Genomic DNA, 71,381 nt, shown 5'->3' with positions numbered 1-71,381 from the left:
GTGACATCTGCTGGCTTTCGTCTGAAATCACACAGTTGAGTTAATTGGGCCTACTGCCCTGACGAAATCTATCAGTATTGGTTGAAACTGGTCAGGCGTTTTTTGTTCCTTCCTCTAGTTTAGGTGGCAGTAACCTACATTCTGCATTCTGCCAGTGTAGTTCTGTATTCCACAAATAGCCTATACTTCAAAGGGATTGCAAAATTGAGTTTAGGGTTTTACGAGAAGGAGAATTAAGTGTCTCTACCCATTCTTCTTGGTAACATTTTTGTTAATCTAATCTAGCCTCACAGATTCTCTGAAGGATTAGGCAATGATTGAGATGGTGTAGACTTGCATTGCCTGTGTTAAATGTAGGCCTACACTACATGTGCTGTTTTGAGGGCTGGTCACCCAAACATTTGGCTTCACTGATAGGATAATGTTAATCTGCTAAATTAGTAATGCCTTTTTGCAACACTCCAAGAGCACAGTTTTAAAGATACACTACAGAGCTCTACTACTAGCTCTACATATTGTGAATGACGCCTGCACCCACATTTCAACCACAGAGCTTATATTTTTCAGAGTTGTGAATAGACCCCGAAGCCATTTGTTTTGAGAATAACGGCTGGCTGATGAAGTTACTGGCTGGCTAGCCGGCTCAGCCAAAACCTAAATGGCTGCTGCAGCCGCCAATTTTTTTATGGCTGATAATGGCTTAAGTTGCCTCTTCATGTCTACAGATGTCTATGTTGTACTAGATCTCAATACACAATGTTATTACATCATTTTTAACAAAGCTCTGCACATTTCACTTGACTTCAATGTAGACTGAAGCATGCATTGTGAACTAGCGCAGCAATTTCCACGAGCGTCCAGCTGCTGGACGCCTCTCGCAATTTCTGGAGATGGTGAAATGCTGCAGTCGCAGTAGCCTAATATCGCGTGCTGTAAATCTGTCCGCTCCAGAATACGTTTCATATCATCAATCTTTGGTTTTGATGTTTGTGCAACCGGGTCCTGAAGATTTTCAAGTCCGAGTAGAACTTCGTAGGAATTAGGAAAGTATATGAAAAGCGAGATCAAAATAAGGCTACCGGTGGCTTTCTTTCCCCCATTTCATCTCAGCGCGAGAAAGCAAAAACATTGCAGAACTTTTAATTGGCCGTCAACTCACTAGCAACGAGCACAAGACTCATGTGGTGAATCCAGTGGGAAAACCTTGTGTATCATTTATTTTTCGTAGCCTACCCTCTATGTGATATAATTGTTTTTAGATGCAACAGTCTAAGTCTAAGTTTGGCTCAGCCAAAGTTTATCAGATAGCGGCTCAATTTGGCTTACAAAATTATTGGCTGGCGGCGGCTGAAATTCTAAATGGCGCAAATGGCGGCGCGTGGCGGCGGCTTCGGGGTCTAGTTGTGAATATCTTCCCCAGATGCTTGGGCTGATAGACAGACCTTTTCAGTACTGTGGTGCTACTTCCTAATGGAACCAGCTGCTCTCCACCTGACATCAAAACATTTTGATATTTTCTGGGCGAAGCATTTGGATTATATTGTCTCTTTAGTCTTCATTTCCTCTGTAATTCACAATCCTGGCAACCTTACGAATATAGAAAGAATGTTTCATCTTGTCTCTAGAAGTGATGAAATTCAAAGCTATTTTTTTCGTACAGCTGCATGCTTTTTGAAAAGAGACCATTAGTAATTTATTTTAGGTAGGTAGAAAATGTCTCGTACGGATTTGTTGGTAACCCTAAAAATATGATAAATTATTGGATTATAGTGATGTTTATATACAGTCATTCATCTCATTTGAATGGAGAAAAGTTACTCTTCAGATTGGTATATCATTGTGATCAGAACGGCAATTATAGACAAGCATGATGAAGGTATATCTCCAAGCAGCTTGACATTCCTGTAACTAGCTGCGAAGAGGAAAAGGCCGAAGAGCCAAAGAAAATGTCCATGGAGAACTCCAAGGTCAAGGTACATCAGTGTCTGATCACACCATCAGTCACTTTTTGGACAACACTGGGCTCCTTGGAGGACTCTATTGTTGAAAGGAAAACAAAAGAAAAGCCAGACTATAATTGGCTAAAATGCATATTGTCAAGTCGCTATCCGGCTATCCTTCTGGAAAAATGGACGGATGAGACAGAGATGAAATTGGAGCTTTTTTGGCAAGTCACATCAGTTCTGTGTTCACAGATGGGAAAAAAAGGGTGGCTGGAATCTGCCTTTAATTTGTGCAGGGCACAATGGAATCTCACAACTAGAGGGCATCCTGGAACGAAACATACAGCTCAATTACAGAGAGTGGCGTGTCAGTCGCAGGTAGTGGACCCGCCAACAGGATTATGACCCAAAAGATACAGCTGAGAGCATCCAAGAATGGTCAAGGAACCAACAGTGGACTTTTCTTGAAATTGGGCTTTTTAAGTCCATACCGAAAACTCATTAAACATCTCTGGAAACGACTGAATCCTGCAGTCTGTGGATGGACTTGAGACATCTGGAGCCGTTTGCACAGAAAGAGTGGGCAAAACTATCTGTTGACAGATGTCTGATTCAAAGCTACAGAAAGCTTTTTTTTTTTTTTTTTTTAAAGATCTAAAGGTTTTGCAACACACCTTTCACAGCACATGTGCGTCACTTTCAAAGCATGAGTGAGTTTTTCTTTTGTTTGCAGAAGGGTACCAACAATTTCAGCCACATCTCTATTTGCTTCTGTATGTATATTTATCAAAACACCTACATATATCTTTAACCAACAACAACACTCTGTAATGATGTGCATTTAGCTGTAGTAGGACACAAAAAATACTACAGTACATCTTGCACAGTTCAGACCTACTTGTCATCCCTGATGGCAAGCCCTTCCCACTAGATGGCAGTACATATTTATGTTGCGTTCGCTTTGGAACGAGAAGTAGAAGAGAGACATGGGTGCGTACCATGCAGCGTTTATACGTCCTCCCTCGCTCCTCGATGCCTCGATCCTCACTGATCTACATAAAGAATGATGGGGGGGAAACAATGGGATAGTCTATCCAGTGTTAGTTATAGATCAGTGGGAACGCCCCTCGAGGATCGAGCATCGAGGATCGAGGAGGCATGATGAGAGGCACCCCATGTGAACCTAACAGCAGCTCACACAAATTCGTTGTGGTACTGAGGAGAAACTCTCAGTGGAGCAATTTGTTTATTCCTATGTTTTACGATATGGGTCATTTTAAAACACATGGTATTCAACTTTAACTGATATTACATGTCATTTAAAATATAGCCTTTTGTGAATTTACTGCAAAAAACAGCGATAAATCACTACATAGCGGGAAATGCATGTAAAATTGATGATATTCTTTTGCTGAAATGCAAGAGGAAAAGTTGTTATGTTCAGAAGGATATGGATAATGGATAAGTCCATATTATTTACTGGTGGTCAGCATTCAGCAATGTTCCAAATAACTGACTGACTTCATTTGATATCTGTACTAAGATCAGAGACATTTTAGTAATTATATCAATGGCTCTGTTTGTATTTTTTCTCTGGCATATGGACAGGTCAACCTCACACCCATGTGTGAGTCTCTGTCCATCATCCTCTGACTCAACAGGTGCCTTCTTGAGAAGGGGAGAGTAGCGCCTGCATTGGGAGAGACCTCTTTTTCCACGCTCTGCTTGTTTACGAAGAAGAGAACGATGAGGATTCATTTTGTTTGAGTTCAATGACATTTTCCAAGACGGGCAGCTGGAAAATGTTACTTTTTCGATGTGTGACATGTGCTTTGTCCCAGTGCTGCTGCACGTCTGTGTGAAATTGGGCAAGACATCTGAGGCTCTTTCACTGAACTGGAAATTTTTCAAAACTTCAGCCTAAGTGACAAGCAGAGACGATGCCGCAGTCTCAAGAATCTGTTTCACTCTTTGATCAAGAGAGTGACAACACACCAAGTCTGACCTGTGTCCTCCTTGTGGACCTCACATGATACCTCAATTTAGTTTCGGAAAGTCCTGTGAATAAAAATACAACTGTTGGCACTTCCCCTCCTCGCCATCCAATCACTCTAAGGGCTCACCAACACAAAAACACTTAGAGAAAGTGTATTTCCAATCTTCGGGGAAATGTGATGGAAACAGACAGCCTCGAGAGCGAACATCGAGCCGGTAGCTTTACGAGACTAAATAGTAAAATATAATGCGACCCAACGAGAGAGAGAGAGAGAGAGAGAGAGAGAGAGAGAGAGAGAGAGAGGGGAAGAGAGAGAGTGGGTTGAAAGCCTTTCCAAAGCCCTATTTTATATATGACCTGAACCTTGCTGTTCTTGTAATTTCTTCAAGCTGTCCCTGTCGCTTCCAGTCAAAACATTAAGGCCTTTCTTTATTTTACGTCTGTGGGCTGCCCACTCTCTGTCTTTCCATAATGCATTCTGCACTTGTCTGGCATGGCGTCAGGTGAATTGGTGGGTTGAACAGTCTGTCCTGGATTTGCTCTCAAGCATCTGGTAGACATCTATGGCAGCAGAGTGACCAGGGACCTACTCCCAGTGGACTCCCAGACTCGGTGCTTTTGAGTCTGCGCAAAACAAATGGTCCCACTGCTTCTCTATAGCATTTTAGTCTGTAGCATTGTCAGTGTACCTGCTGATATGATCAATATGATATCAATACGCTGAGGATACATCAGAAGATTTATTTTGTCATGAATCATGCCTTGGATGGGAGTATGCGTGTCACTAACTAATGTAGCCCAGCTTTGCAACCACCTCCTTCCATCAATCAAACATGGGATCTGCACACAGATCTTCATGTGGTGGCTCGGTCCTATGCCGTGGATCATCATAAAAAGGATGGGAGGGGGAGGTGCTTTTTAAGCCACACGGGTATAGCGTATGACACTGTGTCCTGCCTGTATCCAAGTTCAAAGAATACCAGGAATAGCAACTAGGGAGGACACTCCTTCTGTGTGACTCAGTGAGTGCATACAGTGAGTCATTTGATCGTTTGTTTGTGTCCCCGTGTGCAAGTTATTCTGTGGAGCGAAGGCTAAAAGTGACTTTCCCCCTTCACTGACTCACCGTATACAGTGCATATATACGTCTCTCAGCACGTGAGCGTGGCACCTCATAAGCGGAGCCGAGGACGTCTCTCCGATCGGGACACACAAGCTTGAGTTTGTGCGTGCCTCGGGAGGTCATCCAGCGTGCATTTATTTCAGGCTTACCGTGTCTTTTGGAAATTCTACTTCACTGTTTGCTTCAAGTGGAATTTCCAAAAAGCAAAGAAATAAACATTGGCCTCCTTAAAAACACATACTCAAAAGAGTGTGAAATTCCATTCAAAAGTCAAGAATACACTGAAAAATATACAGCATTTGCTGCAACACCTTTTATTATTTTGAGTGGATTTCGCCAACTACGTGATGTTTTAGACCCATGATAAGATTTTAACACTCATTGTCAAGTGTTAGTTTGACCTTTCCAGTGCTTCCACTTTCTTCCTCTGATGCCTTTCAGTGGTGTTCATTTGAGCATTGATAATTGGGGTTATCTATGTGTAGAAGCACCATGTCTGTGTGGATATCTTGCATTGCTTAAGGTCAGGTTCTGCTTTTGTGTTGTTGCTTTTGTTGTTCTTGGGTTCCCTTTTCCCCCACTGTATCCCGAGCATGAGGCTGCATAATACACAATCAGGGCCTCATGCCTCAAAACATGCCACTCATGCAAATTCTCAGAGTCTATCAGTCTACACATAATCTTACTGAACACATAACTGACATGCTATTACACCCACCTCTATACAAATTCATATACCCACTCACACACATGCACAAGGCCACATGCAAATAAACATGCGGAGAGACAGTACTCTATTTAAAGATGTGTGGAATAACACTAGTCATACACTCTCTCTCTCTCTCTCTCTCTCTATAGGAAACTAACAGCAGTGAGAACACACTAATGGCCCACAGCAGCCATCCCCATGGCTCCCATGATCAGGAAGGGATTGGCTCCCCCATAGGAAACCCACACATAACTGGGCACTCGTAAACATTTCAGTTGGGTTTAGTCATAACCTTAGTCACCGGGGGAAGCCTGGGTGGTACGTGCTTGTTCAGTGGTAGGTGTGATCTTCATGGTTCACTTCTGCCTAATTGTGGATTTGTGCATCTCTGCAGGAGAGCCAAATGGAAGCAGTGGAAGTGCGGTTTGATTAATGACACGAGACGCTAATCACGCAGACATGGCAGGGCATTGTTGTGTTTCTTATTTATTTGGTCCGGTCCCCCGCCCCTTGCCTGATCTCCGATTCTAACCAGATACGACCGCAAGGAATGTGCTTTATGAGCAAGACGAGACTGTTATACCGGATTACCTCTTCTTAACTGAACTTCTGGATAGAACTCAGGGAGGCTCCACCCGACTCTCACCCATAGAAAAAGTAGGTAGTGTGCCAGTTTATTGACTTATATATAGGAATTTTAAAGGCTTGTTCAAGAGTTTTTGTTGTAAAAAATACATTTATTTTGAATAAAAATGGAGAAATCTGTGCAATTGTTGAGGTATACTGTAACTATCACATAATTTTGTTCTCTTACAAAAAATGTTAATTACAGTCACTTTTCCCTTGGTCTTTCGTGTGTATGCCTTGATGCTGGGTCTGTGCGGCGATTTTGTTGTCAAGCTCACAGTCCTTCATCTGCTCGTCTATCTCACTGATCTTCCTCTCCAGCTCGCGGCCCACGTGGTATATCTCTCCTCTCAGGGTGCTGGCCAGATGCCTGAGCCTGGTCTCCGACTGCTCCTTGGCCCACTTGTCGATGGCCGCCAGCAGCCCGGAGCGCTCCGAGGACCGTCCTTCGCCAGCAGACCTCTTGGTCTCCATTCTCAGGCCCATGTGGGCCCTGGCCAGCTTCCTCATCTTCACAAAGCGCAGCTTCTCGTGGCTGAAGAAGGCCGAGAGGATTTGCCTGAGTGGAGCCAGGGGGCCTGCCACACAATCACACACAGTCACACACAGTCACACACAGCCATTTCACCATCCATGCTTTAGTCAGGCTTAGCTAATTTCTTGAATTTCCTCCTTGGGGATCAATAAAGTATCTATCTATCTATCTATCTATCTATGCAGCCATATATGTACAGTATATATAAAACACAACAATATTAATAACTTTATATTACAATAACTGTGTAGTATACAGTCATTTCCCGCATATAAGCCGCAGTGTGTATAAGCCGCAGGACAGTGTTTTATGCCAGTTAAAAGAAACTAAACCATATAAACAACATATTAACTGCCCCCCTGTATTAACCTCATAGCTGAAGAAATTTTGCAAAATCAATGTATAAGCCACGGCTAATAGTCGGGAAATTACGGTATGTAAGATGGAGTTAAGACATTATTTTGTTTATTTTAGTCACATACTGTATATGGTATTGGAAAAATATATCTACTACGGTGTTTAGACATTCAGCTGTTATCATTTTTATGTTAGACATTTTATGAGCGACTAAAAGTGTTTTCTTTACCTTGGGCCAACTGCTCTTGACATGACATGCAAATGTTGTCATGCCATTCAGAGCCTTTTAAGGCTTCTCTAAGTCCACGCGCTGCACAGTTGGTGTGATTGACACAGGCTGCAGTGGGGGATCTCTCTGAAGAGAACATGCCGAGCTCACAGATGTCACACACTGTGTTTTGCATGGCACTACCTGTTGAAGACATGCAAAGAGAGATGTTACCACCATGGCAAAAAGTCATGAAGATACATTTGTGGATGTGTTTACAGGAGCACATATAGTGTACAATGGTTAATTTTCTTTACACCTGAATGAGGACATAGATTATGTGCTTTAAAAAAGGAAGGAATCCAAGGCAAAAACAAAAACATATAACAAGCCTTTATTTTACATGGCTAATGTCACATTTAAAAACATAAACTGGGCAGCAACCCACACATAGATTACAGTATGTGCTCTCTGGATTGTTTACATTGCGCCACTCTCTTACCTCTCAACTTGACGCCCTCGCCAGGGGGACATTCCCTGTGCCTCACACAGAAGTCAGCACGCTTGTGATAGCCATCCTTGCACTCGCACACCCGGTCGTTGAAGCGTGTGCACTCCTGCTTCACCACCTGGTGCTCAGTGCAGAACGTGGAGCAGTACAGACACTTGGGCAGGTAGTTGTGGAACTGGGTGAAGTGATTGTCAGGGCATGGGTCACAGACGGTGTCCCTGTTGCCGGTGCACGGAGCCTTCATGTAGGAGCCCGCTGGGCATCGTTTGCAAGTTAGCACCGTTCCGCTAGGGTCCCTGTGCTGGAAGGTGTGTGGCTCTGACGTGGCACTGACAAACAGGGCCCAGACAACCACCGGTGCCAGAATGTGGGGAGACTGTGGAGGAGACATGACTAGAATATCAAACACTTGCAAACACTTATTTACAGACACACAAGTGGTCTGTAACGCATATGACATACTTTTGAAACCAAAAATGTTGATGAGACTTAAAATGCCTAGAACCGACATGCATCTTTCCCCATCAGTGTCAATTAATAAAAGATGAATGAAAAATCCTAAACTCAGGATATATAGACTGTGTTCCAATTTGCATACTTCTGTAAGCCTACTTACAATACCAAACAGGCTCTCCTTGCACTTGCACACCAGGTCGTTCAAGGTCGTGCACTGCTGCTTCACTACTGTAAGTGCAGAAGTATGCAAATTGGGACATAGCCACTAGTCTTAATCAGGCAAACACTCATATCCCCATCTGCTGTAGTAGGCATACATTTCTGAATCTAAGTGCAGTTGCTTCTGGAACTATTAGTGTGACCAAATAAATGCTAAATCATATCATCATGTCAACTTACCATTCTAAGATGTTGCTCTGACAAAAGAGACAGGACTTGGGGTTTCACAGACTTTTATAGCACAGCAGGCTAATTTGAGGAACAGAAAAAGAGAAGTTGTATTTCTATTTGGCTTTTGGGGGGATGGGGTGGGGTGGGGAGGGGTATGTGAATGTGACAGCAGGTGGGTGTAAAATTCTCCATGGTAACAGAAAACAAATGTACAAGCAAGACAATGGATTTGTATTCTCAATACCTCTTCCCAATTACTCAATAGAAAATGTCATCAGAACATGATACTTTAAAAGTGGTATTTAAATCATTACTGAAATATTGCCCATATTTAAGTCCCAACCCGACTGGCAATTTTTGGTTCCCAGAATGTTCTAGTTACATAAGCCTTTGGTTTTAGTAATGTTCCCTGTATTACTGTTACTTTTGGTTAGGTATTTGGTTGCCATTTGGTTGCGGTTGAAAGTTTTCGTTACGTTCTTTAGATATTAGCTGTTGGTTACATGTTTGGTTCCCTCAATGTTCTCCTAAAGTTCCCCCAACTTTTTAAATTACATATATGTCATGAACATTTTTTTTCATGACATATATATAATTATGTATTAATATAATATCTTATTATATTCTTTTATTCATGATATTTTAATAGTTTCTGTTTTGAGTTAGAGATACATATGGCCCAGAGTCCATAGCTGAACTGTTTATTATTATTAAAGTGTAATTCCAAATAGGATGTACTTGACTATATTGAAAGGTCAAACTATCACTACATCTGCAAATGTCATCCTCCTTTTGCAGACACTCACGAGTACAATAATGCGGATGTGTCTATATTTCCCCTGGAGAACATCACGATAACTGCCAAATTCAACCTTAAAGGTCAAAGGTATCTTTCAGGTGGATGTTACTTTGGTCTATGTCTATCCTCGGACAGTGCTGCCTGCAACACTGCATTTAAGAACTGCAGCTAGCAGTTACAAAGCTGTATTGATTGGTTTACATTATTGACATCTTTGAGTCTTTAAGTCATACTTAAGACAGGTGTGATGTAATGACACACCTGTGCAGGAAGCAGCAGTCATGGCACCATCTGATTACGTCACCCCCCCCACACACACACACACACACACACACACACACACACGTACACTCAAAGCAGTTAGCACTCCATTAAACACCATGGCCAAACATGAGATACGACTGTCCTCTGTCCAAACCCACTTTGCATGATGGCTATCAATGGCTAGTGTTGGCTCCATTCAGTCGAGAAATGTTCAAATTTGAGATGACAAAGGGGTCAGTGTGTGACACGGATCTTTGGCTACCTTACCGGGTGGGCATGTCACGCCAAACCGAGTGGGAAAAAAACAACAGACCAAAAAATGAGCATTATATCACACCTCTATTTGCTACAGTGCCTCTGCAGAACAGCTTGAATATATCATATCATATCATAGAGAAGTGAATTACAGAAGACTTAAAGAAGAATACAGATGGAAGTTAGTCAGACTTGATTTGCAAAAATATATATCAAAAGGAATGAGATGATCAAATGTAGCCTCTTTGATTCCTTTTGGGTCATTCAAGTGTGTCCAAAACTGACTTCACACAATTAGTCTCTATCCACCACCTTGTAGGCTCATTGTAGCCATAAGGTGCAACAGTAATTCAAACAAGAAAGAGCAGAGGTGAGAAAGTCTGTGAATCTGCGACTAAGATTTCCTCTTACCTCCCATTCTTCTCCTGATGTTAGGTGTTTCTGCTAGATGATCTATCTATATGTGAAAAAGGATACCTGTATGTGGTGTAGCTAGCAGGCAGTATGGTAGCATGCTTAATCAAAAGAATAATAGGTGGAGACTACAAAAGGGAGGGTTGAAGAGCTTGTTGGTGCATGCTTGACAGGACAAATCTGAATACAAGACAAGCTTTTCTTCAACTTTTAGAGGGCTCTACTCCAATTTGCCTCATTGTTAAATTGATAAATATCTGTGCACCTCTGTTTATGAAACAGCAATCACTCATACTGTTTCTGTAAACTGATTTCTTAGAACTGACAATGAGTAATTTGTTTGTTTGAAATCCCCCCCGACCCCAAAGAAAAAAAAAAACACCCCTGATTTGTGCAATCATATCATCCAGTTGCTGTAATGTCCTGTTTGAACATGCCAGTCAGTCAACAAATGATTCAGATCTGCAACTATTCAAGCAGAGGGTTGAAATGGTAATCAAGGATCTTTGGTTCAAGGTTCTAAAATTCAATGCTTCTATCAAAGATCCTTCTCCGCTTTAACTCTCTCTAGCTGAATTCACAAAGCCAGATATTCTTTAGAATATTCATTTTCCAACATTCCCATGACACACCGGCGTCACGGTACACCAGAGTGAAGACTCATCAGAGCATGACTCTGCATCTCCTGGGAAGCCCTGGCCGCTGTGTCATTCGAGGTAGACCATATACCTTTCCTGTCACATGCAGCCTCCTGTTTCACTAGCGGTGTGACTCACCAGGGGACACACTGTATCTGTTGACCAGAGAGAGAGAGTTCCCTTTTAACAGGGAAGTTTAAGAGGACACGAGACACCTCAACCACCCTTGGAGAACACCCACCTTTTTTCTCTTACAGTGACTGAGCTAATTCATGCTTAAATTAGTAAAATGACATTCAGGAAGCTGTCTAAAATAGTCAGTACACATTTAATTTAAGTGAACAAATATTAACATTACCAGGGATTTACAAAACAAAACATAAGTTCAAATGCCATGTGATAGATTTGCTTTCCAGTCAGTTTCCCGAGGAAGGAGACCACGTCACAACTTGCTCAAATGCCATTTGACAGAGACCATCAGCAAAACAGTATAATTTTTGATAGAGGATATTGATATTAATATTGATTTCATGTCTTCAAATGGTGTCACCATACACGGTATACATTCAGACTGCCACACACATCATGTGGCATAAACCTCTAATTCTGTGAAAAATAGTACAAATTATACAAATTAATTTAAATCACCTCACATTAAAAAAATCAAGTACCGTTACACAATAAACAGATAAAAAAAAAAACAGGTTGAAAAGCACACAAGATGATGTGTGACATGCAGCATTCACAGTCCAGCCTCCTGACAAATCCACACACATAAGCCTCTAGAACTTTCTGGTTAAAAAAATAAACACTTAAATAAACAAAAAAAATTGCACTCCACTTTACTGTACATTCATGTCAACTAATGTCTGTTTTGCATTTTAACAAAATTCTGTTAAGTTATTTTTGCATGAGCTGAGCAGTCCAAACCAAAAGATCAATCGTTAAAAAGAAGAGGACCGAGCCTTGTCCTTTCTGTCCTCACATCAAAGCCCCAGCCCCACTCTAAATACAAACCCTCCCTTTCCCTTCCCTTGTCATTTAACTATATACAACTTCTTTAAATAATTCTGCTGGTGGAACACTGGTCTTGGCTAGTCGTTATAGGCTTTGGATTTAAAGCACGAGCTGTCCTGAATCATGTTGAAGAACATCTTCTCGTAGAGCCGGTACATGGTGGAGGCCCCGATGATGCGGGCGATGCGCTTGAGGCTCTTGAGCAGGCGCTTGGAGACGGCGTGGCCGCGGGCCCGGAGCCGGCGCAGGCTCTGCGCCAGGGCCTTGCCCACGTCACGCTCGCTGTTGCGGCTCTTCCACAGGTGCAGCAGCTGCAGGATGTGCTGCTGCGAGGGGCAGGAGACCACCAGCGTGCGCACCTCCTCGTCGCTCACGCGCACGCCCGGCAGGCTCTGCGTCACGGCCAGCAGGTCGCCCAGCGTCAGGTTCTTCAGCCCGGCGCAGCGCAGCACCTTCCTCTCGCACACGTTCACTCCTGGAGCGGAGAGCAGGGAAAACATACTTGGTTTTTAGGCTAGAGGGACAATTTCACAAACTGCACAAAAAACAACAAGTCCCATCTTGTACTGATGCAAATCTCAACATTTTAGTGTCATCTATACCAACGCAGCACCTTAACGGACATGTATGTATTCTCTTTATGTCCTATGTACATGCTTGAACTCGAACTTGGACAACGTGCCTGCAGATACTGCAGAAACGTTTACTGGTCTGGCCTTTTGTGGCTCTGGATCAGGTTGAAGTCTTAAAACAATCTGAATATATCCACCTCAGGATTTAAATATGTGGTATATAGAGTTTACAATTCTGCCTGCATTGCGCTCAACAAAGTTGGCCAAACACGCACACAAACACACACAACTATTTCAAGCATTTAAGTATGGATGAATGGATACTCTACACCGCTTTAACGAACAAACTTGTAGCATTTTACCACAGGTTGTGTAATCCTTTATGGAACTGTGTATTTTCTGAATGTTTTTCATGATGTAACAACAAGGCTACTGTGTGCGAGTGTGAGTGTGTGTGATGTTATTATTGGTATGGGCCCACAGAACCATACCCTTTACAGTAATCCCACAGTCATATGGTTATGGTCAGTCAGCTTGACATTTTCTTGCTCTGCATCGCTTTGTGGGTTACTATAAGCGAGGCTCCACAACGAGGGAAATACCCTGTGCTTAGAGAAGACCCTCGGAGGACAATTCATAAAGCAGCACATGGAGATCGGCACCTACTGAAGCCACTGTGCCTCCACTAATCTGAAACAGTTGTGTGAAAAAGACCAAAAATATGCTAACAGTGCCATTGGTTTGCTGTTTAGCAAAGGCTCATTTTCTCGAAGCTGTCGGCCTCTACAAGGGTTTCTTTTTGAGTGTGGGGGGACTGATCTGAGAGCTATTTTTCCAAGAAAACACTTCTGTTGAACTCTTTTAAAACCAGTTCCACAGAAAACAAAAAAAGAAGTCCTACAAGGGATTTCTGTTCTGTGTTGAATGTGTCTGTTTACTGAGTAATGAGTAATTTGTTGGCGACCCACATGGAAGGAAAGTGAAAGTCCAACGCTACAAAACAGCCTCATTACTCTCTCATGAGAGTGAGACTGAGTTTGAATAATAATAAAAAAAATAGTATTAAAATATGAGGGCAAAGCTCACTTTATCCCTCTTCAACAAAACAAATTACCTGAGAGTAACCTGATGGTAAAGTACACTGGCTCACAAGTCCCTTAATTCCTTTCCCCCAACCAACATCCTGCCATTAAACTAACTTACAGACTCAACAGCACAAGTGAGTCAACCCACAACTAGGCCGTAGGCAGGCCACTGTAATGCACCCCGCAACCGCAGCCCAGGAATGTGAGGATGAGTAGTGCATTGGTGGTCAGAGTCGGGGGGTCGGAGGTCGAACCTTGGATGATGCTGAAGAGCTTGTCCTGGTCCTTGTTCTGCTCCCTCCACAGGCGCAGGAGCTGCAGGAGCTGCTGCTGCGGGCTGCAGGCCTTCTTCAGCCGCTCCACGCTCTTCCAGTCCACGCGCCGGCCCGGCAGGCTCTCCAGCAGCCGCTCCAGCGGGATGGAGGCCAGGCGCGGGGACGCCAGGAACTGGAAGATCGCCTCCTCGCACAGCAGGGTGTCTGAGCGGGAGAGAGAGAAAGAGAAGGAGAGAGAGAGAGAGAGAGAGAGAGAGAGAGGGGGGGGGGGGGATTAATGACGACACGCAGTATGTCTGGGCAGAGATATCATTTTTCCTGTCAACTCTTTCAGACAGACTGGGCCGATTTCGACTTAGACTCTCAGCGATAGGCCTACCTAAGATTTATACTAATCCTTGCTGGACGGGTTCAACTTGTACCGCCAGAGTGCTCTCTAAGACTACAAATAATGACTGCAAGATGAGCAAAAAGATAGTATTCTTTTCTTTTCGTGGTAGTGCATTCAAGGTTTAGACTCGGTGCCCTTTATAAAGAAAAGAAAACCGTTATATCTTACTTAAATATGTGACTGTGACTTTTGGCCATGAAAAATAAGATGCTATATACCTTTCTATATTACCATTCAGTAGTAATCTCTATGATAATGGGGTAAATAAGACACTTTACAGGCCACAGTTGTGTCCATGATAGGAATGCAGAGTCCAAACCAGTGTCACCCACCAGTGATTTACAAGGTTGTAAACACACTGTGGTATATGATGTACATAATTGGTCTCTGTAGGTTTGATGTGTGTGGTTGTGTGTGGTAACTGTGCTTCATGTGTTCTATCCTTCAAAGGATCTATGTAATGTGAAGACTAAAATGTATTCTATGTTTCTTTAGTTTATAGGTTGAGCAAAGTTTCCAGGCAAATAATCTAGATAAGACCGAAGGTCCCAAAAACAATATGACCAGACAGGCATGAATCAAAAGCACATTTTTTTGGTGGGAAACCAAAAAATACACCCTACACCCCTTAAAGAGGTCCAACATTGTCGCTGTAAATTTTATTGTGTAAAAGAACCCTTTATACAAGCCAGTAGCAAATGACTTTTACAGAACCTTTAAAAGGGGTTCGACAGTTGGCAAAAAGGCTTTCACTTCATCTCTTTAAGGGTAGACACTGAAGTTCTCCTTCAACTTCCTTTTAAACAGCCTCTTTTATCACAGCGCGGACATTCTTTCTAAATGACGGCCAGGTAGTCATGGTTTTATCAGCAATTAAAGAAAACATCCTCCCTGTCTAATTAAGTGCCGAGCTGATTATAAAAGTGAGTCAAACGTGAGTTACAGTGATAAATGACTTTGGACCACCAAGCTTTCAAAGGAGAAAACACCCAGGCTAACTCACTTTCACATGTTCTGGATAAGCCTTAGCAAATTACCAACACATGATTCAGTTATTCACTTTGCTTGAGTCCTTCTGTCACTGATGCCTCAAATCAAACAAAGCTGCGACAAGATATAATGCGTGCCGTTTCTCAGAAACACAAATGAAACATACAGTGAAACTCTACTTTGTTCTCAGAATCATTCATAATTTCTTCAGTTCCGGATAAGTCAGCCTCTTACCGACATGTTCAGTCAAACTATATTTAGTGTACTGTACCACACCTTTCACATCCACATGCAAATATTGCAAGGTATTTCATTCTGGTGAAGGATACTGTAAACGTGAGTGTCATGCGGGTGGGTGTGTTTGTGTGTGTGGGTGGCTGTGTGGTATTGTGTGTGTGTGTGTGTGTGTGTGTGTGTGTGTGTGTGTGTGTGTTTTTGTATGTGTGTGTGCTTGCATGAACACATCTCATTGCTTAAAAATGAGTAATATGTCCTTGTTGAGTGTCTGTGTTAGCACCATTTAATACTCAAGTATGAAGCCAGATCCAGAAGGAACTCCTTATGTTGCCATCAACGTGAGTCAGTTTCCTCTCTGGTTGTCTTAGGATATGATGTCACCTTTTAAACATTTCCTTATGGGTCCTAACAGCTGTCTATTTCTGTATTCCGACCCTTTCTCTTTCACATTGCGAATGAGGACTGGATGGAGGATTATGTAGGCATGGATGCTTCTCCACAGCCATCAAATTGCAGGACTGCTATTTTGCTGCCACTCTAGCCAATGTCGCCAATGAAAACATAAAATCTAGCATTTTGTGACAGTTACAGTTAAGTTTCACTGTTCAAAATCTATTTTGCGAATGCTCCATTTTACTGACACACTTAAAGGTGCTGTAAGCAATTCTAAGAAAGGTGTATTGGAGTAGTGGTAGTGGTCACTGCCTGACATGAAGCGAGGAATCCCTAACCGTAGTCTACATCACTTTGGATAAAAGCGCATGTTAAGCGCCTTTATTTTGCCCTTACTTTCTAATGTAATAAACTTTCAAATCAAATTCAGCAAATGCATCTTCATGGTCTGCTAGCTATCAGGTCTGTATCCCTATGTTCCCCTGGTCCTATCAGGTCATATCCCTATGTTCCCCTGGTCCTACTGTATGTTCCCAGGTTTTCCCCAAAAGGGTCCTATGTTCCCCTGTCGCAAAACATACCGGGAACATAGGGCCCTTTTAGGGGAAACCAGGGAACATAGGACCCTTTTTGAAATTAATAAAAAAAGGGTCCTATGTTCCCCGGTCCTGTACGAAGTGGGGAACAAAGGACCCGGGGAACATAGGACCTGGGGAACATAGGTACGTACGCTCCCGTATGAAACAGGGACAAAAAACAGTGTTCGCACACAGCCCTGACTCTGTAACTGGGGAAAATACAAAGTGGCACTGACTGTGCCACACGATACTGCAGCAACAGGCAGCGCTTGTGCCAATGCACGGGATAGGGGGAGAGCAAACACGCTCCACAACTCCACAGTCAACATAATGACATTGCCAGGAAGGAGACATGGTGGAGAAAAAAGCCCAAGTAAGGAAAGAGAGTCAAAAGAAAGAAAATTGTGGCAAGAGGCAAATCATCCAAATCAGCTGATTAAGTAAGAAGCATATCAACGGTATAATGTTTGGCTGGACACATGAAAGTTGCCGGTTTGAGTCCTGGCATGGTCAGTAAAGCAAGTTAGGCCTTTGGACTGGACATGGTTTGTTATCTACATCGTCTCAGTCCACTGAGCTGTAAAATGGGTACAGACTTTGGGATTAACTCGCAACAGACTGCCGTCTTAGTCCATTTTTTAAGATTATTAAACATTAGTATGGGGAGTCTGCGCTTTATTTCTACTGCACAAGAAGCGTGCTCTCTCAGAGCAAGGGCGGGACTGTCGAGTATTGTTCAAATCATGACTTTGTACGCTTGGATAATCCTTCAACCAATCAGACCAACGATCCGGTGCATCTTTTGGATAAGATAGTTTGTGATTTGAGACAAAGGTTCTGGCAAGGAACAGAAGAGATAGATGTGCAGGTTTCCAGCCTGAGCTGCCGGGCGAAATCCAAATTCGCCGGCAGGTCAGGCAGGGTTCACCCAGCCTCCTGCCGTCCCATCCATCTGTTTAGATCACCACAGAAGCCAAGTATAAGCACAAGCTTTATTAGCCATGCTAAGGAAATCACTAATGATAAGGTAAGGCGAAAAGGTCTTCAAACATGGAACCGTGAAGAACAGCGAGGTTCTCTGTTTCTGCTTGATAAATAAGTAACATTAGGCATCGTGTAGGCCTATACTGTTGTTCTGACGCTGCTAGCTATATAGTGGCAGGAGAGTTTCTGGTTTTACGGTAAATCATTTCAGTACTCCACAAAGCACGAGGCACTTCAAGTGCATTGATTGAAGACCTCATCATTTCTGCATGTGCTTCTCAAGTTGCTGGTGGTTGTCCTAGGTTTCACCTCAGGTGTGTGTGTGCTTTTCATTGAAAGGTAAGTTAGCTACGCTTTGATTGAAGCTAGCATTGGTGTTCACTCAACTTAGAAGTGCTTAGATTTGAATTTAGCTTTAGATCATCATGGTTGTTTTGAAGGAAGATGAAAGAAGAGCTCAGAATGCAATTCAATTCCTCTTACTTTTCCTGCTCTTTGCATTTCAGCCATTTTTTATCCTTTTTCATTCCTATTTACTGTCAAGCTAGATTTAAAGGAACGCCAGTTCATGTTACAGTAAGTTGATCATTCAAGTATTTGGTCAACCAATGAGTCACTGAATCAGTTCTGGTCAGTCAGTCATGGACAGACAGACATCCGCTGTTGCGGTTCAGTCGGGGGGAAGCTTAGTAAGAGCCTCTACTGAGAACGGGCTGTACAGCAGCCACAACTGCTACAGCGGTTACTCCACTTACCATTTGGATTTATGCATTTTTTTTTAAACTGCTTGGTATCAATATTTTTTTTTGTTTGGCTAGCTGACACAAACCTAAAATCCGGTCTTCGGTCATTGCAGTTTTAAAACAATCAACACAATACATTTTTCTCTGATCTCGACTTTGTTGGATTTTTGGATGCAGTCCAGTGTGCTGGCAGGTTATTTATGTGATGACGTTTTATACTATAACATACTTCAACGCTGTATGACGCTAGAATGTCTAAGACTATCTCCACTGGGTGACCGGTTGGCCTTCAGGCAGCTCTGGATTCTTCCATATTTCTCTTTTGGTCAGTGAAGCCCACTTATTGGTGCCATTGCGTTTACAGTGTGCATCTATGATTTGTGGAGTGGAGCCTGGAGGAGTACTTTTGTTTGGCTGTTGAGATCCAATGGCAACATTTTTTTTCCAGAATGTCAACGGTTTAAATAAACTGGTAAAATAAAATCTCGTGAGAAATCTCAATCTACAAGGTCAAAAAAAAAAAAAAAAGTTTGATCAGAGCTGCAGAATAAAACCAATATCAAACTTGTGAATATGAGAGGAGTATCTGAACTCTCTGGATTTAGCCCAATACAGCTCCTCATGAATCCTTTTCATTAAGAAAAACACATGATGCCATGCCAGAGCAATAAACTGTATGCTTCACAGAACTAAATTTGCCAGGAAAGAAAGCCCACACATTCTTTTCCCCCAAATTCCATAGCGTTGCCTAATATGTAACCAATACATTTCCACAGCCTCGCACTGTTTTCATTGGACGGACCTGAAAATAAATGCCCTTGGTGTGTTTCATTAATAACCTCGATCAATAGCTATGGTTGCTGTAGAATTTCAGCTGCATTCTGAGAGAATCCAATCACTCATTCATTGCAGCACAGGGGCCTCAAAGGATTTCCTAAATGTGAAACATCCTAGTATGTTGTAGGTGGCGACCTGGTACAAAACTATTAGTGCAAAACGGAGCACCAACTTGAACAAATGTTTTCTTCATTCTACACAAGGTCGACAAGAAGTTGATCAGAAAAAAAAAAAAACATTTTGTTGCTGCCTGAATGTTACCACTATATGGCTCTCGTGTAAGAGTGGGAATATGTTAGACACTGATAAAAAAGTGCAAACCCATTCTGACAGCATCGTAAACTTCATGTTTTGCATTGAAAAGTCATGCAGTGAGTGGCGCCCTATCTAACCTGGCCTACTCTGACGTTTGAATGTCGGTGCCGTCATAGTTGTCATGGTATTGTCCAGGGGCAGGTGCATACCTGTGTGGCACTGCATGTCCAGGGAGTTGCACTCGGTGGAGACAGCTTCGTTCTCACAGACCACGTCCTGCGTGCTTGTTCCGCGTTGGAGGGTCTTGTAGCCGAGCATGCTACAGTTGCGGTGGGGGACGCAGGGCTCTGAGGCCGACGATACACTAGAATAATAGCCCTCTGGACAAGCCTTGCACGCCGTGTCACTCTCTGGCGTCCCTGTGCACACAAATACAGACACACAAAGTCAGGCTGAGTTGCGCTTGAAATGTAGATAAGATAAAAAGTTGATATTTACATACATTATTCACATGTGTGTAACTGTACTGTTCACGTCATCAAAATGTCTATTGTCGTGTATCTCGGGAGCATGACATGACATGTTGTCTTCACGTAGAAATGTGGCCCCACTCAGTATAGGTCAAAAGTACAGTTTTACATGAACAGTTTAAGGAGCTGACATACAGATGAATTGTAATGGGTGTCTATGTAACTGTCTGCATCCTCCACATTATATGTAGGGTCTCCAAATCACTTCCAGCTGGTCTGAATTGGAAATGGTTTCATGATGGGCAGACAAATGATCTGCCTGTGAAAAAGATTTTCCTGAACTTTTGGCACTGACCAAAAGATAAACTGTATAAAGACCACCGACTGATTCACATTTAGTTCTGATAACTGTGGGAGAGGCGTGGACGTGCAGTTAATGGGGGTCGTTTTCAGTAATCATCATACATATGGCTTGAGGTTTTTATTGATGAACGTCAGACAATCAGGAACAGAAACCTCCTGACTGCAAACAGCAAAGGTCAGTTTCTGATACTGAATCTCCTGCTTCCCTTCATTCTGGGTCACATGGTTTGCTAGACAGAAACACTCTCATTACATACTATAAATAAAACAATTATAATTACACACACTCAGACCATAAAAATAGCCAATGAAGAACTGACGGGGTTTTCCCCTTGTGAAGAACTGATATTCCTGAAAGAGTTCATTTCATAGAACTTCTTGTTTGTACAATAATGCCTAATGCCTTAATCTAACAATAAGTGGCAGTGTTTCTCTTTGTCTCTGTCTGTCTATCAATACATGTACAGTATAGATATATTTTTTCTTCACACTGTAAATTACAGTGAATCTTCTTGATCAGGAACTATATTGCCATCTTCTGGTGACTTGCAGACTATGAAACATTTCAAATAAAATATATATATATATATCATTTAATTTATATATTTCATATATATATATATATATATTTATAGATGTCTCTTGTCTAAATTGTCAGTCTGTATTAAGCATTTTTTTCTCATTCATATTTCACATACCTAGCAGTGCATGTTACTACACATTATGTAAGAAAAGTGAAAGTGTAATTCTTGTATAAACTGTGGAAAAGTAAGAGTTTGAGGGAGATGTCAACGTGCCACAAAGAACCACTATTCCTCATCTGTTATGGAGACGTAGCAGACTGTTGATGGGAAGGGTTTGGCCAGGGAAATACCCCCTTGGACGCTGTCCATAGCGTTTGGATGGGCGCGCACTTTACCCGCAGAGGGCCAGGGCATGAAGCGCGGCCTGATTAAAAGTGGGGAGGAAAGAATCTCAAAAAAACAAACGTGGCAATTAAAACGCCATCGCAGATGGATCCCGCCGCTCCCCCGAGTCCACCCCGGGTTCTGGACGAGCAGGAGGACCGCGGCCGATCACAGCCAACCGAGGCCGGTTAACTGCGCCGTGATGAATGATGCTGTCACTCACTGCCGCCGGACGCTGCCAGAGAAGTTATTACCCCTGCGCCTTCCTCGAAAGGCGCTCTCCCCGCGCCTCGCAGACCTGTCACTCACACAACGTATGGCCTGTTCTGCCCCAGCCAAGCAAACACATCCAGCACACTGGACCCCTCGACGCACGCCAGGGATAACACTCGTTTTGGTATTTACACATTGTTATTAGCTATTCCCACTGTTATCTTACGGGTGTAGTTTATACAAGGCATGAAACTGGAGTTTTGGGAAGATGACAGAATGTATGCTTTCACAATCCTCCATCAACAGCAGCTGCGCTCTCTGTGATTTCTTTTTTCAGCTTCAGCTCTGACAGACCGTGGAAGTTGCCTGGGAACGAAGAGTCATGTGGACAGTGGGGCCTGCAAGACATAAGCTAGGGACGTGCACCTGCTGAGGAACGGCAGACAGAGCAAGGAGGCGGACGGTGACAGAGACAGGACAGGACAGGACACTCACCCAGGACCGTGACGCCGCTTCCGGGCAGGCACTGCGTGTGGCGAACGCAGAACTCCACCACCAGGTGGTAGCCGGGCACGCACTCGCACACCTGGTCGTGGGTGGCGTTGCACTCCTGCCGCACCAGCTGCTTCTCCTTGCAGACGGCCGTGCAGTACTGGCAGCTCTCGCCCCAGTGCCACTGCTCCGCAAAGTGGCGCTCCGGGCACGGGCTGCACTCGGTGCGGCGCTGCCCGTCGCAGTGGCGGCTGACCGCCGTGCCGGGCGGGCACTGGTCGCACAGGTGCAGCTCGAAGGTGACCGGATCTCGATGCGAGTACTTATGTGGCTGCAGGGCCCAGGCAATGGAGGCCGTGAGGAACTGAGGAGAGAGAGAGAGAGAGAGAGAGAGAGAGAGAGAGAGAGAGATGAGTTGTTATACATCAGGGAGTAAGGGCCAGCAATGACCCGGTCTCCACTTCAGGAGACACACAACACCACAAGGGTACCATATGGCAGACAACATCAGTGCCCTAGCTGTGCCCTGTCCAAGGCACTCATGGCAGAATAAATGGTGTCAATATTTGCTGCGGAATGGAAATGTTAGCCAGCAGTGCATCTGTTAATTCAGAGCATGTTTGACTAAAAGAGCATGTCCGCTGCGTTGCGTTAGGCCTGGGTGGAGATTTGTTCCCGACACACAGGTGACGTTTGACGAAGCCAGAGAGCGAGAATCTGGCGTCTGGTCGCGAGGAAGACTATGCTAAGTTTCTGGGTCCCTTGGCCAGCAGCGTGGCGGACTTCCCCGAAACCCGGCTGCCATAACAAAACAACAACAATAACGGCAAACGGAACGGCGTGTTTTCCGGATCTCCCAGTTGCCCTGGAGTGACTTCTCTTGGCACCTCCTCAGACGTGCATACTTCACGCACGCGGACGAAAGGATGTGACAGTGGCTGAAAAGTCTGAACGGGTGCCCGGACCAAAACATCAGTCATGTTCTCCATGGCAGGTGGCACGGCATTTCTAAAGGAAATCATTAAGTCTTCCGATGTGTCTGACTGTGGGGGAATGCCATAGGAAGAGGAATAAAGAGGGTGGAAAAGCCATTGAACTTTTAGCCTTTTCACTGTTCAGTGGGACGTTGCCATTTGATGACATACTGTTCAGCGCTCTAGACCATAATTATATGGCTGTATAGGGCCTCTGACGACCATAATTGCACCATTCAAATGATCTGAAGGAAACTCACAAAGGATGACTCTTGTGGCCTGTCGCCAGCTAAAAATTCAAACGCTTGATTTCAAGGTATGTTGCATTCATCTATGTTAGACGCATGGCTGTATGTTGTTTTAAACTCAAAGGCATGTTACAAGATTTCTTACATTAAAAACAGAAACAGAGCCGGAGCTACATGGCCACCAGGATTCCATGAGACCATGCATATGTGAATTAAGAGGGCAGCCAACTAGCCTATCAAATCTACACATTACACTGGGTCATAAGCCACAGTTTTGTTTAGAGTTAAATGAACCCAGGACAAATCCTGGGGTCAATTGTTTCAATGTAACTGAGGCCACTGACATGGATGGGTAACTGGTGTCGGGAAAACTATTCAATGTCACGTACAGCAATACGGATTCTGATTCCCGGGATCGGCTCTGATTCAGGAACAGCGAGTGTGCGATATCTGAGATCTCTGTAAATCTGTGCGCTGTGTGCACACACAGGCTGACAGGAAGACAAATGAAGGCTCTTTGCTTTGACAGAACAGAGGACACAGGAGAGTGCACACGCGGGGCATTACTCAGTCTCCCCACAACAGCCTAACACAGACATCAGCGCTTCAAGCACTGCTTAACAAAGACATCATCTTAGACCTCTAGGCTAAGTACAGGCCATCTTCCCTATACAAGACAGATGGAGGCAGCTATGACTGACACTACAGATTCACACAGGAAGAAAGTAGAGCAACCCGTCCAGTTTTGCATTAAATTAAGCTGGTTATTAGATGCTGACAGACTCTGCACACATCAACATTCAAACACGTCAGCGTTCAGACTGCCATCTCTGTTCAATACAGGATGCATCACCCAGCTGAAACCACTGCTAAACTTAGTTCTCTGTGATTTCTGTGATGTTCCCCTCGCCTGGAGGCCCAGCAGACATCGTCTGGGCGGCCTGGCATTAGACAACTGCAGGTCTGTCTCCATCATCATCATCATCATCATCATAAAGCCATCATGACTTCAAACAGCATGCAGATGAGAGAGAGCAGATTATGTACACAAGCCATGCGTTCAGAGACAGGATCACAGGAGCCCACCTACAGTCTCTCTGTTTACCTGACCGGCTGCAATGTGAAAGGAGCCATTATGATCATAAAATGTTAATGGTTCAAACTGATTTTATATTATGATGATCAAACGGAAAAAAGAGGGGGGAAAAAACAAATAGTTTAGTCAAACATTTACAACACTATTATTTTACTAATGTTACTGTATGTATGTTATGAAATGTCATTTTTGTCCAGAGGACGAAAAGGAGTGTAATATGGGGCAGCTGTTATTGGCAGTTATTACTGTCAATGCAAAACAAAACACAACACTGATTTTGGCATGTAAGCCTAAACCGACTGAAATGAATGAGGAAGTTCATGCCCCCATTACTTCCCATCGGCTTACTTGCCTGCCAACTAAACAAACGTCAAGGCCTCAGTGTACCCTAACTGTAGCTTAGGTCGAACTCACCGTTAGATGGAAAACAGTGCTTATCTAGTCAAGCCGATTCACAACACCTTGGCGAATTAGGGAAGTGCAACAGCACCCACCTGCTCAGTCGGAAAGATCAAAGACTTGAGCTTTTTTTTCCTGTGATAAATGGCAACGGCTTTAAGGGTGACCCCGCTGACTCGTAGGCGTACAAAATATTGAACATGCCTATTCAAATTTTTGGAAAATGAAATCATATGTAAAGTCCGTTGAAATCATGCTTGATCATGTAGTTAGATACACATCGAAACATAGATGTAGGCTATGCAAATGAGTAGCGGCCAACTTGACCAACATGCAAAACATATGATGGGAAACAACTAGTCTTTTCAGTAGGTAAGTTGTAAACTTATTCTGAGGAAGAATGCAGTTTGGACTTTTTGTAGCCTAACTTCCATAAAGAAAACCTGATATGAGACGAATCCTACTTCATAATTTCCCGTTATCTAGGCTATTCTATTTCAGTAGCCCATTTGCCTATGTATTTGCCTATACAAAGAAGGCTAAGCACAGCTGTTACTCGTTGTTGTCCCTTGAATAGAACGGGAAAAAAGACATTGACCCGTTTGCAGCATATTTGAATGACTTTCAGGCTTTTATTTGTATGCTTCCTGACGTCGGGAATGAACGCGGCAATAAGTTCCACATTTAATTCAAGCCACTCCGACTCCAACTCTTGCTGTACGCATGTTCTGTCTGAGGTGACTAGAAGTGAGCCTTAGAAATGACAGTTTGAAGTAGAGCGAATATCATGACTTGTCAAGCGCTTCAATTACCTTTCAGTGACATAACTCATACTGTTTTCAAAACGACCACTTTCCGCAGGCTACAACTGTATTCCCAAAGGTAACAGCAACAGTGTAGCCCTCTTCTTTTCCCAACTAAATGCAAAGGGAGAACCGGTAGATACTCAGCGCTGAACCGATGGTGGCTTTCACGTATTAGGTAAAGTGTTTTCGCGAGCCCCAGTCAATTGCGCAAAGACGAAACAAATACGTGGACAGCAGCACTCACCATGTATATTTTCATCGTTGTCTGTGGTCTCATATTTCGGACAGTCATCTCTCCTCCCAAGAAAAGTCCGTTTGAAACAGACCGTTTCCATACTTATACTTTGGGATAAGGGAAGAGGTCTGTGCCCACCCACTTCACCAACTGGCTCAGAGAACATCCTTAAAAAAAAAAAAAAAACGTGTGAATCTCTGAAGTCATTCTTACGCAGAGATGAAGGCAATAAAAAGGAATAAATATGGAAATATGACGTTATTGAATGCTATAGGTCAGTCTTCGTTGAAGTTAATGATGTAATTACTGGCATACTCATTAAGTAATTACTCATGCTCCACTCAGTCAGCACGCATACATTAGCCTACTGTAATGGAAAATAAGTAACAAAAAAGCATCTCATTTTTATTAATATAATCAGTCATTGGCAAGATGTTGAAAAAGAACATCTCATATATCCCACATTTCAATATGAAACTCGTACACAGAAGTCATTACAATTGTGAGCAAAAATTCCACAAGATCATCCAAACTGACAATTTGGCAGGGAAGTGTACTATGGCAGTTTGTTGTTATTATATTTGTCAGTCCTGCTAAGATCAGGTGACATTAATTTAATGTCTCTTAATGCCTGACTACAGTCTCAAGTCAAGAACTCTTTAATGAAATTCATCAAACTTCAACAATGCTACACTCCCTGAAACCTGCCATTATAGGCAAATGGTTTGCTTATAATTCAAGGTTGCTTAAAGTTGTCCTGAAAAATCAATTCAGGTTTTTGAGTTTATGAGTTTAGTTGAAAATATATATATATATATATATGATTTTAGTTTAATTTTCTTCATCTTTCATTTACTTTGATATTCCTCTGAATTCTGATCCAGGTTTCATGTGGACTGTTTTCAATGTAGCCTATACCAAATATTGTGTCAGGCTACAGCACACAAGAACCTCTGACAGGTAGGCCTACAATGTTTTAGTTCAACTTAGTTCCAGTTGTCAGCATCCATGTAGAACAAGTAGGGCAAATATATTTATCTGAAAAATAGCACATGGATTCTAAATCCCCCCCACAGATTTTCAAGTCCAAGTTTGTGTAAGCTTTTCTCTTCAGTTCCCCCACACCCAGTTGTAGGTCACAGGGGCTGCTGCAAAGCAGCTGCATGTAAAAATGTTTTCAACAGTAACGGTTTTATGGCAGAGCCACAGAGCACGTTTCTCCCCACAGTTCACTGCCTGGGCGTCCTTTCCCTGCCTGGTGATATCAAAACCTCTCAATGGAGCTTCTTCAACACTTCCCAGAATGTTTCTGCTGAGAGCATCTTCACTCTCTGGAAGTGCATATGAATATGCTTAAACAAAAATGCAAAAAAAGAAATGAGACAGGGGTGATGACAGCTGTCGTCTGACCAACTATTGTGTCTGTTTTTTTTATTTCTTTTTTATGGGTCTGAGCCTCTGAGATCTGACACAGAGTTGAGACGACGCTGAGTGAGTGAGTGAGTGAGTGAGTGAGACAGAAAACGGCTCTGCTTCCTTCAGCAGACTAATGACATGTCTAAGCTCCAGCCTCGCCGATACGTTGCGCAGCAGTGGCCACAGTTCCGACAGCCGCCGGCGGAAACCTTAGCGCTGGGTCACCACAGCGGCGGGGAGCGCGGGCGGCCGACGCACGGCTTTTTTACACGCAGACGGCATCGGTGACGCGTGGACGGGGCCTCGCCAGCCTGTGGCCAGGCCCAAGGGGGGGGGGGGACTCCTCCACTTCACTCGGGCCGACGTGCGCACTGGGCAAGACGTAGGTGTCGAGAGGTCAACCATCAGAAAAACCTTGTGGCCTCTGAACTGACCAGCTCAGTGCTTCCCTAACCCACACACTCTCGTCGTAAATAACTACTCCTAAGCCCACTGCTGGCTTGAACGCTTTGCCACTACATCTTACTGTATGTGTGTGTGCATGTGGTTCCCTTTCCCGGGCTTGGTGAAGTTAATCCGGCTCCTTTGCCACCAAATCACATATAAACTCGTTGACATGTGGCCGCTAAATGATTGAATACCCCCCCCCCCTCCTCCTCCTCCCCCCTCTCAAATCACAGCTTTCACTTGTGTGAGTGTTTGTGCATCTGAGAAGTCCTGCTGGGAATTTAGTAAATGAATTGGCTTGCCAAACCACTGAATGATCATTTAGCAAATGCAGAGAAGTAGGGCCATAAAGTAGTGATGACATTTGCATCCTAAACCTACTGATATAACAGCCTCTACCCCCAAGTCCCCTATTGTGGCCGCAGGACTCTCGGGTTCAGAGATGAGTGACAGTAAACGCATCAAAAGAGTAATTTCCATAAACTACATAACGCAACCCTTGCAATTTGGGTTGACAGAAATTCTGTACGGATGACACAGGGATGTTTGTGAGAAACCACAGAATTTGTAAAGGTTTCAAAGCAGCACTACAGAGTTTTGGTCTAAAACTAGTGAGCTGGCTTCCGACAATACATGCACAACCTTGCAAACACCACCCAGAGCCTTGTTGGCACTGCGAGATGCTTGCTAACATTCTAACTGGTGTCTTTTGGTGATATAGTCGGCAACGTTGCGCTGGGAAATGTTCTCTTTCATTTCGGCGGTGTGGGCCTACCCGGAACACATCTGCACAGAGCGTATCCTGGATGGTGGGAATGTCCCTCTCATCACCATAAACCATCAAAATAAATTTGAAGATGATGCCAAAACTAGTTGCCTATTAAAAGCACACCTCAAAAAGTGGTAAATTATTGCAGTGTTTTTTTTGGTTAAATGTTCCTTTTTGAATCTAAAGCTATACCTCTAACATAAATTAAATCTCTTTTTTTCATATCAGAAGCTCTGTGTGAGTCTGTCATAAAAACGTTTCCCATCGGGTGTTTTTGTTATTGTGCTTCATGTGGGTATAAACAGTTGTCCGCAAAGGGATGTATTTTATACCACTAAATGCTAGTGGTAGTCAAGGGGACACCTCTGTCAAACCTTTACACAAGCTCCACGACCTGTTCCAAGACATCTAAAATGGCCAATTTAGGTGGACAATGCTAGAGCACACATCAAAAGCGAAAACGATGAGCAAACGTACAATTCTGAGGATAGCATTTTTGTGTAATGAGCTGAATTTCCCAGATTTTGCTGTTATGTTATAATTGTTTGGTAGTATACAGTGTGAGGCAAAAAAAGTCCTCTCATTTGACCTCATTCTTGGCATCCACAATTGTATGTTTACTTTTCACTGTTACGGTTTTGTGTCATGCATGTAAGGGAAGTACTTGCCTCCCCTCAGGCAGGTTTCAATTTAAAACTACCCTCAGGCTTGCCACAATCTTCAGGCTCAGCAAAGAAGGGGGGAGGGGGAAAGAACACCTGCTTTTATTCATAATGCCTGATGGCAATATAATGCAAAAAGTGGCAGCTCAGCCTGATTGCACTCCTCAAGTGAATGTGACTTGATTGAGTTAGAGTTAATGTAGGGCAGGACCTTAGAATGAGGCCCATTTCAAGGTCTTCTCTCTCAGATGCCACAGTCCCCTTGAATTTCCCCCACTTACGGCTACAATGTCAAATACCACCTCGGCACGGTCTATTCAGGACGACAGCTCTGTGAGTCAGTTGACATCATTCAGAGCGACCACGACAATGGGGACTCGGGGAAGCCTGTGGCGTGTGGTCTGATGTGAGTGAGCGTCCAGTGTCCCATCACCTGACTGCGCTGACCAGCATGATGAATAGGGTCAGGGAAAAGGGGATGTCCCATGTCGGAAAGAAGAATAGCAATGTTGGCATCGAAGCTGTGGGTGTCAGGAGAGAGTGAATAACTGTCATCAGCCGGGTGAAAAATGTTTGGTGTGCGGTGTCCGAGGACCTATTATTATGCAGTAACACACAGTCACTTAGCTGGACGTTAGCACTAAAACGTGACCCTACCCCAGCTAGAGACCTGCCACAAGTATGGAGCTCCGGGAAATAATGGCCGCAAAAAGATTTCTCAGACACAGCGGCACCTTAAAGGTAACAAACAAGATGAAAGAATATATCCCACATTCATAAACATTTCACCATGTTCTACAGTACTCTTTTTTTACCTTTCACTTAAAAACAACAACTAAACAAAGCTTGACAACTTATAATTAATTTAATCATATATCACATTCCCTTTTCATACATTCTGGCCTATGTCAGTTCATCCAGTGAGGAATATTATCTCTTTTATACTAATTGAAAATGCTTAAATTTGTTTAGCAGTTTCAAAGATAACATAGTGAACTCACTAGTTTGGAACTCGGCACAGAGGCGGTGAAGATGAATTGATTCAGTTACTGGGCCATAGCCCAGTAGTTGCCTTTGAGTTACAACTTGTGGCGTGGGCTACATCTTCTGTGAGGGAAAGACCACCAAATCACAATTTGTGCTCTGTTTTTTATGGTCTTGTCGTTTATTTCAATGAGCTGACGTACAATCATCCCGATGAGTCTGTCAGCTTCCTGGCACCCAGTGTAGGCACTGATGACATTCACAGCTGGGGCCCACGGCCGAATCTTACTCGTCTAGCAAACAGAAGCCTCAGACTGTGTTTGTAAAACTCCAAGACATCACAATCACACAGACCAACTCTTGGTAGATCAGAATCTTACCCATCTAGACTAGCAAACAGGGGCATCAGACTGTGTTTGTCAGACTCCCAGACATCGCAATCACACAGCCCAACTTTAGGTCGGTCTGAATCTCACTCGTCTAGCAAACAGAAGCGTCAGACTGTGTTTGTAAGAATCCCAGAATCCCAGACATCGCAATCACAAAAGCCCGACTCTTGGTCGGTCTGATGCAGTCTCAGTGAAATACCACGAGGTTTTGCGGAGTTAATCCTGTCCAGTCCATTAGTCCTGCTCCCCCGCTCGTCCACTGCAGTGCCCAGCCGGAGATCAGCTGACTTTGGATCCGGCCAGTCAGGCCTTGATTAGGCACGGAACTGTGATGGCCGCAGAGAGGCCCGCGCAGCTCCACAACCTGCCCAAATCCCACTGCTCTCCAGACATTCTAGGCTGTTCTTCAGCTTTTACCCAGAAATAGAACCACTAACTACAGATTTCCTTTTCATCACTATCTTTAAAGCATTATCACCACAAAGGAGTCTGAGGCCTCTAATTCCACAGTAAACAGCGAAGCATTGTAGGGAAATTTCGAATTTCATGGGAAGAAAATAGTTGTGAAAGAGATGTAAGTGAAAGAGACTTTCGTCACTAATCCATGAATTGCATCCCTTTACTGTTGTGGTTTTGGAACTTTGACACGCTAACTGCTGGAAAAGTCAGAGACCGAGTAAACATATTCGTTGGCAGGCAGTCAGAATCATTCTGACACATCAGGTAGAAAACGAGCTGTTGATTTGTTGTGTAATATAATTCCACACGCGTGTGTCATGACCACCCTGATGGCTTTGTAAACTATAAAGATGGAAAAAAACCTCACTATCTTGAGTAAACTACAAGAAATGATAGAGATCACAGAAATCTGAAACTTACCTTGCTGGCTTTCATTTAGAGGCACTTAGAAAGTCCTCATCTGGATTCATGATGTACAGTATGTACAGTTTGGACTATAGGGCTTGGTAAAGAATGTGACTTTCCAAGACACATATGCATCTGATCATTGTATCAACATCATATTTCAGCTGATACAATGTTGCATTTGTCTGGAGCAACTTTTATAATAAGGCCAGCCCTTGGGTACTGTAAGACATGGCACCGAGTTACGATTCCTGTGCCTCTGGACCAAAAATCAAATGGCTTTCAGACAATTCTTGACGGGAATTCCCAATACGCATTACAAACAAACTCCGGCCGAGGCACAGAGCTCATTTTATGTGTTTAACCGTTAGCCGCCAGAACTCAAGGCTTATGCCCCGAAACGGGTAAACACATTGGGCCAACTGTTTGTTTTCAGTTTGTTTTATCCGTTTCACAGGGACGCGAAAATGAATATCCGAGTTGTGCGTGATGTTTGCAATCCTAAAACGGGCGCGTGGTAAAGCGGTACCTTCCCTACTTCTGTGGAGAAAGATCCAAATACAGACACCCTCACTGTACACTGGACGTGCTGAGACATCCCGTCCATCCCCCCAGAGGCGAACCCTTCGACAGCCTAATTATCACTCTTTGAGGGACAGTCTTTCTGTGGGTCAGGGCAGGGGTTAGAAATAGTATGTTAACCTTTGAGTCGGGGAAACATTGAATCATCACCATTTGTTGGGCCCTCCTCAAAACACTGAAATTATTTCAGGCATTTCTATGGAAAATGCTAAATGCTATTGCCAGACAGAGCGTGAGCAATTCTCCCCCATGGCCTGTTGAAATCACTAATCAGTGCTTATGTCTTTACACAGTGTCTGTGGAAATGTTTCCATTCTGCGTTGTTTTTACAATCTCTGTAAGCAGTTTCCATTCAAAGAATCTGCAGCTCTTGTTACTCTGGAAAAGATGACAAACACCAACAGACTACTATGACAGATCCGCCATCAGCTCACTCAGACAGCTGAGATACCGCAGTCCTCCTGTCAGACTGTGTGCCTGAGAGTGAACATGCAGATGCATGCGGATCCTTGGGCATTCTTTCATGGTAAAATAAAATCAAACTCAATTTCCCTCCCGCCCTCCTCTGCACGTATAATTCAGAAAAACTTTGCTCAATTATACCAAAAAGATGTCTGCCTCATCTCTCTCTCTCTCTCTCTCTCTCTCTCTCTTTCTCTGTCTGTCTCTCTTGCTTTCTCTCTCTCTCTCTCTCTCTCTCTGTGAGTAGCTTGTGATGTAATGTCTCCTTTTAAAACTCATGCATAGTGCTTTGTTTGAAGCACTAAATCAAATGCTCACCAAATGTCATCAGTTGAACATCCAGTTACACAACGTAATCACTTTTAACATGCAACAAATGTCCTCAAGACCAATATCCATCTTTCCTATAAAGATGAAGATTATGTTGTCAGGGCACTCAAGAATCTCCCGCAACACACAGTTTCACAAAGGCAAGACCGATTTATCGTGTTTGTCTTCTTAAGGCTGCTTGAGACGTGTCCACTTTATTCGGGTTTCAAAAGATCCCTACTTTTGGTTTTCATGCGATTCAATGTTGTTTTTCAGATGAGGGGGTCGACTAAGGCTAATTTTACCAAGATGATCAGGAGTTTATACTGAACAAGGATTACGCCGTGCTCAAGGTTAAACAGCCAGATGCTTTGACTGCTCAAAAAAAAAATGCCAAACACTGTGAGCTAAATAAAATGAATTCATTGCCAGTAAGAGGGCGTTGAAAACTATATTTGTCCGCCGAGGTTCTGTAACTGGAAAGAGAACAGAGGCAAATGTTTAATCCTTCAGTAGAAATTGATAGGTGCAGAATGGAAATAAGTCTCTCATTCAAAAAGGGATCTAGTTTCGACAGGAGGAGGAAAATAAATATCAGTGAATGTGCTCCTTGGTTCTGCACCATACCATATTTGTTTAAGGGGCTGTCAAAAACATTTCCTTGAACTCCACCGTTCCTGAGCAGTTTTCAGCGAGATCTCCCTGAAAACCGCACTGGTGGTACGGTGACCGTTAGGCTGCGGTCACATTATGGACCGGGTTCATCTTTCTTGGAAGCAGCAGGAGAGCCACATCAAGGGTTCTGGGCAACCCGAGATTGCTGCCGCCATTTGAAAAAGGGCTCTGATGACGAAGTGACGTCTGGGGGAGAACCTGGGCATCTCCAGACGCTGCCGACGAGGCCGGCAGTGCCCGCTCGTCATGTGAGGTCACATGGAAAACATCTCAGGGAATGCCTGGAAATTAGGACGCTCCGGCAAAGGAAGTATTTCCCAGCCAATCGCGGCTGTCGGAGCAGGAAATCCGAAACCAGCGAGCAGAGATGAAAGGCTGGATCGCCACCATATGAGAGCGAGGACTTCGGAATGCCTTCAGATGTAGAGTTTTGCTTATAACCAGACAGCAAAAGAATTCCTCCTATATTGAAACAGATGACGCCCTCTAACATATATAAATATGTCAAATACCTATCATTGCTGTGGCTTATCATACAAATGACCTTACGGTATAAACTTTCATCAAATATTCTTCTTTTTTTTGACCTGCTGTTTTGGCAGGTGTGCTAGCAGTTCATTGTGGCTCTGATTAATCTCTCCGAACAGGAAAACTCCATCTGCCCTCAGGGGCACAGTGCTCTCTTCTCTCATAAAACACCACGAGCACAGGAAACCTGCTGCGGGTCAGTGTGAGGCTATAGGGCAGGACCGGGCCGGGGAGTCCGTTCGCACGCTGTGGTGGTGGGACTGGGGAGCGGCAGAGGTGCGTCCGCAACGGAGACGCCTCATTGGTGGAGGTGGCCCCGTGTGGTTTAGGAACGTGCCTTCTAAAAACACACCAGGACATGCCGCCTGGCCTCTGCCCGGGGCGCTGCTGCTCACCCCCGCATGTGGAAGGGAGGATGGGGGGGTGGGGTGGGGTGGGGTGGGTACTCCACCAGCCGGTGCCCAGCAAAGCCACAGCGGGGCCTTAAATTCACACGTCAGGGAGCCGCCGCCGCCGCGTGGAAGGCAGGCAGGAATCCTGCGGTCGGGATGAGTCAAGACGCGTGGTGCTGAGTCACGGGGGTGGTGCAGCCGGAGTCTCGGCAGTCTCGGCTGCCATCGCTGGCAGGACAGGTGAGGGAGAGAGAGAGAGAGAGCGGGAGACAGACCGAGAGTGTGTAAGAGAGAGAGAGAGAGAGAGAGAGCGGGAGACAGAGGGGGGGGGGGCAGTTTCATTGTCGCTGTGCCAGCCAGCGTGCATCAGCCCGGCACGCCGGAATTATGCAGGCATGAGTCCACCGAAAAAGAAACACCACAAGAATGTGTTGTCTTGAAACAACAATGCGAACCACGGAAAAATATGAGCCCTGCACCTGCAAGATCAATTCAAAAACATGCCGTAAAAGAACAAGGCAGAAACCATGGGTTAAAAAAAAGAGATGTCTCATGGGGATTTAAGAATGGGACATTAAAACCAGACACCATTCCTTTGGGGAAAACACATCAGTCATATTCGGTATTACTTATTACATACCCTCAGCCTCTGGGATCTGATCTACTTCAAAACCCCCAGATAAACATCTGTCCCTTGATGGCAACTTCAGAGCACAACGTGTGGTTGCCTGTGGCTAACCAGGGGCATAAACGGAACTGTACGAGTCCTCGAAGACTACGGCGTTTCTAAGTGTGTGTGTGGGGTTGGAGAGCATTCCTTGTTGCCACGGTCATTTCCCATCAGCCCCACGGCCTCACCGATGCCAACCTTTTTCATCGCTGGCCACTGGCCAGACGTGCAACACTATAGGCTTTCTTTGGGCCGGTTCTCTAGGTTAAGTGTTAGGGCCAATCCATGGGCTACTGTAACGGACTCTCGGCTTACATGCACTCGGCTTCCGTTTTGTTTAAGACGCCAGGTTTGGAGTGGCACAAGCAGCTCCGCGTACATAATTACACCGCAGCTATTTCCTAACTCGACTGATCTGCCTTTTTGCCTTTGGTGTACGTCTCAACGCGAAAAGGTCGCGGTACGTTTTGGGTCTAGACGCGCGCTCGCGTTCCCTCGGACACTTGTTCGGGATGGCTACCGAGCCCGTGCACGCCAAGCCTCTGTGATCTGAGCGAAAGAGCGCTCGCCTCCAAGCTCTGATCTTGGTGGAAGTGCTGCGGTCTGAACCTGCCGTCTCCCACATAAAGATGGATTCCAGTAATCTCAGCTGCCGAGAAACCAAAGGGCCACAGCAGGAGAACTAGAGCACGAGAGAGAGAGAGAGAGAGAGAGAGAGAGGGAGGGAGGGAGAGAGGGAGTGGACCAGAGAGCGAAAGAGATGTGGATAGATTGATGGACATGAAGAGAAAGAGACCGCTCATGTCAAAGTAGGCATGGCCACAGCCACACCCAACCATCAGCCTGCAGGCACACAGCTGCCCTCTCCCACTGCAAACAGAAAGGGGGATAGAGAGAGAAAGTGACAGAGAAGTAAAGACACAGAGAGAGAGAGAAGGGGAGTGAGAGAGAGGTGGAAAGAGACAGAGTAAAGGAGAGAGCAGCTGTCCTGGCCTATTGCAAAAGAGATGCTTCACAGCGTAGTGGGCCGAGGGCTTTTGTTTTCCTGGCGTGTCCTTTTACTGTGCGGTGCTCAAGCCATGGCCTTTCTGTGGTCACACGCTGTTCCAATTTCCTTCTTCTGTGGTCACGTACGGGGAGCGCCAAATGAAACGTCTGAAGTGCAAGTGAAATAATACTCTCGGGGCGCTCGGGGAGGAGAGGGCACGGATTTATGGGAAATGAAGGTGCAAGGCTTAAGGTATTCAGCAGGTGGAGAAATCCTCTACGTGTTCAGTCACAGTCACACGCTGCTTTGGCAGTGTCTGCATCCTCATAGCCACAATTGTTCTATATCAAATGGGGTTTTTCACTGCAGCAGTGAAGGCAATACGGTCCTTAGTAATGTGACAAAAAGCTTTTAAGTTATTATTCCTCAACATACAGACACACACTCCCTCTGTCTCTCACTCTCTCACCCCAGACATACTTTGCAAAAGCAGTCATCATCGTAGATATAATATTCAATTATATTCATTATATCCACAGTATGTCTCTTTTAAATGTCATTAAAAGCCAGGGCATGCCACTCATAAAGAGTGGATTTAACATCTATTCCAGGACATGACATAAGTAGTAGTGCATATATCTTCACATTATCTGTAATTCACATTAAGTCATGTCCTTAACTTGCATAATTGTTTCTGAAAGAATTTCCCACGTTCTGAAGCCTATATGATACAAAATAATAAACATCACATGAAACCCTTATTTCCCACTGGTATAATAATATATCTACTTGATCGTTCATACTATTTTATGAATGCAGTGTGTTGTTTATTGAGCTCAGTGTTGAACCCTGTTGGTTCCCTAAGGCCAGCCAAGGCCATACTACAGGACTTGCTTTGACCTGGGATTTTCCAGACCTCTGCACTGTTGCCTGAATGGCCTCTTTGTGTGTACCGCCACTTGATATTAACGTTAGCTCACCTTTATCTCATGCAAAAGATCCTCTCACTAACTGCAGATGTTATCAAGCCCTCCTGCACTATCTGTGTACTCTCCCTGTACATACACACATACACACAGACACACACCGTGACACACACACTCACACACACACACACACACACACACACACACATGCTTTGTATGCAGTGAGGTTGTTTAGCCATGTCAATCATCGGTGTTATTGCCATAGCACAATTCAGCTGTCAATATACTGCCCAGCATTGTTCAGGGGCCAGAGTTGTACTGAACAGTCACTCAGACTGTGTTTATGACCGCAGTCACATATATTTTTCTTGTCTATGTATCTTGAGGACTGTATCTTGAAAATGTTTTTCTTATAAAAAAAGAAAACATGTATGACGAACATGACATGGGAAACTTGTAGTGATTGAGCAAGCTGCGCCACAGCCCATAGCATACTACAATGCACTCTTAAGTCCTCTGAGACTGGTATCGTCTGAAGTTGGTGTTGTGGCTTGTCTTCAGAGGGCCATTTCTGATCTCCCTGCAAATCTCCTTCTTTTTCGGTGAATTCTCCTGCTGCGTATCATCACACCACAAATGCAATATCGTGAGTCAGTCTAACCACCTCACTCTCTGAAGCCTCCCCAAAGACACAGGGCCTTAACACAAAAGGCATATGAAAGGCTGAGCATGTGGCATGTTGATTCCATGCAGAGCGTCTGGATTACTATTATTCCAAATCTGGCCACTTTTGTCCGTCCACCACGTCTGGTGGCTGAGTGCGTCCTGGAAAAAAAAAAAAAAAAAAAAAAGGTCCCCCCTTCCTGGTAAACTCACACAGAAGCCAGTCACGACACCATGTGTGTGTGTGTGTGTGTGTGTGTGTACTGTATGTGTGAGTGTGGGTGACAGCAGGGTCAGCCATGTTTTCGTTCTGACCAGTCCAGACGGCACCACCGTGCCAATCACGGCGTCTGATGTGGGCCACTGCTCGGTGTCCTGGTTGTTTGTGCTGTTGACGTGCTGGAGGGACGCGGAGGCACGACAGCCTGTCCTCCCATCCAAGGGCGGTTGGTGAGGTGTGTCACTTCCATGTAGCTGGCTTGAAAACAACAGACCTGGAGCTAAAAAAAAAAAAAAATGAAAATGAGAAAAAAAAAAGAAGCGGTCCCTTGAGTAACCTAGCAGAAATGGGAAAAACAAGAGCAGTTGGCAGCCGCTGCCTGTGACATCATGACTCTCTCACTGAATTGTACTTACATGGCATTGTTTGACGACGTTTAGTGGGCTGCAGTGTGTCAATATGGCTTTTTTTTTTTTTGCTGTTGCCACATTTGAAACAGCAACCCCTTCATTTTTAGAGGAATTTAAGGGAATATTAAGTGGATTTGTGCATGGATTTGGGGATAATTAAGGGTTGGCTACCTCTAGACAGCAGATTAAAGGGAAACACTAAAGGAGGTTATTTCCAAGTCGTGAGCTCCTCAATACACACTGAGACTTTTAGCATAATTTCCCGGAAAAAAGGTGTTATAGTGTAATTTAAACAATTTCACGGACAATGTGTTTCCAAATACAATAGAACAGGACTTATTTAGACTTTGTGTAGCATCCAGATTTGATACCCCCCTGTTTCTGCGGTCACCTAAACATCTTCACACGGTCAGAGGTAGTCAGGCGTGGTGAAATGGGCCCTAAATATGGGTGGGGACTATTGTAGCATTAACTGCATTTTAGATTTTGAAACCTTTCCAAATGCCTGCTAACCGTGAGACTCAAGGGCAGATTGAAATTTGACTGAAAGTACAGGTGATGTGCTGTAGTGGGAGGTGGGTCTTTGAGAACAAGACTGTTGGTGTATTTGTTTGTGTGTGTGTGTGCGTGTGTGTGTGCGTGTGTGAGTGTGTGTGTGTGTGTGTGTGTGTGTGTGTGTGTGTGTGTGTGTGTGTGTGTGTGTGTGTGTGTGTGTCAATCATATTTGAATATAGTGAGCTGTCTGTGGACTGATTAGGCAGTGACATTAGTCACACTTGGCCTGCAGGTGTGGAGGTTTGCACAGGGATCACCTACCTCAATTCAATTTTCTACCTCCTTCTGAATTTTGTTAACAACATATTCAAGCACATATAAAAATTGTTAATTGTTTTTGTGCTTGCAATGCTTTGCCATGTTTAATATAAAGTGCAGTTAGCTCTGGCTGACTATAGCAGATAGTTAGCTTCTAGCTACTGGAAAGTTGTAGAGTTTAGTTGTAGATGCAAAATAAGTCTTAATCAACATTTGAGCGGGGAAATGTTAAGGCAAAGGATCGTCTTTTAAAAGTATCTTTACCCTGTCATACATAGCCAAAAAATTCACGTTGAAAAAAAAGTAATAAGTTAACTGCTTGCCAGATAAGGATGGAAAAGGATGCAACCTGTACGTTCACTCAGACAAAGGAAAATCTAGACACAATGTAACAGCCAATCAATTTTAGGCGGCTCCAACTGCTGCCCTCGGGCTATTCCTCTACTCCTCCGTTACAATGGGAAAAGATCACAAGAACAGATGTTGCTGGAGCATTGCTAATGAGATAATGAGACAGTTTCCATTCACTCATTATGGGAGGCCCATTGGGAATTCTTGGACTTAATAATCCTTTTTTATTTATTTATTTATTTATTTTTGCTTTATTTAGAGATGTAGGCCTATATGTTGAAAATGCTAGGCCATAAAAAGAGACTGTTGTTGTCATTATCTGAAAGTATTTTGATATTCTCTTCAGTGACTGTAACCTTATTGTTTTAATTTTAGGTGAGACAAATAAGCTTGGTCTTTGAGCTGAAGGGAAAAGGTTTACACCTACGTGACTAAAATACAAAATGTTGAAAGCAGTTGTTTTCCCCAGACAGGTGTGTCATCTGCACTACTCCTAATCTCTTATTTAGACAGGTGCACTTTTGGAGGGAGTTCATCTCTGGATTGTTTGGGAACGTTGACTGTGTCTAACGGTAGCTTGGTCATCTGATGCCATTATTAGCTGTTTTGACACATTGCCGAATGGGTCATGATAACAGCCACAGCAGCTTGCTGAAGCTGTAAAAAATGCCAGCGCATTCGGGCTCATCCAACCTCTCCAGACGTTAAGCGTAGAATGAGAGTATGGGAATTGATCTGCACTCTCTGCACAGACAGGAGTTTCAGGACTGCCAACAGCATCCATGTGAGTGTGGACTTCTTTGAGGAACTCTACCCATCTTTTGGATCAGTATTGTGCGATTGTACGTTCGGTACAACCATGCCTGCTGAAGTGGCCACACAGCAAATATTTTACTCTGAAATCTACAGTGAGTGTTTAGCTACCAGTCCTCTGAACTGGAACTGATCCAACTGTGACTGACGATATTTGTGATTAAATGTACTGTAACTAAATCAAAGGATACATGGGTCGATTGGGGACAGATTGAGGGCAAAGTGAAATTGAAGTTGCACGAATCGTCAAACTAATCTCCATGAATTGCCAGTAAAATCTATTCTGCATGAAGATACTTGCCAAGTCCCTGATAATGCTGTTACTGATACCATTGGCATGGGATTCTGGGAGTGAAAGATTCCATGTTTTAAGCAGTCAGTTCAAGACTGTTAGATGTCAGTATGCCTCATTATCTCCACTTTAAAAGCAAATGATCAGAGAAAAATGTCAACGCAGTCATCCTGATCCCACCGAACTGAATTAATTTCCGTAATCAAAATGTATCCTTTGGCCCAGAGGTCACATACCACAAGGTCGCATTTCAACTGATACAGACCTACCACTTCGTCAATATCCGCATGTCACTCACTGCTAAATCTTAGGAAGTATGTGTGTGTGCGTATATTGAACATGTCCATATTTGGTATATTTCTTGTCTTATATCTTTTGTGCCACTGGTGAGAATCTGAAATAGATGAGGAAATAGACCTCACCCAGGGATGGCAACTTACACTGACATTAGTGGGTCTACAGACAGATCGTGGTGTGGACACTTTAACTAATTTTCAGGGTTAACTAATTTTCACAGTAAAAAGCAGCTGCCTTGGTAAACTGGCCTGTAAACCTACTTTTGCAAATCATTGCAAATGACCTAAATCACTAACCTTTCACAGTTGCTAATTTTATGGCAAGCAATAAAGAGAGTGTGAACCCTGGAAGAATAACCTGAATATTGCAACTTTTTTTACTTTCACTTTATGGGTAGGGAGTTGAACTGATTTGAATGATGGCTGTGTCACTTGAGTTCAGACCTCTACGTAGAGCCATATGATTGAACGAGCCTATTTCCCAGCATTGAAGGAATGAGTACAGCGTGTTATAACCCATGAAGTTCCCATCACAGCCCATTTGATATCAAGTGAGTGTTACTAGTCAATTAAAACAGAGTGCTTAAGGATGCATTAGTTTAAAAAAATAACTTGGCTAATATTATGTTCATTTACTGCATACTGGATTGGTTTGTTTATTGCTTTCCATTTTTAATATGCAGTTATGACATTGTGGCCAATTAAATCTGTGTATGTCTGAGCCAATTCCATCAATCAAAGTTTTCCGTAATCAAAACCACTGTCACCAAAGCTGCTCATTTTAGCCTGTCAAGAATCAAAATCAATTGATCAAAATCAGAGCTCTTCCACCAGCCAGCTACCTTGCAAAGTTAACCTACAAATGAGCCTTTTCAACACACACGCACGCACGCACGCACGCACGCACGCACACACGCATGCACGCACACACACACACACACACACACACACACACACATACACACACACACACCGACCTGTGTTTGTTATGCGCCACCGTTTGTTTGTCAGTCTCTGCAAAGAGGGGTACAAAAGCATTGAATTCTGAAAGTGTTAGTAAAGTGCTTCTGAAAAAAAAAACCTGCATGTCATTTATTGGGCATCCTGTCCTGACCAGGCTGCCAATCCAGAGGTGGGACACATAAAAGACGGCAAAATCTCTCTCGCTCTGTCTCTCTCTGTGTGCGCCTCTTTCACAGGCTCTGAAACAACACGTCAAGGTATGGTTTCACACAGTCTGCCTCTCACTGGCAGGGCTCTTGCCTAAAGCAACACAAGACGGTCCAAGTTCAGTCAGAGTCCATCAAAGCTGATCCAAACGTCTTTAGTCATTTCATAAATCACATGCCACAAATTAAGTTCTCGGGGTGATTTATGACACCAGGAGAGCGCATGAAAGTGCTGCGCTCTGCTTGAGACCTGGACATCAAGCCTTTTTAACATCTTGAGAAATAAAACATGATAGTTCAACTTGTAAAAAATAATCATTAGTGTTGGACTCTCTGTTGGAGAGGGAAGTGACCTAAGTGTTTTGTTAGATCTTTATAATTCAAATTCACAATGAAAACAGAACAAACAAACAAAAAAAGAAAGTGTTTTCACAGCATGAACAAACTCAGATGCTGTTTGTTTAGAAGTTGGCAGTTGGTGCTGTTTCCTGTTTTCATTGTTTTTCCAGAGACGCAGTTCCTGTCGTCCTAAACTGACAGGCCGGAGTTTGACAAGCTGCAGTGTGCAATGGAATGCTGCAGCCATCGTGGATGGGCAGGAACGTCGGAGTGCTGCACTGCCAAGCCCAGATGTGAGACAGAAGCGGGAAACTGCTGTTTCACAACACGACGTTGGTAGGCGGGGAATTTTCTTCAATTAGCTTAATGCAGCCACAATGACGGAATTTCATATAAGGACAATTAGACTTCCCCGGCTGTTTTGTTCAAGGGTCACAGGAACCACATCTACACACTAGTTTCTCGAAAGTCTTTCTTCCCACCACCACCACCACACCCGAAATTAGGCTGCGGAAAACACTGTAGGCCTAAAGTTAAGGCAGGTAGCTCAAACGAAATCAGAAGGGGATGGAGATCACATCCTCAAAACAAAAAAAAAGCATATCAAATACAATGTGATTACAATCTGTTCAGGCTTGTGTTTAATGCGAAAATACTCACATCATTCAAATGATACTTTTCTTTTGTCTCACTAAAATCACTTGATCATTTGCAGACCTGAGAGAGTGTACAATAATTTCTGGTTGATTTTGTATGAATACATTTCTGCCATATTTATAATAGTATTTGGGGGGGATTAATGCTTTGAATAGAAAAGAGTGATTATGTTCCAGGAATTTTTCTTTTTGGTAAATAAGGAAGAAATACCACAGCTTTTCTTTTTCATAAGACTCAAGAAATGTAATTATGCCTTTGCTATGAAGTGATTGGCATGCGAGCCCGTAGTGAGCAGGGATTTGAATTCCTCTGCCATTTCAGTAATCAGTATGAAACAATGATTTGCCTTATGAACACAGCAACAGTAACAGTATGCGGGGGGGAAAGTATGCTACAATTCAACTAATCCACAATCCTTTCTTTTATGTGTGTCCCTGAGAAGTATTTATCAACTGAGTGACCCTAACATATGCCGATAGTCTGAGGAGAGTGCGCTCCCCAGAAAACATCTTCCTCAAACACAATTCCTCATCAAACTGAAAAGACTGCATGAGATGAGCTATTAGACAAAGGAATTATCACTGTTCATACCAAACCAACTTATGGCTGAGATAAATAATAACCCATGTTAGCAAAATTCAACATCTGTCCATAGAGGAGTTTCATCCACCAGCAAAAGTCACAGAAAATTAGGATATAGCTACCGACAATGCAAATGACATTAAAACCACTTCATATGCAATGAAGCATACAGTGTATGTTGTAGTTGGGTGTCTTGGATGATTTCCAATTTGTCTGGTGGAGTTATTTCAGTGTGAAGTGAAAGATCAGACGCGAAAAAATTACAATTTTATGGCATGCAAGTCAACCACATACCGGAGGAAGAGCTGTGTAGGGTGGAGCGAGTGTCAGAACTAATGAGACCTTGCTTCTGAAAAGAAACCGCAGGGATTTGCAGAGTATTTTCATTCATGATTTATTATGAGCAAATTATTTTGGACACATACGTTCTGTTTGTATTTCTGATTCCAAACAAACTGATTGACAAAGGCACCACGTTATAAATACACATATATCATATACACAAGAGACCATTAATCATTCACTGGACGGACTTAGAATGAAATGTCAACAGTGACGTGCTGTTTGCCTTTTGTATTAGCATAAGCAAATCAATGGTGTAAAATTTGTTTACTGGACTTTCTAGACCCACAGAAGAAAACAGACACACGTGGGACAGAAATAAGGTGTTTTCCATTCTAAAATGCAAATACGGCCACTTGAATTCTAACCCAAAGCGTCAGAAAACCGACACCAAGAGAGGTCACAGAGACTGCGAACGCACCAACAAGTTTGAGAGTGAATCATTGCCTCATATAAAAATGGAGCAGGGATTTCTCCTTTCCTCTTCCAGTTGAGGAGTTTGTAAAGCCATTGTAAAGTGAAAAAGTTTGAAGGGGCCTGGTGTGCTTCTGGGACGTAGCCTCCCACTGTGTAAACGTCTGCTGCTGCCCATGCTGTGTGAATCACGCAGCCTAGCTTAGCGCAGGCTGAGCCAGCAGCAGGCCTGTCATTAAACCACATGTAAACTATTAGCCTTTCTGATAATGGGAGCGCTCCAGCGACTATTTTTACCCGGCAGTGGGAGGAGAGGAGAGCGCCACTTTCTCAGACCACTTCTGTGTAAACATTTGGAGAGGGAATGATAGAGACGGGAGGAAGAGAGGGAAAAGGGGAGAGCCCATGGTCTAATTAACGCAGCCACCAGGGTTGGCTTGCCTTTTCCTGGATGGTAAAAATCTGCCCATGATGTGCTTTTGAAATACATTTCTAATCGCATTTAGTGTCAACAAGCAGTTGGGCTCAGTAATGTTGTGAATGGATGTCAAATATAGCCTACATTGTCATCAAAGCGTCTTAGCTTTGTATAGGCATTCTTCTCTCCCCCTTAAAGGATTTATAAAGCAACATCAGGCTTGAATGGCACATGGGCCAATGACAGAGCATGATGCACGATGGGGGGAAATGATCAAACCAACCAAACCACTGTCTCATCATGTCCTTAGTTGAGGTAGACAGTCTATTTTAATGGCATGTATAACTGACAACTTTGACAACTGACAACTGCCGTTTTACAGTATGCCTATAGCATACTGACAGGCACACACCCTGGCTCAGACCCTGAAGAGTGCAAACCATTGATATATTATGGGCCCAACGAGACTAGTATGACACATGTCAGCTCACACATTATAGTTACATAACATTTCTTTCACAGGTGATTGAATGGTATTATTCTGAAAACTGCATTCACCCAACACACACAACAATAAATACTCCTCTTTGGAAAAGTGGTTTGAAAAGATATTCAAATAGGGACTACTCGACAACATTGTGGTAAAATAACGAAAAAAAAAGTCTCCGTAACCAGAATCTGGAAAAAACAACACTGGGTGATTTTTTTTCAACAGATCTTTTTATGCACTTTTACGCATCTGCAGTTTGACACAATTTAAAATGTGTTTGCACTGTGATTGTCTTCCTCAACTGGCACTAGTTTGACTGCCAATCAAATGAAGTGGAGGACAAAAGACTCTGCATGAGTTATCCATGCAGAGAATATTTTTAATATGAGATATTTGCATTCAGATAACAATTTCATTCTTTCACATTTCCTGTTCCACTGTATTTTCTGATGTGTCTGTTTCAGGGACGTCTGATAAAGCCTTGTGATGAAAGGTTATGTTTTCTATAATAACTATGTAAAGATATGCCCTGATGAATCTGGCAAGTTAGAAGATACATAATAATAAAGATATCAACTCCAACATGTCATACTGTAGTTACATGTCCATGGTTATGGTCACGTGTTGTTATGTGTTTACATGTTGAGAAATGAATGTCCGTGACTTTGCTCACACAATTCCAGGGAGGTGTGCACAACGTGGCATGCTGACTAGCCAATGTCTTCACAATTGAGTTTCCCTAGACCATAAAAATAAAAAGATGGAGCCGGTATGATACCGACCACCAGAGTTGTGCCAAAGAAAAAGCTGCAGAGTAACTCAACTGTGCTGTTTGATCCAAAAGTTCAACTTGTGAGCTTATGCCAACACACCGTCAAAAGTAAATTATATTATTTTGTCAAGTTAGTCAAACAACAAAGAGCGTCATTTAACAAACATCTCGTCTCATAGTCACAGCTTAAAGGAGAAAAGAGATTTCACATAGCTCTCTGTTTCTCGAAGTCAAAGAGTACTGTCGGTAAAACCAAACCAAAACAATCGGTTTTACCTGGTCCAGGCAAAGTAAGGTCTGACCCAAAACTAATCGCAGCAGAATTATTTTCACATTTTTATATGTCAATTGGTGATCTAAACACCATAGTAAAAGTTTATGAAAATCCAGCTGGTTGGAGTCATTTTTATGCTTTATCCTTCAGCACATACCACAGGCATACAGACAAAACTTCAATTAGAATGTTGTAGAATAAGCATTCTAAAGAACATCTGACCCCATCCACTTAACATGGAATTTTAGAATCTTTCATTGTCGAGGAACATTCTTTTATTTTCAAACAGTTAGTACATTTCTCAGGCTTATTTCAGACTGGTTTGTTGGACAACTGGTGTCTATTCTTACATTTTGGCCCTTTGAATCAATGGAAATGGTTGCTGAGTCTTTAAATAGAACCAGTGTGTTTTTGCATGCCAGTTGTTCCACAATGTTAAAGCTGCACAATCCATACATATAGTCATGTTAGGCCAACTTTGATGATATCATATCATCAATCTGAACTAATCTCCAGTCGCCCGTCTAGGGGAATATTTTCCCAATATAGATATTCTGAAATATTCTAAAGTGACTAGTCTACCAGATTCAGGAGTCAACGAGGCAGATAGGGTTAATGTTTCATGTTCTCCTTCAGAGAAGCAAGGTTAAATTGACCATACTGTATGTTCTCTTTCAGGTGAGTTCACTTGACGCTACACATACACCACAGCCCTCGTGACTGTGGCCACATAATTCACGAGAACCTTTAGCAAAGTGTATAGGGATTCACCTCTACTAGAGTATGTTATTAATGGAGCAAGTGTATCATATCATGTACTCATTCGTGACATTACAACCAATAGCCAAGTGGTCCCCTACAGTGAAGAAGTCAGCAATACAACACAAGCAGAGTTGGTGAGTGCAAGTGACAGAGAGAGTTATTAGCCGATTGAGCCTGTAACATCTGCATATTGTAATGAAGCAAATGGCAGTTTATCATTCACATCCACTTAGGTAGTGAGTCAACAGTACAGCGCAAGCAGTTGGGTGAGTCTGCAGTGATGTAGAAATATCATGCCAATAGAACCAACAACATTGGTACAACATTGGTACAACATTGGTACAACATTGGTACAACATTGGCAAGTGTGCAATGACAGTTTTACTACCTTAAAATAACGACTTGAAGCTCATGGCACACTGACACGAGTCTCTGTCAATGCACGCCCAGAATGATACTGCTCTGTGTGAAGCTGATCGTGACCCGTTTAATTGGTTTTTAAAGTGTGGTTATATTGATGCCAACGGGCAGGTACGGATGGTACACGAGGCAAATTTTGAGGGGGAACCACATAACGGCTTCCCGGTTTTCTGCTGATTTAACTGATGGTTAAAATTCTCAAAAAAAATGATGATTAAAGTTCTCGAGAAACTGATGATTAAAACTCTCACGAGGTTGGTGTGAATGTGTCTGTAAGCAACCTGCACATTACTCATCTTGCATTGGATCATCTTCCTCAATCTCAATATTGTGATGACAACAAGTCTGGGCAAATTGCTGAATCAGCACCAGTCAGAGGCTATCAGCAGCTAATGCAATCAAGCAGCTACGGCGCTACACACTCACAGAGATGCCCCCAGAGTGTACAACCAGAGACGGTTTATAAAGCGAGACGATTCATATGAGGGTAAATTCCGGTTTCATTGTGACGCAACTGCCACTCCCATTTAGGAGGCAAACGGAGGTATTTATATGGGAGAAATAATTCTACACCTTTCTAAACCGATTATTTCGTCACTGAACACGCCCCTTTAGGAGGCAGGAAGTGCTGCTATTTTTTCCATTGAAAAACCCCTTTATGATTCTTCTTAGTAACTATACGATCTTTGGTACAACTGTAGCTGCCTGGCCATGTTAGCTGCTGGTTGTAGCTGGGTGGGGTGTGGGGTGGGGTGGGGTGTGGTGGTGGTGGTGTTGGGGACGGGGGACGGGGGGGGGGGACCGACAGTACTCGACGAGAAACAGATCGGACCGACAGTACTCGACGAGAAACAGATCTGTGTGAAAAGTTGGCAGAATTCTCCTTTAAGAGTTGTTGTAAATATTAAAATGATTGTTTGAGCCAACTGACTAGCGTCCATAAGGTCAGGATTTTCAACATACCAACATCCAACATATAAACTCAAATTGCCCCTAAATAGATACACGTGATTGTGATATGAAGCGTCATTCTGACAAACGCTTCTCTTATCTCCCCCCCAGTCCCCCCAACCCCCCCCCCCCCCCCCCCCCCCCCCCCCCCCCGTGCCTCCCTCCGCTGGTCAGCAGGACGGTCTGTCCTCTGCAGACAGACCGAGAGGAAACACAATTTATGAGCCATTCTCAGTGTTGCCAAAACTCGTCAGTTTTTTTCCCCTCTCTGGAGCTGTAACTCTCCATCTCAGTTCATGCATTTTTCATCACATTTACTTGAACAAGTGGATACAATTATACAAGTCTGTCTCAGGGGATTCAGAAGGGGCCACTGCACTGCAGCCAAGTCACCACACCTAGAGGGTGGAGCTGCAATATGCCAAGACTGACATGTTCCTCCTCCTCAGAACAGAGGTCAAAAACAGGGATGGGAGTGATTGATTGGTTCCTCTGATCCAACTCATTCTCATTCTTTGAAAGTGCCCACAGATTGATATATATATATTTTTATATACACACACACATACGTATACAGACGACAATACAGTGACCCAGCCCATGTATTCACTCTATGAATCTATTAATTCAAAATGATACTCTTGAAGATGTTTAATATAACAAATGCAGCGTGAATCACAATCATTTGAACTGAGAATAAAACAATTCAGAATTCCATGTTGTGCGATTCAATTAAGCCTCTGCCCATGCACCAATAAACCTGCTCTCAACTCTTACACAACTTTGTCTGTATCAGGACATACAGTATGTGTCTTTATGATAGAAACGTCCCAGAATTCCACATCTCCAAGAATTTCCATTGTCCATCCCCGATTGGAACACAGGACATGTCTGAGATGGCCAAGAGGTCAAACATCTCTTATTTGTTGGGGGATTTTAAGGGGATATTAAGTCGATTTGAGTGTGTGGGATAATACTGTAGGTGGGTTCTCTATTTTCAAACAGCGGATTATGGAGATTAGGGTGCAGTAAGAGGGTAAAAAAAAGAGAGTTTCACTGTCCCATGGACAACTGAGATGACTACAAGTTCCAATGAAATTAGGTAATTGTGTACAGGTGTTCCACCTTGATTTATCGGCACAAAACAACTCGGTGACATAAAAGTGATTTCATCTACAATCCTCAGCCATGACACGTACCACACAACAAGAGCCCAGACTCTAACAAAAGCAAAACATTGTCTCAACATTGAAGAACACAACAATGAATAAGCAACCACAAACACAACTTCACAATTTAGTCATGGACACTGGGAACTTTACCTCATTTGGAAAACAATAGAGTCTCTACATCTGTGCACAATCAACATCCAATCAAGATTAATGGTGTTACATTCTTGCACACATTTTAATTAAAACTGTGAAACCCTGACCTAGTGGCAATCTCAACGCTCGTTCACCAAAGTCTCCCTTTCCAGACGGTCTTTGAGATGGGAGTAGCAGTTCTGGACAGTGTTGTTTGACAGAGGAGTGATAAGTTCTGGTAAACGGATGGGAGAGGACCCCTTCTTTTGTCCCTTGGTGGGGAACGCTGTCTAATTTCCCAATTAGACATGGCTCTCCAACTTCTCGGCAGCCGGCTCCTAATGCTCCTACTTCTCGGCACTACGGTCTCCGAGATTTCTCCAACTGAGGTCTGCTCAAATACCATTCTACCAGGATCAAAAGGTATTTCTGAGTTGTTGCTTTTTTCACCTCTTGGGACAACCATGTGTAGCCATGTTGGTGTTGTGATATGAGGCTTTAGTACGGTTGGGAATCTGGAGGGTTTTTTTGACATCCACCAGAGTTTTAATGGTCCCATGTTGAAATACGCACACATAGCGAATCGCACAGATGGAAAAATAATTGTCTGTTGCAAATTTGGAATTGCTATTCATGCCAGTACTAAGTACTTACGCCGCAGTTTTGACAGTGATATTGATGAAAGCTCAAAACACTGTGGGAAAACGTCAATGCTTCAGCGTTTCAAAATCATACGGTTGGGGCTGACAGACCTCTGACTGGTAAAGCTATTATAATTTAGAGGTATTTGCAGAGGAAATTAATGAGACTTTGACAAATATGTACACTCTATGCATATACGCAAAAGTTGTAACTGTTCAAATACATGTACAGTATGAGCCTTAAAGAGGTTATACACCATCACCTCATGCAACAGGTCGAATCAAATTAATCTAATCTACCATAATTTTGTCACAATTTCAGATGTTTGCCAATTTCCCTTATTTCCCATGGGAGTCAAAACTCACTTTGATTTAGAATATAAACTTTTTTGATCCCGTGAGGGAAATTCAGTTCTCTGCATTTAACCCAATTTAACCGAATCAGTGAACACACAGCACACACACAACACACAGCACACAGCACACATTTCTGACAGCAGCATCTAATCTCCAAAAGATCTGCAGTGTATTCCTTTTCCAGCTGCTCTAATAAGAGACCATGCCGTTATTAAACCGTGTGTGTGTGTGTGTGTGTGTGTGTGTGTGTGTGTGTGTGTGTGTGTGTGTGAGAGAGAGAGGCGTATTATTGGAGATTCAGGGCCAGGGCACATCTGTATCTGTGTTTACGCGCCGCTTTGTGTGAATGTGAAAGTCTGGTTAGCAGGACAAGCAACCTCAGCTAAATCAGTCGTGTGAAAGCCTGCGCAGTCATGCAGTCAGCGCTTTATTCCATCATATAAAACAACACCCACTGCTGTGGACACGGCCTCTTCTGAGTTCACTCTTGGACCGGACCGGTGCATATTGCACAGAAGAGGAAGAAGAAGAAGAGAAAAAAACGTCACCTAAAGCACTTGCTGAACACATGCTCTGCCTCTACAGGGAAAACTGTAAAAAAAAGGAAAGAAAAAAAAGTTGTTGCCTTTGAGGAACGGTTTCTCTCTCTCTCTCTCTCTTTCTCTTCACGCTTCTACAAGTAAGTGCCAGCGAGTTGAGCGCGTTGGCCTGTTGAATGCCTGACCGTCCGTATTTAAACAGCTGGGCTCCCATAGACATGCTTATTAGGTTAAGACCCATCTCAAACATGGTCGTCCATGCACTGTGACTCCAAGGGGGCAGATGCCTTTTTGCATATCTGTTTGGTGTGTGTCTGTGTCCTTGAGGCTATTAGGCCTCTACTGTTCACTCTATCTGCTGAATTAGGGTCTGAGTGTCTGTCTCTATTTTCGTTGTGGCTGCCACTGTCCTTTGACTTTCACTTTTGCTCCTTGGCAGGCGATGATGGCGAGATTGGCCAGGAGGGCGAACAGGGAAAGCAAGGAAAGACAGGACCACCCGGACATCCAGGTCCCAGTACACCCCACACAACCACATGCACACACACACACACACACACGCACACACACACACGCACACATATACTGTACATACACACACACACACACACGCACATACACATGCACATACACATACTGTAACACAACCCTCCCACACACACACACACACACACACACACACACACCCTTCCCTCAGGTTTGTCCCCATGCATGTCACAAGGTTTGCTGTTAAATGCTTGGAGATTAAAGGGGAAGTTGGTCGGGGCCCAGGGTATTTACGAGGGGACAGAAATAACCTGCGTGCTGCATGCAAATCTTTTAATTTGAAAGCCTAGTAAACAGCGTAGTGGGCTGCAGGACTCCCGAATTAACCGTGGACATACACAGAGTGGTTTTCATGACATCAGTGCTCTAGATTCAGACTCCGGGCGACTGCCAATGACGTTACACTGATGTGGCTATGACGGTCTTGAGAGGGGCTGGACTTCTATGTTCCGGTGGTAAATACGGTTATTTTTTGAACGTTTTCTTCTATTTTAGAAAGGAAATTGGTCACACAATTTTCTTTTTTTCCCTGTCCTTTTCCTTTGATCCTGAAATAGATTGTTTTAAGGGCAGATCAGAATACATTCATCTTTACAGAACTCTTTCCCTTATATGGCTAAAAGATTGACAATGAAAAACTATACATCATATATTCTGTATAATACTGTAGGCTCAGTTTAGTAAATACCTTACAGTAATGTATGCATACATTACAGTAAGTTTTTTCTCCAAAACAAGACTCTCAACTATATTCATACAGCATTGCCCCCATAGTTTTATAGTATAGCCCATTACATGTGAGAATATTGTGATGAAATGTTATGATTCTCCACAAGTTCAACAGTAATCAGCAGTCATTCTTCTTTTGGGTGTACAAATTGGTCAGAAAAATTCAGGTTTGGGATAATTCTACAATTACCTAATGGACATGCAAACATGCAAATTTCAACTGAAATCTTCCCAAAGAGCACAAAAAAAGTGTTTTCTAGTTTATGTCACATATTTGCAAAATGAGTCAATCTATCAAATGTCCACTCTGAGCAATTTTCAAAATGGAAAGTCACCGTGAGAAGCCGCAACTCTGTGGGGTGGGTGTTCTTTGAGCGCCCACAGTGTTTGACCTTGCAGGGGTGACGTCTCCTCGCCCTAATTGGGTGTAGAAGGAGTTGAATGTCGGTGGTAGGACGCCAGACCACCTCTTCCCCAGAGGGAAAGCCTCGTCAGAGAGGCAGGCAGACGTGTTAATTGCGGTAACGGGCCGTGGTGTCGCCAATATGCTGGGGAGAGAGAGAGAGGAGGTGGTGCGGGTTCTCCGACTTTCGTGCTTTGCTCGTCCCCTTCCAGGCAAGCTGTTTGTTTTATCGCTCTGCTACACACAAGCCACACGGAACAATAAGATCCCAACAAACCCACCTCCCCCGTCCCCTTCAGATTCCCAAACATCCATCTTGTCCAGAGGAAATGAACAATTCTGCCAGGAAGGCCCAATCTCAGCCAATTCCAAACACAACAAAGAGTAGTGATGTGTCTGTTATTCTGTTATGCCATATGCCGTATACTGTTTGTAAAGGGTAGAGCTCCAGCTTATTTATAGGCCTGCAGCAACATCATGCCATCAACCCTTTAGCAGAGGTAAATCTGTTCCGGGAAAATAGCAGTGACACTGAACTTTTTGAATGCGTTGTATATGTTTCGGAGGTTTTCATCTGCCAGTAGAGCTTGACTGAGGCAAACTGGCTCTCCTTCAGTGAGTGAGTCTACAGAAATGTCACCCCCCGCCGTTGACTAAGCAAGAAAGCGAGGGTAGCCAGACAGCAATTAGCTTTGAATTGTGTAGTGCCACAACATGGGGCACTGTAAAAGGGAACGCACTGGTCTGTGTGCCTCCCATAACGAACGCTGGTGGAGTTTCCATTATTTCGAAAGACCAGGTATCTTCTCACAGGGCACAGACTAGAGCATCTGGAGGAGAAATGTCTGCTTTATGTGGAAAAGCCAATTATATCCAAAAATGTTCCTTCTCATTTCACTTTAACTGGTGTTATGGCATGAGAGTTCCCATGAATCACTTCAGAAAATTAGGAAATGTGATTCTCCAGTGAAGTCCAACCTCTCAGCAGCATCACACCCCTCCAGTGAAACCAGACACAAAAGCAACTGAAATAAATGTCCAAAATTGGAATAAAATAAAAAATAAAAAAAACCCAAGGCCACACTTTCTTCTGAAGACTTCCAACCAAGTCTCCATTCCACCACAGATTTAATTTATTAACGCCATCCTCCGCGTATTTACTCAGCAAAAGCGCGCCGAGGAGAGGAAATACCTGTGGAGCTGTACTGGGGCGCATTTAAGAAGCGCAATTAGAGCCTCTGTGGAAAAACAGTCAGGAAAGTGCTGTGCGAAAATTACTGACAATTACTGTTCCATTCAATCTGCGTCAATACACTTTTCAACACCGTGACATCATATGTGGCGATATTCTGCTAACCAGGCCTGCTTCAGACTTCAATGCTAATTGTTTGTCAGTGATGCATGTTCACTCTTAACTTGATATGAATCATTTACTTTGCGCATATGTGAGGTTCACTTTAAGCTTCTGGAATCCCTTCCACATTCCAGCACACGCTGAGCCCTATTAGCCAGTGGTTTAAAACGGCTGTTGCCACCAACATAGCCTTCTTTCAGTAAATCACAGGCAAAAAAAAAACAGAAACATCTATTACTTCGAGATTTATGTTTTTTGCAAAGCGGTATAATCGTTTGAGCCGTTCAGTGGAGAGACTTTTTTTCTACAATGAAGCAGCGGTGTCTGTTGCTTTTGAGCTGCATAATTACAAACAATCGAGCACATCTGCGGCGCATACTTGCTTATTGTCGGCCAACGTTCTCAAGGTCTTGCCCCATGTGTCCACTCAGGGTTGACGGGAGAGCTCGGGAGTCCGGGAGACGCTGGACAGACAGGGAAAACAGGACCTGCCGGATACAAAGGTAAACATATGTGTTTCATTCAACACTTAGAACGTGGGAAAGTAAATAAACATTTATTTATAGCGGATCTTCTAGCACATACTGTCAGGTCACGTCCCTCAAAAGTGATCTCGAAGCCCAGACTGTGCAGAGTGAAATGTGTTCCCACTCAGTCTTGGTGCCAATGACTATCTCTGCCTTTTTCACGTAAACATAGAGTGGTCACCTCCACTGAGACTAGTGTCAGGGCCCCAGACCCCTAAGATAAAAAGAGCTCTGTGAAGATACCCTCTAGCCGAAAAAACACTCCTCTGGACGGCATCCAGCGTTGCTGATGAGGCCCCTTAATGTCTACTGTTTGTGTGCTGCGATACCCCTGGCACGACCCGCGCTTCTTTTTTCTTAAAAGATAAACTTCCATTTCATCCCATTTGCTTTCACGAGACGGGCCCCGGCCACTCCAAAGAAGATGTTTAGAGACTGCTGTCAGATCGAGTTTACGTCCCGCGTCTGAGAGCGTTTGTCCAGTCGTGGCCCGGCCCCATCAACGGCCGGGGCCCGCTGATTAGGTTTTGGAACGCAAATCGGCTCCTCTGATGAATGTGTGCCACGTGTGTTTATGGAGCGCTCACTCTAGGCCAGGTGGCCACCGCAAAACGGCTTCCTGGAGCCTCGTGTACGGTGAGGGTCAGACCAGATTCTGTGTCGCATTTCACTCACAAAACTCACTCGGCAACTATGTATGAAGCAAAATTGCTTACAGTTGTTTGTCAAAATCTGCGGAAGGGTCATGCTTCATTACACAGTATATAATCTCCCATTAGAAGAACAAAAACAATCAAAGAGGTGGAAAGACATGCACCCGTGACCAGTGTACCTTACAGCATTCCTGAGCACTGCTGCACAATAGGCTACTGCCATCTTGTGGGTGAATGCCATCAATTATCTACAAAAATGTGAGACTCAGGGCATGAGAACTCTTGGACATTTGAAGGTGAATACAGATGAAAAGCAATGGTCTAAAGTCAAATATGCCACAGGGAGTAAAGGAGACCCCGGTACTGATGGACCCTCTGGACTAAAAGGAAAGCCAGGTATGATGGAATTTTATCATACTGATTGTATTCTAAATGGTGCCAAGCAAACGCATACCCCTGACGGATATCCCTTCACATAGAGCCATGATTAAATTTTACACTGGTTTTATTGATGAACAATCTAAATGATACTCATCTATAGGAATATTACCACTAATAAATATGTAATAAACACCATTTAAAAAAATAGGTACAACTTGTGACTGTGGGAGATACAGAAAGGTTGTTGGCCAGATGGACATCAACATCAACAAGCTGAAAAATGCCATTAAGTTCCTAAAGAATGGTAAGTTAGGATCTCTCCGAGATCTCTCTTATGATCAGAAAGCTAAAATATTGGTTATTATGTCTGTCTTTTGAAACTGAAGGGGTAGTGTAATGATGTAGGCCTCTCTTGATGGCAAGGCTGTAAACATAATACACTTTGAGGGTTCTCCTCCCATATATTCATAAATGCTCAAAATGCCCCAGCATTCTCCTCTCCCACCTCATCCCACCCCAATAAATGAATAACTGACAGAAAGAGTGCAGAGGTGAGATGATCAGATGAAACCTGATCACATAGAATTGCTGTGGGGGGAAAAACACATTCCTTGCCTTGCTTAATAATCCTCCCTTGAGCCATCACTGTATGAGAAAGTGGAAGAATACCATGGAGTTATGAAATACCGATTGGAAAAAAAAAGCTGATGTACAGATTGGTCATGGTTATTTCTGAGAAATCACACACTGCCTTCTCTCGCCAGATGCCCTTCCTCAAAGCATTTGATCAGTACAATCAGTAAGTTGAACTAAGGTAGTGCTAAACTACTAGCTCCTACAAACTATTGTTATTTATTGTCTTATGTCCCGGGGGAATGGGGGGGGGGGTCATCATCTTGTGTGACGTTGTAAACAATATTAAAACCAAAACTACAGCACCCTAGCCTAAGCTATGACACTAACGAGACTACCAAGGCAAAGCCACACCAAGGCAGTGCCAGAAAGCAGATGCAGATGCAGATGTCAAGTTTTGGAATATTTGCTCATTTGGCCACAATATCTGGACTTGTTTTTCGGTTTGGTCAAGATTGCACAGATTTATGTTCATATGATTGTTGTTATGGTTGCAACTTGTTCAAACCTCAATGGCATAAGACGGAATGCAACACAAAAACTGAGAAAAACAGTGTTCTGTCACCCACCACGCACATGTGGTCCCCCCCCCCCCCCAATGTTGACATGGCTACAGCCTTGCTTGATGATAACAAGATGCTCTGTGTCACAAACTTCATCACTTGACTTCATTCACATTTTGAGTTTAATGAAAGGAAATTAATAGATTTCAATTCCGGAGCATTAAATGGAATCGCAGAATCATGCATGCATTAGGCTGTATCAGATACATACTTAATGAGATTAAAGCTGCTTTATTTTATAAGCCTAAGCTCACAACTATTTGTCTAAAACTGCAAAAAAAAAAAAAAAAAAACCTTCAAACACTTGCTGTTTCCTGCCATGCTGTTTGATCTGTTCTATACGCAGTGATCTTGGGCATTATGGAGACTGAGGAAAAGCTGTACCTAATCGTCAAGGAGGCGCGGAAGTACCAAGAGGCTCTGGTCAACTGCAACCTCCGGGGCGGCACCCTGGCCATGCCCAAGAGCGAAAGCACTAACTCAGCGCTGGCAGGCTATGTCAGTCAGGCCGGCCTGACTCGGGTGTTCATCGGACTACAGACCGGCGCCGGACCACCGGACCAGGGCACGGCTGTATACACGGACCAGAGTCCCGTCCGGAACTACACGGCCTGGGCAGAGGGGGAGCCCCAGGGCACGGCCGCCAACAGCAGCTGCGTGGCACTGAGCAGCGCGGGCCGGTGGAGCCCGGTGCTGTGCGAGGGCAGCATGTTCTACGCGTGCGAGTTCACCAAGGAGCAGCTGGCGCCCGTCACCCTTCAGCAGTGACTACACGGAGAGGGGTTCATGTCAAGAACGAGGGCACTGGACTGGAGGATTGTTTCTTAATATTCTTGTGTTTGTAGAAGTATACGTACAGTAGGCATTACTACACACTTCACACAGCAGAACACACTCTGCTGTTGATCTTTTTTTTTTGTTAGAGTTGAGTGTATGATTTATTAAAAGACCACCCAAACAAAATAAACTGACATTACCAAAGAAAGTCCTCAGTATTCTATAAAGCCACAATACGCTTTCATCCCACTAAGATACACTAAGATCCGTTTGAACCTTCAGAAACTACATACAGTAGCTGTCAGTTAAGGTCAAAGGTGTCCTTTCATAGAATGAGAACATAAGGTTATGGTTATGGTATTTAGCAGACACATTTTTCCACAGCAACATACAAACAAACAAAACAAAAAAAACAATAAAGTAGTTCAATTTAACAGTAAACATTTTAAAAGTTAGTAATACTACTACATATGCAGTAAATTCCTTATGGTCAGAGTGTAATAGTAGTATCATTATGGATATAGTGACAGATAAAGATTAATTTCTAAACTGTAGGTGTAGCCTAGTCACGCCTACCTAGAGTTTCTTAAGTGAAAGAGTCTGATTTTAACCAGGCTACCAGTTCACACCACAAGAATTCTCTTAGACACCCACAGCAGTCATCACCATACAGCCTCTGAAGACCTACAACCACAAAATCAATAAGCTCTACCTCAGTGAATAACCCAGCTTCATGTTGTCAATGCAGTGAAACTGTTAAGCTACTGTCATATAGCCCACAATGCTGGAACTCCTTTTCCAATCATGTCATTTAGCCCATGCATACAATAAAAGATTCATAAATATGTCATGCTTTATAACAAACATGAATACAACTGCAGTTATTTACTATAATCAGAAGATAAGATTTGACAATGGCGTTTGGACTTTCACACTTCACGTCATATCTGGACATGGTGGAGCAAAACTCATCTCTTTTACGCTTTTGAATTATTGATTAAAAAAGTACACATGGGAAGGAACACTTCACAGTGTAGGTTATTTAAACAGTAGCCAGGTTTGCTTATTTACTTGTTGTAATCATTAACTCATACTCTGCCTGCCAGGAACACAATTATTAGAGGTTTAAGACAGAAATTCCTTTAGTTCCAAGTTCACTGTAAGGCAGAAGCTCATCATGACATTGGATTAAATAGGCTAGGTCTTCTCCTACCCAGGAGAATTTTGCAAAACCAATCTGCTGAAATGGAATTGGGAACAACTGGCATAGGGATTTTAGCCTACTTGCAGCCGCCCCTAATGTAAATCTGTGCAGTTCACTGTTATCTCTTAGGAATTTGTTTCTTTGAGATAGCATTTACTTAACTGAATACCCTCCCATGAAGGTCGTAGCTAAACATTAACCACATAGTAAGAAACGATGCCTTTTTTGTTTGTTTGGTTGTTTTTTTTTGTTACAAAAGGATGATTTCACACATGACTAAAATAGACTATGCTGGGCCTAAAGTCTATTTTGGTTTTCAAATAGGTGTGTCTTTTACGCATCGACGTAAAAGGTGTCCATGGAGTCTGAGTAAGCGCAAAGACTAGGAGTGGATGGGAGTGGCTGTACACCTGTCCAACCTGTTTGTGACATATGACTCCGGCAGATTTTATCCTTCAGTCCTTTGTTGAGGTTATCTGAACGGACTGGAGGGATGGCGGATCCAACAAATCCCGCAGCTACCTCTTTCCCAGCGCCGACCATTTCGTTACCTTTGGGACTTGATGTACTAAGGACATACTCCGGAGCATTGATATGCTTAGAAATTGTAAGTGCTGTGTGTAGCCAACTGTATGTTCTCAACAGCGCTGTCTAAAGTAATACGTTTGTCACATATTCTAATCTAATATGACGGGAAAAGCCCAAGTGTATGTGTTTTTGTTAGGCTGTACGTAGATGTCGTGGTTTTATCATATCCGTAATCCGAGGTATAATAATAGGCTACTGAAAAAGTTGCCTGCCGTATGACGAGAAAACAGGTGCGGGTCAAATGCCCTTAAAGGTGAAGGCACATGGCGCCAATCTGGTAATCATTCGGCGGAGCAAGGTAACACATTCAGTTAGGCTGTTGTCCTTTTAGAAAACTAGCATAGTCCTATCACAAAAATATACGTTTAGAAAACACCAGTTTAGTTAAAGTAAGAAATGTGTGCTTTGTAAATGTACTTTAGACTACCAAACAAATAAACAGATAGGCTAAACGTGAACCAATCAGTCACATAGTAGCCAAACAGAGTCTTTCTATATCGCGCACGTACTGCATAAGTAACCTACACTTTCTTTTTCAGGTGTTTGGAGGGCTGGTATGGATCTTGGTGGCGTCATCGAATGTACCTGTGCCTCTGCTGCAAGGCTGGGTGATGCTGGTATCGGTAACCATGTTCTGCTGCTCCACAGCCTACCTGCTTCTGTTCTTACTGGGTGTCGCTGACCGAATCGACACAGATTGGAATTTCCTGGTGCGTAGAAAAAAAATGTTGTTGCCTAACTACAATTGAGCCATGAATATGTGTTGGTTTTAGCCTGCAATATGTCGTCAGACTCGTCACTCAGGATCATGGAATAATTATAATGTAGGCCTACTGTAGGTTGCACTGCCTCTGTGGATGTAGGTTCACTGAGGGTTCACTGGTCGGCCTTTAAGAGAGAAAGATATTGAATTGCTATCCATGTAGCCTAGTAGCCTATAACCTATTTTACCTATTTTAATAGCACAATTTGCATTATCTACTAATGTACAATACTCATCCTAGTGTACCAGTCAAGAAACACAGCATTAACCCATTATTTGTTTAGAAACAATCTGAAGTGGAATTTACAGTGATGGTATTATTGTGCTTCAAATGAGGTTGCAGTCACACATATGGTACACCTTAGTTACATGAGCACAGTAAGCACCAAATATTCAATTGTATGTGGCTCTAAATATGAAAAATGGGTGCAGCAAGACGCTGCATCTAGAAGTTGTTTGGCTTTTAATCACTAGAATAAAGGCGATTGATTATGATTACTCCTGTAATTGCAAAAAGCAGAACTTATTGCCAGTAGTCAGTGGTTTCAACAGTCTAAAATGCACAACCTGAGGGCAAATTGGAGACCAAAACATCACCACGCCTTCCCAGAGACGTCTCTCACATGGCAAAAGAGAAATCGAAAGAGCGCCACTTTAAAAGATGTGCCAGTTTGTAACTCTTTTCTCTGCAGCCCCTGGCACCACAGTGGCTGAGTAATGTCTGTTTTATGATCATGATGAATGAACATACAATTTTCTCACCCAACTGAGTATACTCCAGAAGACTTACTTTAAATGGGTTTGGCCGCAAGAGAGTTGCATCAGCACCAGTTGCTCCAAAACACCAGATGCAAAATATACACACAATGAAATTCAACAAGTTTCATAGGTTTCTGTGGATACAGTGATATTTTAATTATCCTTTAAACAAGTACATTTTAAAAAGTATTACATTAGAGTCTTACCTTCATGTATGCTGCAATGTCTCCATCATCAGTGTTAAACGCTCAGCCTCAAGGAGCCTCTTGCTGAAAAATGACTTATGAAAAGGTCCATTGTGTTTTTTGTATTGCAGGACATGTTCTACCATTTCATCGCACTAGTTTTCTACTTTGGGGCTTTTGTGCTGGAAGCTGCAACGACATCAGCAGCCAGTCCAACGGGCAACTGCACGGGCGTCCCGAAGGGCAACATCCTCACCTTCCTCAGTAGTGAGCAGTACAATATCAATGTGGCAGCTACCGTACGTATACTGCTTTTTAAAAAATATATTTGATGGCTTGCACTATACACCACCAAGATGTGTGTATGCACCTAATCCACACCCTCAGAGTCACCATGGCCAGACTAAAAAAGCTAAGCCATTGCATGCGCATGTGGGTTCATTCTGACTTGAGTAAAAATAGAATATTTGAAGTGCGGTGAAGGAAATATTGGAAAAGCCAGGAAAGTTGAGAAGAAGAGTATTATGAGAAAACACAGCAAGAGAGGAGAGTGGTCAGAGGAGTGGTCGAAACCATATGCATGCACTTTGCTCATAAGAACACGAGATGGTGATTTGAAAGGACATTGTGAACTGTGTGGACTGTTAAATTCTGATCCGCACGCAGTCAATGATAAGTGGAGGGCTACAGAGCAACACTCCAAGGTGGAAAAACCAGACGCCTTTCCCCTTCGCCACAACAATGGCAGTGATGTTTGGCGTGGGGTTTTTGTTTGTGGCCACTGTGACTAGGACCGTGATGATCTTGGCAGGGAGGACGCATTAGCTGTCAGAAACGATAATACGAGCTATTCAGCCCTCAGCGGGCCTGAGCGTTTGAGTGTCAGAACTGGACTCCTGTGAGAACGTCTGAGTCGGTGAGCTCAGACAGAGGAGGTGTTGTTCCCTCAGGTCCCTCCCGCGCTGCTGACTCCGCAGAGCTCCAGACCTGTTTGGGTCTTCGCTGTCATCAGCGCTAGGTTACAACAACAAATGCTGGGCTAGCTCGGGGCGATTGCTTATTTAGTCACCATCCCCTGTTTGTGTTCCCATCTTAGATATTAACTGATAAAGGGAACAAGAGATAGCAAACAGACATTATCATCAGCTTTAGATTAAAAAAAGCATCTGTTAACTGTATACAATTGAATGAAGTAAAATTCATTCTACAGTATCTTTAGAAATGTCTCTGTTTCACTCTATGCATGTCATTTCAGTCTTTCAGTGTCCTTGAGTGTTTTGAAAGGCGCTTTGAAAAAAAATGTATTATTATTATTATTATTATTATGGTAGCCAGGAGTAAAAGGAAGACAAACTGCAGCCTTACTCTGCTGTTCTTTTCTCACAGATATTTGCCTTCGTGGCAACTTTGTGCTATGGATGCAGCATGTTCATGGGATTCAAAAGATGGAGGAAGTAGTTGTGAGAAACACTTTCACAACAGACATTCTCATGCATATTCTACTACGCAGGACTGTCTAACATTACATGATATTTAAATTCAGATGAAGGGGTTAAATGTCAGTCTTGTGCTAAATCATGCAGATTTACGTAATACAACCTATTTAATATGGAAGCATTTGTACTGTATTATTGTAACGTATTCAGTGTTCACCATAGAAGATATTTTCTAGGTCATTTATATTTCACTGATTGTTATTGATTATTATTATTATTTGCACCAAGTATTTTCAGACAAGGTGGAAGAGAGAAAAGATTTTTCCATTGTATCATTTTATTTGTGCACTGTAGTTACACCCAAAACATTTAGGTTCCTCAGTTTTGGTAGATTTTTAGGGTTAGTATTTTAGATTTGTATTCTATGTTGCACTGGTAAAATAAAGTATATTTAACCTATTGTATTAAATTGTCAGTACAGCGTATTTCACATTTAGACATTACTTGTGATTAATGATAATCTCTATCCATTAGTATTTTGATCATTATTTGTACAATGCATTTTGTAATATATAAACCAAGAGCGGTTTTATTTGTCTTCTCCTTGTTGAATATATACTGTACTGTAGGTATCTCCACAATCTCAGTTTGACAGTCTCACGTCACAGATATTTCAACATCAGATCCCAGTGTTGGCAGAAACTCATAGTCTGGCGTCCTCTATCATCATGAATCACATTTTTCCATCTTGATAATGGATGATGTAAACTGACCATAAGGAGTTCAAACAAAGGCAATGACTTGGATATAACCAAGACGTATGGTGGAATTATCGTGCAGTTTCATAATTTATGTGTAGTATAATGTTATATCCCGTTTATGTATTTTTTCCTATTGAAATATGATACGATTTAAGACATCGTATGCCATTTATAAGGCAGCAGCGATCAAACATTCCTCAGTCAGTCTTTGCATCTGTAGGAGAACTGAATCCTTAGAGATAGCATGGAGCCGAAGTTTATGGGGCAATTGCTCTGTCGCTAGTTTAGAGTTTAACACGGTTTTAAACTCCAACTCCCAACTCAAACTCCAGTTTAAAACCGTGTTAAACTCCAAACTAGCGACAGAGCAATTGCCCCTATAAGTCCACAAGCACAACAGTGCTGAAGAGAGTAAACATGGCAACTCTGTAGCACTTGTGTCTGTGCCTGTGAGTGTGTGTGCTGACATTATTTGCCAAAGTGACTAAATCAGTGTGAGGTAAATATGGTGGTAAATTGCAGGGTTTTACCAGCAGAGGACACTCACACTGACGGATAGCCCTGCCAGGGAATGTGTAGCCCGAGGTCTTCATTACCCAGCCTTCTACTCCAGAGAACCAAACATTGGGAGTTCATTATTTACCAGCGTTACAAGGGGACTTTTGATGATTCACTGATAATGATAGGAGGGATAATTGGTTATGTTAGCTGAGAGTAGGCCTACATTTGAAAATGAACAAACAAAAAAATTCCTTGCCAGATTTTAGAGTTACAACCTGTGATAGACAACTTGATGTTTGTTTACTGTTGAAATGTTAATGATAAACAAGCAGGCAGATTGTTACTATGGAAAAGCTCTAGAGCTCTGTAGCTCATATATAGCTCTATGTGGTTATGTCTTGGCATGTGTGAGAGTTTGTGTATTGACCTATTTGTAACTGAGAAGCTATCGCTCAAGGAAAAGAAGATAGAGTGTGCTTAAAGCGAGTTTCATTTATCTTTTTAGATTCCTCGGTGACATTTGTGGCATTGGCAGCGTGTTGTCAAATTTAGCAGACTAGTTATCTTTGCTCCTTTGACTCCCGGGACCCATTGAGCGAAATGGGAAATTCGAAAGTCAAAACCACAGAGTTAAATCCAAATGACAGAGGTTAGACAGGAAATTACTTGTCCATTATGCAGATTATGCTGATAATCTCATATATGAAAACCAATGGCCAAATTGCCAATAAATACAAAACTTTTTATTATGACCCTTTGAGATGCCACATATTTACACATGGTGAGCCATTGACTCTCACCCAAGCTCTTACATACTTCTTTTGGAATACCTGGACCAGAAGACTGTTGTTCAGCACCAGAGATGACCTTTTGTGTTTGTGCACATCATTCCAGTGTGGCTGAAGAGTTTTGGCCCACAACAACAGACATATTTGATGTTCACCCAGGCCACGGCTGCAAAGGCAAGCACAGGAGCACACGCTGGGAGACAGTTGGAGATGTTTGTGCAGACACTCCGCTGGCCAAAACCTCTGGAACCTTCAGCATTGCCACGAAGACACAGGCCTTAAAAAGGTGAAAAATGCACAACCAGCTGATAGCTGGAACAGGCTTAAGGCTACATACAGTTTCTGGAACTCGACATAGCTGAGAGGTTATGGTATAGCTGTAGGAGATACCCTTTGGCCCAAGCTTGGCTGAGAATTCTGCAAGAAAGTGCTTATGGTCGATCTGCATACCTGTAAATCTCTTTGCTCAATGCGACTCACCAGACCTGGGTAAACAGCCAACTGAATGTGCCATAAATTGTGTCGCCGCGGAAGACGCACCTCCACATTTCAGCCAGACGTTTCTGCCCTTCTCCTAGGAGACCTCGGCATTCCAGATCAGTCTCCACCGGGTGACAGCTTGTTAATGGACAACCGAGTCCCAGGCCTGTGCCATTGTTCAGGTGCGACATTCCTCCCAATTGGGATTTAATGAGCGCGGGCTAGCACATCAAACGCTCCTGACCTTTTATCTGGCATTATCCAAGTCAAACACGGCATAGCTGTGTGTGCGTCATGCCGCAGGGTCACTCTCGGCCTACACAACAGGCTCGTTTGGGGGAAGGTCAAGGAGAGGGCCTTCCAAAGGAACGAAAATAGAGTGGGATTCCTGAGAGGTCACTGTGTCGCATACTGACCAACCAATGCTGCAAGTTTGAATCCAAGTTTTAACACCGCACTTTGGCAGTTTCCCTGGACCTTATGTCTTACAAATATGACCTGACAATATCCTGCACTCAGCAGTCTACAGGTAGACAGACGCATCCTAAGCTGCTGAAATATGTTGAAGATGGAGGATAGGGAATATTGAGTTGGTAATTCAGCTACTGAGTTATTCATACAGTTGACTAAGCTGATAATGCTACTGTAAGTTGCTTTGTGCTATTGCAAGCTTATATTTGTGTGTTGAATCTATATTCTTCACATTCAACATGGATATGAAAAACATGAGGATAACTTCTCCTTGTGTTGAGTACGAGGATAATAGTTCACCTTGCCTTGTCTTGTCTGTCTTAGTTCTAGAGTAAAAAGTCAACAGTGATTTATAACACTCCTGGCATACAGTATTCATTGATATGATCTGCATATGAGGAATAAGACACATTTCATCATTTCAAGGGCCGAGACATACCAACATGTTTAGTATCCTGCTATACAAAAATGTAAAATATATATTATAAATACACAATAATAACATTATTTGAACACAAAAAGAACATAATGATAATCGTTATTCTTAAAATACAGTGTGTCTAGACAGAAGAGATGAAAGAGGCTAGTCTCACACAGTTCTCACTGTTTGCATGTTTGTTTTTCTGTTTGCTTGCTTTGTTCACTTGTGTGTGTTTTGTTGGCTTGTTTGGTGATTACAGTCGGCTATCTGTTGTGATGATCACAAATGCAAAATCATGAACTGATCGTATACGTCACGCTGCACTTCACATAGGCTACTGTAGAGCAAGAAGAGATTCTTCAGTGCCTGGCCGTGGCCTGGGGCGCTGAGGTAAGAACGATCGGAAACATGGGCTTGCTCCTCGGCTGCTGTCTCCACTTTGTGTGCCAGATCACATGGAAGTGTGTCTGGAACTCGTGGTCAGCGTTTCCTGAGGTGAACAGGATGTAGAGTTACAGAGAACAAACGTCTGTAGCACCATGCGGCCAGTGCAGCCCACATGCCACCAGTCTGTGAGCCTGCTAGCCATGTCTTTTAATAAGTCTTACTGCAATATCTCAACTCACACACATACCATCAAGCAACAAGCATAGTGTACGTTAGATACTGTTTTTATGTGTGAATATATAATGTTTAGAATTATCCTATCACGTCTTTATCACTGTTATCAGTAATGTCAGCGTATTTACAAACAAGCTTTAACACACTAATGGCTCATCAAGACACTTTCATTTACAATATGCAAAACACACTATCTCTGTGTAATGCTAAAACCTTCATGGGAACTGTACCAGCGAGAATTTGGTGTGAAACCATTTCCATATTTAGAGATATGCTTTGAGAAAACAGTGTAAAACAGATGGCCATTCAAAAATAGTAGTGGGTATTCAAATTATTGTCCAAATAAATACCAATCAGTGGCAAATGTTTTGATGATGTTTAGATACGACTAGAGAGACACAAGAACAACAACTTGAACAACACGTACTGTAAACAGTTGTTAAGACATTATTGTCTCAGCTAAAGATTCAAAGAGGAACAACTAGGAGAACATTCGGTCATTGATCCAGGCCTGTATTTGAAGCTATGCCCAATGACACTAGGGAAGCGCTGTTGAGAAAACCCAACCCTCCCTCCAGACACTGTTCTGTTTGTCAAGCCAGCCAGTGGCTCTACAAATAATAGTAAAATTAGCTCATAAATTTGCTTGTTTTTGTTGCCCAAAAGTGTTCTGAGATCCCTGCGAGGACTGCTCCACACCATGTGCAGTGAAAACAAATGTCACGCTTGAAATCACTTCCCAGATTCCTAAAACGTCCAGTCTGGGACATCACAATAGTAGCCCGCAAACCAGGGGTCATTCCTTGTGAAGTGGAATCCAAAATGCCATGGAGATGTTTCACTCTTCATAGAATGTAGCAGCAAGACAAAGCCTTTCTTTCAAAAGGACTATGGATGCGTTCATATCTGCTTGTTTTTTTTTTCTATCTTTCTAAATTGTATCAGTCAAATATAAAGATGGAATCTCAAAAGTTGTTCTGTGGTAATCTGTGTTTACCACTCTCCATCCCTCCTCCACCTCCAGGGTTAAGGCTGACTGTGTGTGTGCTGACTCATCCTCCAGACTGGAGATTCACCATAAATAAACTTGGTGGTTGATTTGGCAGACGACTTTAAGAACAAATCAAATTCTTCTCAGAGATTTACAGAGGCACGTAGCTGAATTACTAAAATGGGAGAAGGACCACATCCTCATATACATATGCAAACTCTCTCTTTCTCTCACACACACACACACACACACAGACCTCACACACTTTGGGCCCTTGCTCCTCCTCCTCTATTGACCTTTGACCTCCCAGTGGACAGGCATCATCTCCTGAGATGACCTCACAGCCTGGTCAGTTTTCTTCCAGGAAAAACATGCTTGTACTTTCTACCATTAAATGAGCTGTTAAGTACAAATTCTTCCATAGACCTTTGGAGAATGTTGGAATTCAAAAAGTTGTCACACACCTCCCAAGATTAAGCAAGCTGTTTTTGGCTATAGTTGGATATGCTGGTCAATTCCAAGATGTTTTCCTTTTCCAACTTTGACTGCAGTGAAGGGAAAGTGTCCTTCTTATCATGGGATTAGGGGGAAGAACAAACCTTAGAAAACGTTAGGAACAACTAGCAGTTTTTGAAAACTTCTTACTGAAATATATCTCATGTTCAAAGTGCAAACAAAAGACAAGTATTTTCACTGAGTAAAGGGGTAGTTTTACTTATACACAATTCCTTAACATGAGGTTTAAAGTTATATAGAGTTGAAAACAATAATAAGAAATGCATATTCTTTATTTCTTTTTAAAAATACAACTAAATGCTTTAGCACACTTATATCATCACATTCAGGATTAATCACTGGAATGCCCCAAGCACCACATACTTGGACCAAAGACTGAAAAGGGAAATAACCTGGTTTTCCGTAACTTAGACATAATGTTTGTATTTATGTTTATGAGTATGGTTCTTGGCTTTTGTCCAAAGCGTCATGTAAGTCTGTAGATAGTTTAAGAGTGTACTCTTGGTGTACTCATAAACTATGGGGTGGTGATAGCATAGTGGTTAAGGAGCTGGGCTAGCACGCAGTAGCCAGAAAAGTTGTGGTCTCAATTACCGGCTTCCACTTTTGTACCCTTGAGCACCCTTGGACACTTATCCCTAAGTTGCTAGTCTGGGGACAATGTAACGATTCCCTTGTAATGCAATTGGCATATCATGTAATGGCCTCCTTACACCAAACAACTTTAGGAAAGATTGTTGAAAGATTAGAGTCAGTCTCCCATTCAAGCTTTACTCAAAAGACAGCAATCTTTCAAGAATCTTTCCGAAATCTTGTCAAAGTTGTTTTGGTGTAAGGAGGCCCTTAGTCGCTTTAAAAAAAAAAAAAAAAAAAGCATCTGTTGAATTAATGACTCTGTATATGAAGTACTCTGTAGGCAGTGGTACCCTGCCAGTTGCTCTTAAAGTGATTGCACGGCGCCCCATTACTCTCTAGCAAATCTGCTCTGTTGGTCTGGAGGAACACACGGCCATTGGCGCACAGAAGCCTAAATGGAGCATAGAAGTTTAGTTTAATCACTCAGCCATGTAAGCCCTCTCAGTCTGCTGTCCTGACTTGCTAAGTTACAGAGTGGATGGGGGGTGGGGATTCACAATGTAACAATCTGGCAAAGTAGAGAATGTAGCCTTATGTTAAGATAAGTCCAATATGAGGCCCAGACTACATGTCTAATGCGTGACATATCTAGGTTATTAATTGTGATTCCAACCTGATAGCCAGCATGGAGCATTCAGGCTTTCAATCGATCCAACACACAAACACAGATCCTATTCTACTGAATACAACATATACCATATATACAGTACATGCATGCACATAGGAATGATGTTTAACTGTTGTTTCCAGCAACAACTAAATGGCCATGATTATATCATACATCAAGACAATGCATTCATGTCACTACTTCATAGTCACTACATGTTCGTAGTAAAGACTGACCAAGACTGATCACTGGAGTACAGTCTACTATTAGAAGGGCCCATCATTTTTAAGGACACAGAGACAGATTAGACACTACTGACATTATGACTTGATTTAAGTAAATGGCAACATCCTCCTTGCCTCTGCCAACCTTTGAGATGTTGGCGCATCAATAAACGGCAAATTACGGCAGACAACACACACTAATCTCTGCAGTCACCCCGGCGACCTCTAAAATATTTTCCCAGAATAAATAATCTCTTTGGGTCCAATCCACCAGTCGTACATGGAGCACCCAGACCAACGGACTTCCTATGTCCACTGCAGCTCGGGCCAGTATATTTTCACATGGAGCGCTTCTGGCCGCCCTTACTAAGCACAGACAGTCTGTCTGAAGAGATTCCAGCCGCGAGAGCACCCAGACGTGCTCACTATTATTCACCAGGCTCCTCGCACTCTCTCTGACCACACATATCCCCCCCCCCCCCTCCCAGAAATATTTCACGGGACACATAAATGTGCGTAGGTAGACTTCCGACCACACTCCTACAGAATAGCTCCGCCGAATGCATATCTTCCCTGAACTGGAGTGCCAAAGTTCCAGAGGATTTGGCTTGGCCAAGTGTCAATCTTACAGTCTTAGAGTCAATATACAGTAAGAATTGATAAATGTCATTTTAAAAGTGAGATTTGTTTTACAATCTTATTTTTTTTATCTAAAAAGTACATTTTTCTTTATATTCCTTAACGAATTTCTTACACTATAAATATACTGCTTGAAATACAAGCCTAATATTTTCATATCCACATGAACAAAATTATGTTATTCATTGTTCACTTAAATGTGTCCAGTAGGTGCATGTAACCACTGCATGAAATATTAATCCCATTCATTCAAATTCAGACCTGTTGCTGAATACAGAACATGTCCTAGTGCATGTATGGCATGAATTTATCATACATCAAGATCTTTGTCTTCATGTCACTAGATACGTAGTTATACATAAAAACTGATCAAGGAAGATCGCTAAATAGTCCAGGTAAGGTCTGATCCAAAACTAATTGCAGAATTCATTTTTATATTTCAATTGGTGATCTAATTTTAAGTGTATGAAAATAAACTACAACTGTACAACTACAGTATATGGCACGTACTGTATCAAAATAAAATACTGTACTTGTATTTTGAAAATACAAAAAAAATAGGTTACTCTTTAAAGGGATCATGAAATCACTTCGTAAACTTTCCTGTCTATTTAATCTATTCCTTCATCACTGTACTGACTCTGTTGATGAAGTGGGCATGCAGTGTTTGAGTGAAACAGCTATGCTCTGTCTACGAGAAATGCCCTGAATCTTTAAACATTGGGGGGAATCTTTAAACAACTTGGGGATCAATAAAGTATCTATCTATCTACATTCAACATATCGACTAGATGCCTGTAACATCTCACAACCTGCCTACTGTATCAGAGACCAAAGAAGTCACAAACTTGTCAAGTGGTACAAACTAACCACCAAATCTAGCCACAGAATGTGGGCTTAACCCAGTTAGTGTTCTATGAAGTCTCTGACATCAGAGAGGGTGAAAGTCTGGGCATGACAGACGTCATTGATGTCAGCAAAGATCTTTGGTGACATCAATGATGTACAGTATGTCATGCCCAGAATGCTATTGCACTGTGTGAAGCTGTTGATCATGACCCTTACTCTTTTCTATTTTTAATTAGT

General features: G+C 43.0%; 4 protein-coding genes and 1 long non-coding RNA gene across 6 annotated transcripts; 2 read left to right on the top strand and 3 right to left on the bottom strand.

Moving 5' to 3' along the window:
• Positions 1 to 6,477: 6,477 nt before the first annotated feature.
• Positions 6,478 to 8,994, bottom strand: LOC134076038 (tumor necrosis factor receptor superfamily member 11B-like). The gene is made up of 4 exons (XM_062531045.1): positions 8,865 to 8,994; positions 8,001 to 8,385; positions 7,520 to 7,702; positions 6,478 to 6,976 (listed from the first exon to the last, which is right to left on the bottom strand). Exons 1-4 carry the CDS (start codon positions 8,865 to 8,867, stop codon positions 6,594 to 6,596), a joined length of 954 nt encoding a protein of 317 aa, XP_062387029.1. The 5' UTR covers positions 8,868 to 8,994; the 3' UTR covers positions 6,478 to 6,593.
• Positions 8,995 to 11,534: 2,540 nt separating this feature from the next.
• LOC134076454 (tumor necrosis factor receptor superfamily member 11B-like) lies at positions 11,535 to 26,236 on the bottom strand. The gene is made up of 5 exons (XM_062531522.1): positions 25,796 to 26,236; positions 22,032 to 22,392; positions 19,792 to 20,001; positions 14,154 to 14,378; positions 11,535 to 12,717 (listed from the first exon to the last, which is right to left on the bottom strand). The coding sequence occupies exons 1-5, from the start codon at positions 25,841 to 25,843 to the stop codon at positions 12,320 to 12,322; spliced, it is 1,242 nt and encodes a 413-aa protein (XP_062387506.1). The 5' UTR covers positions 25,844 to 26,236; the 3' UTR covers positions 11,535 to 12,319.
• A 23,546-nt stretch (positions 26,237 to 49,782) lies between these two features.
• colec10 (collectin sub-family member 10 (C-type lectin)) lies at positions 49,783 to 57,928 on the top strand. The gene is made up of 6 exons (XM_062531519.1): positions 49,783 to 50,024; positions 51,578 to 51,649; positions 54,602 to 54,673; positions 55,693 to 55,746; positions 55,940 to 56,035; positions 57,274 to 57,928. The coding sequence occupies exons 1-6, from the start codon at positions 49,910 to 49,912 to the stop codon at positions 57,693 to 57,695; spliced, it is 831 nt and encodes a 276-aa protein (XP_062387503.1). The 5' UTR covers positions 49,783 to 49,909; the 3' UTR covers positions 57,696 to 57,928.
• On the bottom strand, positions 52,521 to 60,187 carry LOC134076452 (uncharacterized). Of its 2 annotated transcripts, none has more exons than XR_009938610.1 (3): positions 60,022 to 60,187; positions 54,550 to 54,658; positions 52,521 to 52,961 (listed from the first exon to the last, which is right to left on the bottom strand). It is a non-coding gene; the product is annotated as an uncharacterized LOC134076452 (long non-coding RNA). The 2 variants fall into 2 exon arrangements; XR_009938611.1 differs by lacking the exon at positions 60,022 to 60,187 and adding an exon at positions 59,328 to 59,448.
• Positions 59,383 to 63,231, top strand: mal2 (mal, T cell differentiation protein 2). Its single transcript, XM_062531520.1, has 4 exons — positions 59,383 to 59,515; positions 60,036 to 60,206; positions 61,335 to 61,502; positions 62,590 to 63,231. Exons 1-4 carry the CDS (start codon positions 59,402 to 59,404, stop codon positions 62,659 to 62,661), a joined length of 525 nt encoding a protein of 174 aa, XP_062387504.1. The 5' UTR covers positions 59,383 to 59,401; the 3' UTR covers positions 62,662 to 63,231.
• The last annotated feature ends 8,150 nt before the right edge of the window (positions 63,232 to 71,381 follow it).

This window comes from Sardina pilchardus, chromosome 3 (genome assembly GCF_963854185.1).
Source record: "Sardina pilchardus chromosome 3, fSarPil1.1, whole genome shotgun sequence".
NCBI lineage: Eukaryota > Metazoa > Chordata > Actinopteri > Clupeiformes > Clupeidae > Sardina > Sardina pilchardus.
Note: the sequence above shows the minus strand (reverse complement) of the source record. Positions and strands in the feature narration are given on the sequence as shown.

What these genes read in the sequence shown, in the direction of transcription:
- LOC134076038 (XM_062531045.1), bottom strand. An exon ending in CGAGGGCGTCAAGTTGAGAG is followed by an intron (nt 7,703 to 8,000) that starts GTAAGAGAGTGG and finishes TGTCTTCAACAG; the next exon opens with GTAGTGCCATGCAAAACACA. An exon ending in TCAAGAGCAGTTGGCCCAAG is followed by an intron (nt 6,977 to 7,519) that starts GTAAAGAAAACA and finishes ATTGTGTGGCAG; the next exon opens with GCCCCCTGGCTCCACTCAGG.
- LOC134076454 (XM_062531522.1), bottom strand. Translation starts at nt 25,843, where the DNA reads ATGACTGTCCGAAATATGAGACCACAGACAACGATGAAAATATACATG. An exon ending in GGACATGCAGTGCCACACAG is followed by an intron (nt 14,379 to 19,791) that starts GTATGCACCTGC and finishes TCTCCCGCTCAG; the next exon opens with ACACCCTGCTGTGCGAGGAG. An exon ending in GCTCTTCAGCATCATCCAAG is followed by an intron (nt 12,718 to 14,153) that starts GTTCGACCTCCG and finishes TCTCCGCTCCAG; the next exon opens with GAGTGAACGTGTGCGAGAGG.
- colec10 (XM_062531519.1), top strand. Translation starts at nt 49,910, where the DNA reads ATGGCTCTCCAACTTCTCGGCAGCCGGCTCCTAATGCTCCTACTTCTC. An exon ending in CATTCTACCAGGATCAAAAG is followed by an intron (nt 50,025 to 51,577) that starts GTATTTCTGAGT and finishes GCTCCTTGGCAG; the next exon opens with GCGATGATGGCGAGATTGGC. An exon ending in AGGACCTGCCGGATACAAAG is followed by an intron (nt 54,674 to 55,692) that starts GTAAACATATGT and finishes AATATGCCACAG; the next exon opens with GGAGTAAAGGAGACCCCGGT.
- mal2 (XM_062531520.1), top strand. Translation starts at nt 59,402, where the DNA reads ATGGCGGATCCAACAAATCCCGCAGCTACCTCTTTCCCAGCGCCGACC. An exon ending in ACACAGATTGGAATTTCCTG is followed by an intron (nt 60,207 to 61,334) that starts GTGCGTAGAAAA and finishes TTTGTATTGCAG; the next exon opens with GACATGTTCTACCATTTCAT. An exon ending in ATATCAATGTGGCAGCTACC is followed by an intron (nt 61,503 to 62,589) that starts GTACGTATACTG and finishes CTTTTCTCACAG; the next exon opens with ATATTTGCCTTCGTGGCAAC.